This window comes from Mus caroli, unplaced genomic scaffold (genome assembly GCF_978045245.1).
Source record: "Mus caroli unplaced genomic scaffold, Mus_caroli_1 scaffold_17, whole genome shotgun sequence".
Classification (NCBI taxonomy): Eukaryota; Metazoa; Chordata; class Mammalia; order Rodentia; family Muridae; genus Mus; species Mus caroli.
The window spans coordinates 7,683,540-7,754,246 of record NW_028227272.1 but is presented as its reverse complement, the minus strand read 5'-3'; the positions used below and the strand labels follow the sequence as shown (position 1 = coordinate 7,754,246).

The window sequence follows — 70,707 nt, the reverse complement described above, 5'->3', positions numbered from 1 at the left end:
GTGAAGAACATGTGTGCGCACATGTGTGTGTGTGTGTGTGTGTGTGTGTGTGTGTGTGTGTATGTGTGTGCGCACGCGCGTGCGTATTCGAGCTGTAGCATGCTATTCAGGACTATTAATGGAATGTTGCAAAGAACAGAATCAGAATTAAGTTGACTTATGTGCAAACAGAATTGGTGATGGCATAGCTTCAGGCATGGCTAGACACAGGCGCTCAGGCAGCAATGGAAGATCTGTGCTTCCTCAAGGGTCCAAATTCCATCTGCTGGGTGAACGGGTCCTTCATGCTCCCAGCTTCCCTCTCACTGGTCTAGGAGAGAACTGCCTGTGCTCAGGAGTTTCAGTGAGTCTCAGGAGTCTCACTAGCTAGAATTGGATCCCACGGCTTTGGATTAGATGATCCTGAAAGCCATGCCGCCATTGACTAGCCATGGCTGCATGCTGGGTGTGGTTAGAGAGCCTGGGTTGGGGCCAGGAAGGATGAACACCCCACAGCTAAGGTCAGTGACACTCAAGTTTCCAGGAGGGTAGAGGTGGGCTGGAAGGGGCTAGTGGGAAGTATTGGAGGTGCTGTCTAAGTGGCCAAGGCCTGTCTCTTAGAAGAAGGGCTCAAATCCTAATTTCATTAGATTGGAAAAGTCATCTCTTTCCCAAGTACTAAGGAACCAGTTCACACCATTTGTGGGGACAAGCTCTACACTCTGGGAGTCTCCTCTATTGTCCTTGTCCTGGAAATCACTGGGAACTGGCAGCTAGAGACAGCTGTTGAGTTCAAGTCCCACCCATGCCTTGATGACTTCTGTGACTGTGGGCTTGTTTCTCAACCTTTCTGTGCCTGTGTTCTTTTTTTTTTTTTAAGATTTATTTATTATTATACATAAGTGCACTGTAGCTGACTTCAGACGCACCAGAAGATGGTGTTAGGTCTCATTATGGGTGCTTGTGAGCCACCAAGTGGTTGCTGGGATTTGAACTCAGGAAGAGCAGTCAGTGCCCTTAACCGCTGAGCCATCTCTTCAGCCTGCCTGTGTTCTTTTATCTGAAAAGTGAGGATCCTGAGATTTCCTGCCTCCTGGGGTCACTGCCAGGATTCACTGATGCTCCCAGAGGCTAGGTAACCTGTGTGTATGTTGCAGCTGAAGTCAGATCCAGTTTGGCTGACTCTCAGTTCTGGACTTTTTATCTTGGCCAGCAGCAGGAGCTTGTTGTTTGAATGAATGTGTAAGAGAGTGGATGGATGGATGGATGGATGCATGCATGCATGCATGGGTGGATAGATGGGTGGGTGGATGGATGAATGACGAGAAGAGAAGGCTGGTGCTATCTGTGAACCATTGAGAAGTCCCTTCGACTCCTACATGGGGGAGCTTGGCCTTCTGTTACAGACTCAGTTTGCCTGTAGCAGATATGGGATGGCATTAGGCTGTGGCACAGGCTTATGGTGCCTGGCCATTGTGTCTTTTAAAGACTTGCACTGTGACTTGATTCTCTTCCCTGTGTCCTGGGCTTCTTTCTCTTCCAGCCAACTCTAACTGGGCATCACACAAGGGAAATTTGTGAACACAGTCTGCTCAGTTTACACGGAGCAGCATGGCACAGTTCTCCCAGTAGTCTGCCCACTTCTGGGTCCTTTCATTCACAGGTAGGCTTCTGTGCACTGTGACTCTTGTCTGCAATAGCTCTGTGCTTGTTAGAATGCTGCTCGTGCAGAGGGTCAAGGTAGGACCCAGACTCCTGGATCTTGAGACAGGGTCTTCCTTTTAGCGCAGGCTGGGTCTAGATTCATGATTCTCCTGTCTCTTGTTCTAAGGGCCAGGATTACAGGCATCTGTGATCCTGCTTGGCTGAAATCTAATGGCTGCAGCAACCACTGCTCCTCTTAGCCTCGTTCTTCCTCCCCTCTTTTCCATCCCCTTCCCCTCCTTGTCCTCTCTCCTTCCCTCCTCTTCCCCTCCTCCCTCTCTTCCTCCTCTCTTCTTCTTTTCCACCCACCTGCTGCTTCTTCTTTCTTCTTCGGAGGCAGGGATCTCCTGTGGCCTGGGCCATCTTAGACCTCACTTAAGGTCCGAAAGACCTTAAGCTCTTGATCTTCCTGTCTCTGTCTCCCAAGTGCTGGATTAGAGATGTGAGCCACTGTGTCTGCTTTGTGAGCTGCTGCTGAGATTACAGATGTGTGCCTGGCTTATAGACAGCTGGGATTACAGATGTGGGCCACTGTGCCTGGCTTATAGGCAGCTGGAATTACAGATGTGTGCCACTGTGCCTGGTTTATGTGCAGCTGGAATTAACCAGGGTATTACTCATACCTGATAAACATTCTACCTACGGAGCCACACCAGAGCCATTTTGGTTTTCTGAGAGAGTCTCACTCAGTTACTGAAACTGGCTTTGAATTCATGCCAATCCTCCTGCTTCAGCCTCCTGAGTACTCAGATGATGGGTGTGTGCTACCACCAACTGCTTCAGACCTGTCTGCAGTGTCACATGCACAGGTTCTACCCAGTAGAGTTTGCATGTGCGTCACTAGACCAGCCCAGGTAGGGTGTGAGGAAAGACACTGGCTTTAATGGGAAGAGTTGCCAAATACTGTGGTCATGTTTTTCAATCTGCCACACTTTCCTTTTTTAAGACAGATTCCGTCATATGTGGGACAGTTGTGATAAATGCCCCAACACAGTAGCAATCTGTTATTTTTAATGTCCAGCATCCCTTCTGGGACAGTAGGAAACGATGTCCCTTTGCATTATAGTGGAGCTGATTCTTTCAAACTCAAGGGTGGCATGTAGCCAGGAATTTGGTTCCATCATTATAGAGATGGGCCAGGGACGTAGGCACATGACCCACAGAGGACCAATAAGACGTTTGCTGGGAGAGTCAGGGAAATAAAAGTTCTTTGCATAGGATTGTTCAGCTCTCTGGGGACATGCCTGGGGCTGCTGGGGATGATCTTGGCAGTCACAGGGGAAAGGCCTGCCTGAGGATGGGGTAGTCACAGCAGAGAGCACAATTGACAGATGGAGAGAGCAGGGATGTGTGCCACCATCCAGGGCCCAGCTTGTTGTATTTGCATTCGGCTTTCGCTTTTGGGAGAGCTTGTGGCAAGGTGATGGTTTCAAATAACCAATCCTGAAAAGGCTCCTATCTTTGTCTTGGGGAGAGGAGAGGAACAAAGTGAGGTGAGAGGGTAGATTAGGGGAGAGAAGGGGAGGGAGAGGAAGGGAGGGCTCAGATTGAGCTTAGAAGGATCTTACAACATCTCACTGAAATCTTACACCAACTAGAACTCACATTACTATGTAGCTAAAAGATAATACAGTTCAGAAATGTCTTCCTTAGTGACTTTAGGTAACCAGATGTGCCTTTCTGATAGCTCAGCCTTTTTAGATCAAGGATAAACTCATAGCCACAGGGAACATGGGCTATTGCAAAGCTCAGGCTTTGACAAAGACATTGTCTGCACAGGACGTTCAGCAAGCTGCACCTGCTTGCTGTATCACAGCTTAGAGGATGGGTAGCGCCACGTGTGGAGAGTTAGAATGTTAGAGGGCCAAAGTGAAGTCATAGTGGGCTATTTTAGCCTTTTGAATACCTCCCTATGAGGCTGGAGAGGTGGCTCAGCGGTTAAGAGCACTGACTGCTCTTCCAGAGATCCTGAGTTCAATTCCCAGCAACCACATGGTGGCTCACAACCATCTGTAATGGGATCCGATGCCCTCTTCTGGGGTGTCTGAAAGACAGCGACAACGGTAGTATACTCACATATATAAAATAAATAAATCTTTAAAAGAATATCATTTTCTGGGTATTGTATAATAAGTGGTTGTAACTAATACTCAAAACAGTTTAATGGACATACTTTAGAAAGATCTATCTTGGGCTGGAGAGATGGCTCAGTGGATAAGAGCACTGACTGCTCTTCCAGAGGCCATGAGTTCAATTCCCAGCAACCACATGGTGGCTCACAACCATCTGTAATGAGATTTGATGTCCTCTTCTGGTGTGTCTGAAGACAGCTACAGTGTACTCATATAAATAAAAATAAATCTTTAAAAATTTTTTTCAAAAAGATCTATCTCTAGCAACCAACCCTATTAAGAGCCATCTCACAGGTTTCCTCATAAACGTAAAGGATGTAACTCCTGTAGAGCCTCTGGTGGCTAGTAGTATCTGTGGTGTTTCAGGGAACGGGATCTGGTTGGCTCCTGACTCAAACCTAACAGGAGGGGAGAGGGAGTGGAAAAGCAGCAGAGGCACCCACTTCCACCTTCACAGGAGGCATGCCTTGTACCTGCCGAGGCGCCTGACTGCCTACATTTGGTTTTCCTGGGCTTAAGCTTAGAAATCAGAGGAGTCAGGGTCTACACCCAGGACGCAGGGTTTGGCACCATAGCCTGGAGTTGGGGGTGCACATGTGTGATAGTCACGTGAGTGGGCAGTGGTGCATGGTCCACCCAGGACCTCCTGTGTTTGCGCCTGCACCGAGGTCCCTGAATCACTGCTATGACTGCACCTGACCACTTCTAGCTCTCTGTACCCTGCTGGGGTGCTGGCCAGTTTCCCACTTGTGTATTTGCCTGGCTCTGTCTTTTTTCGTTTTGTTCTGAAATTTTATTTATTTGTGTGCATATGAGTGTTTGGCATATGTATTTATGTATCCCTGGCCCGTGGAGATCAGAAGAGGGCGTCAGATTCCCTGGAACAGGAGTTACAGATGGCTGTGAGCCACCATGTGGGTGCTTGGAATTGAACCTGGGTCCTCTGCAAAAGCAACCAGTGCTCTTAACCACCAAGTCATCTCTCCAGCTCTTTATTTCATTTTATATTGTTTAATTTGAACTCACAATTAAAATTTGGAGAACGTGGGGCCAGTTAGATGGCTTAGTGGGTAAAAAAAAAAAAAAAATCAGGGGCTCACTGACCTTCCTCCTCAGAGTAAACAGACTTCATCTGAACAGCCATTGACTTCTCAGCTCCTCCTCCTGGCTCCCTGGTAAGCCTGAGAGTGCATCTCAGGATCTGGAACATTTGGTTTTAGGGCTAGGGGCCCATGAAGGCCCAGTGAGCATGGGAAGAGAGGTGGGGAAAGACAAGAGCTGAGCCAGGCCTGATGGTGCACACCTGTAATCCCAGCACTCAAGAGGTGGAGGCTGGGGGATCGGAAGTCTACCTGCCTCTGCCTCCTGAGTGCCAGGATAACAGGCGTGTTCCATCACACCTGGCTTTGAAAGGTTTGCTTTCATTACCTTAGATCATATATATGTATGTATCTGTGCATCTGAGGCCAGGTGCTCACGGGGTTAGAGGTCCTCTGAAGTTACGAGGTGGCTCCGAGCCACCAACAGGGTCCTCCAGACCTTGGTGATGCATGCACATACTGCTGCAGGGACTTGCCCTAACTGGGCTCTGTGAGAATGTGAAGAAATGACAAACACAGACAGACACAAAGAGAAGCTGGGTTGGGTGGAAGGGGCGGGGTTACTACATCCAGGTAAATAAGGAGGCAGTGTTTATGCTGTACAGCTGAATCATGGTAGGAGCACTCAGTGCGGGAGCACTCACAGAGCAGGAGCACTCTTCAGGCCTCTGCGGTGGTGCTGTGGTGCTCCATTGTCTGTACCCAGGATAAGCATTTGTACTTGGACCAGAGAGGAAAGCTTTGCCGTTGTCTCCAGTGGCAACAGCCTTGCTGCTCCTTTGCTCTTTACTAAGGTTGAGATGTCAAGAGTAGCCTCCCAGCTGGGCGTTTCATCCCAGCACTTGGGAGGCAGAGGCAGGCAGATTTCTGAGTTCAAGGCCAGCCTGGTCTACACAGAGAAACCCTGTCTCGAAAAACAAACAAACAAACAAAAAAGAGTAGCCTCCCCCAGGAAGCCTTCCCTGACTGCCAGCCCCCAGGGGCTTCTGAAGCACCCTCATTGGGAGAGGGATCACTCGTCAGGAGACCTCCCAGGATCCAATGTCCAGCCAGAGGGCTCTTTTACCAGGTGTGGCTCCCTGGCAGAGCCGGTGCCTGCCCTAGAGAAGGCCCTCGGTTCTGTCCCCAACACTGTAAAAGCCCAAACAGCTAAGAACTTGTTGGGCTGCTAGAGGCACTGGAGTCAGGGTCAGAGCCTGGGGCTGGGCAGCCCTCACATGCTAGGCTGGGCCTCCCATCCTCTACAGGCCAAACAGACGCGGAAACGTGGACAGCAGAGACAGGAGGTTTATAGGCGATGAGGCCATGTCAGGAAGAGGTGACTTCCCTAACCTCCAGGTTCCTTCAGGATCCTGACCCAAGGGTTAGGTTTAAATGCCTGCGTGGCTGAGCATCTTTGAGCATCTCTGCCCCAGGACCTCATGACGGTGGTCTGACAAGTTCAGAACCACGTAAAATCTCTTCCTGGGAGACAAGTTCCCCAGGCTGCACCCGCACCGGCCCTTCCTTCCACCAGAAATTCCTGGGGAAATTCCAGTTTGTGGGGGAGCATTGTTCAATAGTCTGACAGCCAAAGGGGCTGGAGCAGTGTTTTGGGTGGCTCCTGTTTGGTTGCCACAGTAGCTCCTGGGGGGAAGGCTCTGATGCTGCTCAGTACAGAACAGCTTTTGTAGCTAACAGTACCCCAGCGTGCCTCCAGAGACCAGGGTTGTAGGCTTGAGAAGCCACTAGGAGGGCAGCTCAGAGGTATCAGCTGAACGTTTGGATCTAGCCTGGCTAGATTGTAAACATGTCCTTCTGTCCCTCTCAGGGTTAGGATCACAGAGATGTGGGTGTGATGACTAGGGTGTGTTCTGCTGAAGCTTAGGGGCCAGACCTGGGGTTATTACCATCCAGTTTCCCTTGTGTCCAGAGACAGGGAGGCGCCTGCCCTCTCCAGTGGATTCCCCACAAAAGCCCCAGAATGCCAGTGTCACATGTATCCTGCAACATCACATGACCTGACTTTCAGAAGCAGCCCAGGGTGGAAGTCTGGGCTGGGCAGAACCTACAAAAGATTGGCTTCGGAACAAGTGGTGTCTTCTGTCTCAGAGTCCTCATCCTTCCCTTTCCAGGAACCTGTTGGTGCCAGGCATTAACAACCTTTTGTGACTGGCCACGGTGGTGACTCTACAACTATCAGGGGAAGGAATGAGCCCACAGAGAGACGTGTGTGTGTTGTGTGTGTGTGTGTTGCTGTCTCCACAATGTGGGGGAGTGGGACTTTGTTCTTAATTAGCTGCAGATTTACAGGTATTTCCTGGCAAGGTTAGATTCCTCACAGGTCTGGCCCTGGTATGCGTGTATGTGTGTGTGTGTGTGTGCTAGGATTAATAAAAACGCAGGACCCTCAGCTATGCCTAAATGTCTGATGGGCAGCAAATGGCTTTTTAAGTGTATTATATGTCACATGGAGGCAAATGTGGTACTAGAAATTGTTTATCTGACTTTCAGATTGAGCTAGATATTGATAAGTTATCTCCACTAACTAAATGAGCCAATTTAGGCCAAATTAAATATAAAAGCAGGTTTATTGGGGGCAGCTCTCTGTTAAGTTCACTGACTAGGAGGGAGTCAGTGAAGTCCCCATACTGAGGGAGACAGAGGGGAAGGGAAGAGAAGAGAAATCATGGAGAGAGAGAGAGAGAGAGAGAGAGAGAGAGAGAGAGAGAGAGAAGGAAGGAAGGAGGAGGAGGAGGAGGAGGAGTGATGCAGAGGTGAGGGCAGGAAAAGCGAACCAAAGTGTCTGGATTATTTAGGAGGGAGTGTCTGGGTGAGAGGAAGTCCAACAGGAGGAAGGTTCAGTGTAGATGTAAGGGTGTGCCAGCCAAGCCCCATAACAGGTAGGCACTGAGGAATGCTGGGAGAACTTTGGTATGTTAAATATGCACCTAGTTCCTCGTCCCTGGTCTGACTCACAACATCCCAGCCTTTTGTCGATAATAAATGAATAAGAATGACATAATCGTCTATGACTACTTCCTGCTGACATTGGGGCATTGTTATTGGGGTCCCAAAATCTGAAATGCTGGCCAAGGTTGGTAAGAGTTGGATGCTGTCCAAGTTCTGCAGAACCATCTGGGTCTAGGGATGTGAAGGCCCAGTTGGAACACTTTGTGAGGCTAGACTGGAGCACCTGTGGGTAACTGCTTCGGAGCTGCCCTGGATGCAGGTCTCCAGGAAGCACTGGGACTTGATAGGATGCTGGGGCAGATATATATGTTAGGGGTAGGAAATAAAGTTAAGGATTTTAGGGAGAAAAATTTTGCTTGGGTGTATGTTTGAAACTTTTAGGCCCGTGGTCTTGATAGTTGGGGGTGGGGGGCAGTGTCCCAGGACCATGGAAAGGGGAATAGATCCCACCCTCAGAAATAGAAGGGGGAAACAGACTGTTGATTAACAGTACTTATTGGAGTCCATTTGACCTGTGAGATGTGGAACCAAATGGATTCCTCGAAGCTTGCAAGAATCTTTTAAGTTCACAAAAAGAGATGCATTTTAGATATGTTAGTATTATGCTGTTTGTAATCGGTATCTCAAATCCACATTGCAGAAAGAGCAGCAGACTCACGCCTTTGAGTCATAGTAAAGCTACAGTAAAATGAGTTTGGTCAAGAGCATTAACACCCTGGAAGTCTTCCTACAACAGTAGCGTAGTGAGAGGGGGCTCCTGAAGCAGCTTTTCATTCCTCTTAGACACACACCCTGTCACTTTCCTCTTACACACCCTGTCACTTTCCTCTTACACACCCTGTCACTTTCCTATCACTTTTTACAGTTTTCATGTTCTCCAACCTTCATAACTTACATTTGCCAACTTGTTAAATTGTTTTTTATTTTATATATGTGAGTATACTGTCGCTGTCTTCAGACACAGCAGATCCCATTACATATGTTTGTGAGCCACCATGTGGTTGCTGGGAATTGAACTCAGGACCTCTGGAGAGCAGTCAGTGCTCTTCTCACTGTAGACATGCTGTCTTAGGTCCTCAGCCGCTTGTCCCAGGTCTGAAACCCAACAGGTATTGTATGTGGTGGCCTGTCACCATGCCTGTAATCCCAGTACTTGGGAGGCCAAAATAGAAGGATTACCATGAGTTCAAGTCCAGCCTTGGCTATACAGTGAGTTCCAGGCTAGCCTGGGCTATATAGCAAGACTCACACTGGGATAATCAGGAGCAGGAGTGCTTTTGGGTTCTTAGTCTCATTAGTAAAAAAATATAAGAGTGGACTTTGACGGAAGCTGCAGGACAACTTTATTAGAGGGCAGGTGAGCTACAAACCTCTGCAGTTGCTGGAAGGTGGAGAACAGGGAGGAGAAGGGGAACGGTCTTCCTGCTGGAGTTAAAAGGCACAAAGGTCAGTCACGCGTCAGGGAGGGGAGCGTCCTATTGCTGTGATGAAACACAAACCAAAGGCAATGTAGGCAAGGAACTTAGGGTTTATTTCATCTTACAGATGTCAGGTCACCAAGGGGAGTCGAGTAGGAGCTCTAGACAGGAACCCGGGGACAGGAATGGGAGCAGAAGCTACAGGGGACACTGGCTTGCTCCACGGCTTGCTCAGGCTGCTTTCTTACAGCACCCAGGCCCACCTGTATCACCCACAGTGGGCTGGGTCCTCCCACATCCGTCACTAATGAAGAAAATGCCTCACAGACTTGGCCACAGGCCAGTCTAATGGAACCATTTGGTCAGTTGAGGTTCCCTTTACCAGATGACCCTAATTTGGGTCAAGCTGACAAAGCTAACCCTTAGTGAGGAAGCCCAAAGTATTAGGAAGACATGCCTAGAGAAGAGACAGAAAGAAGAAATGTTACACTTCCCGGAGTAATTCAGAAAGCTGGGGACTCGCACAGGTGTATGTGGTTACATTGTAAGAAACTGCCAGGAGGCCGGGGTTCTGGGGAGGCAAACCATCTTATCTCATTAAAGGGACATTAGTGCACCTATCTATTTTTTCAGACTTAATTACTTTATTTTTCTTGTATTGAAAACCCTTATGTGGTAGCCACAGCTGAGTCTGGGTTCTCTGAAGGAAGATGCTGGTGTGGGTTTTCATAAGATGTTTCAGTGAGGAAAGAGAGGCCCATTGGACTTGCAAACTTTATATGCCCCAGTACAGGGGAACGCCAGGGCCAAAAGGTGGGAGTGGGTGGGTAGGGGAGTGGCGGGGAGGATATGGGGGACTTTTGGGATAGCAATGGAAATGTAAATGAGGAAAATACCTAATAAAAAGTATTAAAAAAAAAAAGATGTTTTAGTGAATTCCTGAAAAGAAGACTTGGTGAAGCCAGGCGGTGGTGGCACATACCTTTAATCCCAGCATTTAGGAGGCAGAGGCAAGCAGATCTTTGTGAGCTTGAGGCCAGCCTGATCTACAAAGCAAGTATTCATGTATGTCTCTATCTATATACGTGTAAATGTATGTCTATCTATATGTGTGCATATATCTATATATATGTGCATGTCTATTTATATGTGAGCACGTATGCCTCTCTGTATATGGGTGTGTGTATATGTCTATATATGTGCATGTATATTTCTCTCTACATGTGTGCATGTGTATCGACATGTTTGCACATATCCCTATCATAAATGTGTACATGTATGCCTATCTATATGTGTGCACTTATGTCTCTACTTATACATGTGTGTTTGCTGGCTGGGAAAAGGGAAAAAAGAGGAAAGAGGAGGGAGAAAGAGCTCTCAAGGAAAGGGGACGGTAGAGGGGACACTGCATGGAAGAAGAAAGGGACTTGGTGGAGGGGCGGGCTCAGCGAGGGAGGGGAACAAATGAGAACACGTGTGATGGCACTCAGAAGTGAAGCACCTTTGCTCTGTATGCACCCTAAAACCTTAACCACAGGAAAAAATGATTACGTACACACCAGCACCAGCAGCAGCAACAAACGGAACTGCGCAACATGCCAAGAAATAGACTGCCCTGCATCCTGAGGACCTCCCTGAGCCTGCCCACTGCCACCTTAGATTCAGTGAGGGACAGAAGGTTTGTGCACTTGGATAAGGGTGTTATCAAGAAAAGTGTCCTCCTGCAGGTTTGTAGGTGTTACCCAGAAAAGTGTCCTCCTGCAGGTTTGTAGGTGTTACCCAGAAAAGTGTCCCCCTTCAGTCCTGCCATCTACAACCTGTACAACCTGACAGAGTGACCCTGCCTGCACTCACTGGTTTTGACACTGTTTTCTCTTTCAAATCTTCCTTCAGTTGGGCAGCTAGAGGACATCCTCCCATGCCTTCTCTGTTCTGTGGAAAGCTGCAATGACCTGAGAGAGCAGTGACAGAGTTAATTTCCCTGGGATGACCATCCACAGAGGGCTTTTAGTTTTCTGTGACATCTGCAGGTGGGCGTTCCCTGCCCGCTACCCGGAACTAGGCACTCACCTGATGCTGGAGGGGCCGGGTTGCAAGTTTCCTGCCTGCCCACTCATCTACCACTTCCTATTCCAATCCTCAGATGTGCCCAACCCCAGCCTAGGCATAATTTTAGAAACTTAATAGATGTTGGCTGCATTCTTGGCCCTGTGCCTGTGGGGGTGGGGCCCGACTGGAGACAGACATTTCTTTCTTTGGCCTTGTTGATTGAGATCCTCTGCTTTCCCCAGGGACCAGCTTCTGAAGGGCCATTGTATGACCACAGCTTCTTGCACACTCGCCTCTTTGTGGGTTCCTACCACACAGCCCCGCCAGCCTGGATTACCATGCAGGATTAGTGACAGCCATTAGTGGTATTCCCTAAGATCCTCAAAGCCAACAGTAGCAGTAGAAATAGACTTGGAGAACCACTTGCCATCTTTCGTTCATTCATTCATTCATTCATTCATTCATCTATTTACCTAGTCAGATAGGTAGTTTTTAGAGACAAGATCTTGCTGGGTAGCCCTGGCTGATCTCACTCTGTAGCCCATCCCTCAAACTCACAGCCACCTTCTGAATCGGTCTTCTGAGTGCTAGGGTTACAGGTATGCCTCACAATGCCTGTTGTCTTAATACTGGAAATGGAGGCCACATTCAGGTCTGGAGCATGAATCAGGGCCTGGCACTCAGACTCAGGAAAGGCTTGAGTGTCCTTTCTAGGACAAGGTAGTAGGGTTCTGACTTCAGGGTTGCCTCCTTCCTGAAACCAGCCTTGGCGGAATTCAGGCAAAGAAAGGGGAAGCAGAGAGGACCCCCCCAGCTCCACAGACATCTCAGGCTGGCTCTGGCAGGACACTCCTCACCCCAACCCTATCTTCTAGACCAAAGGACCACTTCATGCCCATCTGCAGACAGAGAAGGCAAGGCTCACCTGTGGTCAGCCACTGCCCTGGGATCATCTTCCACCTCCTTATCCTATTAGAAAAGAGAAAGCACTATAGCTTTATTGAGCTACAATTCACCCATTTAAAATAACAGCAAGCACTTGAGTATCCTCCCTGACATGGCCTGTTACCAATCTTTCTTTTTTTTTTTTTTTTTTTTTATTTTTTGGTTTTTCGAGACAGGGTTTCTCTGTATAGCCCTGGCTGTCCTGGAACTCACTTTGTAGACCAGGCTGGCCTCGAACTCAGAAATCCGCCTGCCTCTGCCTCCCGAGTGCTGGGATTAAAGGCGTGCGCCACCACGCCCGGCTACCAATCTTTCTTTAATCTGTACTATTGCTTAGTTCCAAATAAAATTGTCTTGCTGTTTTGCAAAAATGAATCGATAGTCAATTGCTTTTCAGGGTTGCACAGCTAGCTCCACCGTCCATCTCCAGGATGCTCTATCTCACAAAGGATACTGGGTCCTTTTAGTTGCTCCCTTCTGGTCCCTCGGGTTTCTGTGAGTGGCAGGACAGGGAGAGTTCTGGGTCGAGAAACCTGGAGGGGCCACTGTGTAGTGACATTGGCTGTGGCTTCAGCTGGAGGCTCCCTGCTCAGGGCCACCAGTGCTGTGTCAGTCCCCTGTCTTCAGCTGGCCCAGGCTTTTGCTTCTGGAGGTTCCTAGGCATCACTCAGAAACATCTTGGGTCACCATGACAGCATGTGACAACTATCGGCTAAAGGCCAGGGACAAACACTCCCTAACCACTGGCTGCCTGACAGTAAAAAGGGGCCTGACCCAGACTTGTGAACTGTGCCCAGGTCGGGAGCTTGTAACATGTCTGTGACCTGTGGACTTACGCTCTTGCCACTTCCTGACAGGGACTTGATGTAATTTACTGACAAAGTCAATGGGAAAGGAGGAAACTGTGGTTAAGACTAATAAAGGCAAGGAATTTCAAGCCAGCACAGCTGAGACCCAGGTTAGTGTACACTGGGTTGTGTGGTAGGTTTAGAGCTCTCTAGCAGCCAGAGCAAAAAGAACAGCAGAATCAATTTTGAGATTTTTTTTTTCACCAGTTTAATGTTGGAAACAGAGCCCTCAAAGGCCTAAAGGGCTAGAGTTGTTCTCCTGTGGGTCAGAATAACAAGCTGGAGCTGACAGCACTGTCCTCAAGAGCAGCCATGCCGGGGCCAAAGGAGGGTACACATGCAATGGATCAAGGCCTGAGGTGGATGCAGAGACATCAAACGGGGGGTTCAGAAGCCCCTTGGGTACAGTGAATGAGGACCACTTGTCAGTCAGATCAACTTTAGTTAGGGTGACTGAAGATTTATAAAGATTTTATAAAGGGGAACTGAGGGCAGGAACATCCAGTACGGACTGGGGGCTCAGGGGACTTGGAATGCCTCATTAGCATGGGGAGCATTTCAGGAATCTCAGGTGCTGGCTGAGCAGGTGTTGTCCAGAGAAAGGAAATTGATCCTATAAACTAATTGAGCTGCCATGACATTCCTCCGGTAGAGGGGAGAGTGGGGGCTTAGAATCCCCTGGACAAGGTCAATGAAGGAGAAACTCTGCTAACGAAGTGTCTTCTGTTACTTTCTGAGCCCCAGAAGGCTATCCAGTCAAGGGTAGACTTGACTTAATTAGCACTTTTCCCAAGAAGTGGCCAGTTAGGCTAAGTAGGTTGTCCATGGGCCACCTGCCCTACTGTGGACCACCTGCCCTACTGTGGGCATCATTGTTCCAGCTGATTACAACAAAGCAAGCCATGCTAGGGCAGCTCAGGAGAGCGACTGAATAGAGTCGGTTCCGGAGCCAGATGCCTAGGCCAAGACCTGAGTTAATTCCCCTGTAGCTGTGTGATTGGGACTGTTCCAGAAACCTCTCTGAGCTCAGTTTCTTCATCCATATAATGGAGCTGATAACAGTGCTCGCCCATTGTGTATATAAAGATTAAAAGAGAGTCTGGGTGCTGCAGTTGGTGAAGTAAGCATGAACAAAGTGCTGGGTCAGTCCCAAGTGTCACAGATGTCACCCCAGCACTAGAGAGGTAGAGGCTGGGGATGAGACCTGATCTCAAATGAGAAGCTCTGCTTGCCATGGCACCTGACATCCCAAGTTCAGTCCTTGGATGCCATGAGAGCCAGAGAGCTGACTCCTGTGACTACATGCAAAGCATGTGCACACACATGCACACACACACACACATACAGTCACTCATACACACTCACTCACACATACAATACACTCACATACAGTCACACACATACACTCACTCATGTACACTCATATACAGTCACTCACACACACACTCACTCATACACATACACTCACATATAGTCACTCACACACACATATACACACACTCACATACAGTCACTCACACATATACACACATACACTCACTCACACATACATACACTCACACACACATATACACACACTCTCACACACAATCACACCCATACACACGCTCACACACACATGCACACACACTAATGATGATAGTAAATCAAGAGAAATAGAAAAACAGCTGGCTGTGGGGACACATCTCTGTAATTTCAGCACCTGGAGCCACAGGCAGATAGATCTATGAGTTGAAAGCCTGCCTGGTCTACATAGAAAGTTCCAGGCCAGTCAGGGTTAAATAGTAAGACCACGTCTCAAAAACAAAATAAATAACAATAAACAAACCCAAGATCTGTCTGTGGCTGAGAGGTCCTTGGGACTTGAAACTGCATGGAAAAAGCATGAACAGATGTATGGAAGGTGGGCAGAGGGTAAAAACAAGGGTACTGTCGTGTGCGTGTGTGTCTGTGGCACTCCACAGCAAGCAAGCAAGACACAAGATTAGCTACTAGGTAGACCCCACGTGATCGAAAGTTGGTGCCTGAGAAAGTGAGGCCACAGTGGCTGTGTGGGCTTTATATTTAAGGGGCAGCTGCTGGTGGCTTCCTGAGGGACAGGGGAAACCTCAGATGTGAGCATCCCACTTTCCCTCTCCCATCAGCACTGAGGTGCTCAGTGACCTTTGCACTTGGCTTTCCTCTCTCTCGGCCTCCCCTCTGGCAGGTCCTGACCCTCCTTGCTTGCTCTTCGTTCTGTCCTGTTTGCTACCGAAGCTTTTCCTTCCTCTGCTGTTTCTCTCATTTTCCTTGAAGCTGCTGGATCCCCTCCCTGGCCCGCGGAACTATGGGGACCCAGGGCTGGGAAGAAGCCTACATATTCTTAGGGCTGGGACACAGGAAGTTGATGGTTTCCCTCTCTTGCCCATTCATCCAGGAAATGGGCGGGGTCCTGTTTGGGAGCAGGAAGCAGGAACCTGGCCTGGGGCTGGGGGAAAGATGTCCCTAAGATCTCAGAGAGCAGAAAGACAGCAGACCAGTTCCACCCAGCTGTAGGGCACATACCACATGCTCTGGCCACATTCTTAAGGAAAGATGGTGGCCAGTGACGTCAATAGGCATTCCTCACAAGTTCCGGGACCACAGTTAGTACAAGAAGAAATATCCGATCTTCCCTAAAGCGTGGGTGTGGAGGGCCAAGATGAGGATCCACACGGAGGGAGAAAGGGTTCCCCCCTGCTCTAGGGGCCTTTGGCCAGCTCCTGCTGAGCGTTCCCTGTAGTCCTCACGTCCTGACGCCTGTTCTTGGAAAGGAAGGGAAAGTCCCTCTGTTTCCTACTCTACTCTGGTTCCTGACACAGAGAACAGATGTCTTGGATCCCATGACACAGATCTTACAGCTGCTGGGCGTGGCAGTCCCTTAGAAAGGCAAATGTACCGCCCCTTTCCCAGCAGTCTGGCTGAGCAGTTTCAAGCCCTGGAAACAACAAAGGCCTCTCTGCTGCTGCTCTTCTGGGAATTTGCCGAAGGAAAGGATCCTAAAAGCAGAACAGGAAGTCAGGCATGGCGCACACTGCAGTCCTGGAGCCTGGGAGGCTGCGGTAGAGAACTGGTGGAGCTCCAGGCCAGCCTGGGCTACAATCTGAAAGTCAAGCCAGCCTGAGTTGCAGAGTGAGACCCTGCCTGAACAAAACAAAAGCTAAACACTTCAAAAATAGAAAGGAAAGAAGAGGGGGAAGGAGGGAGGGAAAAAAGTGTGTATGTGCACACGCGAGCGCTTGCCCATGTGTGCGTGTGTTGGCACACACTTGTGAACCCAGCAGTTGTGCAGTTGAGGCAGGAGGATCTCAAGTTAAAGGCTAGCTTGAGCTGTATTATGAGACCCCCCCCCCTTTTAAAACAAAAACAAAACAAAACAAATCAAAACAAAAAAGCCCGTAGGGATGGAACTAGGGCTCAGCTGGTAGGCACAAAGCCCAGCTGACTCCTCACTGTCACATAAACTCAGTGTGGTGTGGAATGTCACACCTGCACTCAGCAGGGGAAGCCAGTTCAGGAATTCAGCACTGTCCTCAGCTACTTATGGAGTGTGAGGGTAGCCTGGGCTATATAAACAAAAACAGAAACAACAAAACTCAAAATAAGCAAAGAAAACAAAGCCAACAGCCTCCAGGTAACTGTGGTTGGTGACAGCCATGAGCAATGCTCTGTGGGTAACAGTCACCCTGGTGCTGAGCCTGTGCTCAGCTGTGGGCAGGGAGCACTGTGGATTTCCCTAACCTTCAGTGATGGTGTGGAGGGCCAGCTGGGACTCTGGTGCTACTTCCAGGGGAACCTGGTCAGGTTTTGAGAATGAAGGCTTTTCTTAGCCCACTGCCTGGAGAGGAGATGGAGACACTGTGAACTTTTCTCACAGTCTTTTCCAGCGATGGAGGCAAGAATGTTTCTATTTTTCTGAAAACCTTAAAAACAGGCTTTCCTTCCTTGCAAAAACAACACATACTCATTGCTTAAAACAAAAAGCCTACAGAATCCTGTGCTGTCTGGCAGGCAGACACCCTCCTGCCTATCCCAGGAAACCATTCCCAGCTTATTCCTGTTTTCTCTTTTAGATAGTTTGTATCCAAATTTTACAAACCAATGTTTTTTTTTTTTTTCTTGAGTTGCAAGCCACACCGGGAAGAACAGCTTTTACATTGTAACCCAGTATGCACAGCTTTGTATGTAACTAAAGCAGAAGTTTTAGGCAGTGATGATACTCAGGACACCAGTGGGCATCTCCAATTCTATTGTTTCTGTTTTCAGAGAAGGGCACTGCTTTTCCCCAGGGCCTGGAGGTGCCATGCCCCACCACTGTGTGACCTGCAGAGATAGCTGCTAGATGCTGACTCATTGTTCCTTTTTTTCCAACTAGGCTTTGTCTGTGGGACTCATCAGGCAGTCACTCCTAGTATTTCCTTGGATAGCCTGGGTAGGCCCTAGCCTCCTCCCAGGGCAGCAGAACATCTCGCATGGAAGGTGGGCACCCTCTGTCTCTTCTTTCTTCCCAAACTGTTCACAGACTTCCCCATGATAATACACACACATACAAATAAATAACACTACCTCACACAGGACTAGGGATGTGGCTCAGTTCACAGAATGGTTGCCTAATGTGCACAAGGCCCTGGTTCAATCCCGAGTACCACTCAAACCATGCCTGGTAGCACACTCCTGTAATCTCAGCACTCAGAAGGAAGCACGGGGAAGAGGGTCAGAATTTCAAACTCATCCTCAGTTACATATGTAAACTCAAGTCTTAAGCACACACATGCACACCAGAAAGGCAAGACACCTGGGCCATGTTCAGTCAGCTGGGTGACTGCGCGTGCCTCCGGGCTGGCCCCGGGACTCTGCTGAAAACCACACACCCTGGTTTTGAACGGACTCAGGCCCAGCTCATTTCTTCTTTCTTCTCCTTGATTCCTCTTTTGTTACTTGAGAGCTTTGGGGAAGTGACTCTTGGCAGCAGATGCTTTCCCATCAGGGAGCAGAAGTGACTTCTGATGCACACTCACCACACTGGGACCAGCAAGGGCCCAGACGCTGCAGGAAATGAGTGGACACTTTGCCTGGGGGCTCCTGGCTTCAAAGCCTGCTCCTCATATATAAGCAATATTTTTATACTTCCTGCTCAAAGAGGAGCCTATCTGGACTCTAGTCTAGCCTTTGCACTTACTGGCTGTGTGACTGTGGGCAAGCAGCTTGGCTTCACAGAGTTCTGTTTGCCTCAGACAGGGAATAATGATAGCTCCTGCCTCTTTCTTATGAGGACTAAGAGACAAAAAACCAAAAAAAAAAAAAAAAAAAGAAGAAGAAGAAGAAGAGAACATCCAATCTTCTGGAATTGGAGTTACATATGGTTGTGAGCCACCATGTGAGTGCTGGGAACCAAACCTGGGTCCTCTGCAAGATCAGCAGGTGCTCTTGATGGCTGAGTCCTCTCTCCAGCCTATATTATTATTTTTTAAATATATGGAGCAATATGTCGTTCCAGGACAATTTATAAATAAAAATTTGTTTATTAGTTTTTTTGTTTGTTTGTTTTTTCGAGACAGGGTTTCTCTGTGTATCCCTGGCTGTCTTTGAACTCACTCTGTAGACCAGGCTGGCCTCAAACTCAGAAATCTGCCTGCCTCTGCCTCCCGAGTGCTGGGATTAAAGGCGTGCGTCACCATGTCCAGCTTGTTTATTAGTTTTGTAAGCACAATACTGTATTGGCTATTTTAAGATTTCACATAATTCAACCTGATCACATTCACTTCCCAGTCCTCCCAGGTCCATACTCCACTCTTGTGACCTCCCCAAAAACAAAAGAAAAGGAGGAGGAAGAAGAAAAAGAAGAAGCGGAGGAGGAGGAGGAGGAGAAGGAGAAGAAGAAGAAGAAGAAGAAGAAGAAGAAGAAGAAGAAGAAGAAGAAGAAGAAGAAGAAGAAGAAGAAGAAGAAGTTGTTCTCCAATTTGTGTTGCCCATTTACTCAGTGGAGCATGGCCACATTTCCAGTGGGCAAACTAAAGTCCTTCCCCACCTGTACCCTTCTGCCCTGGCCACCAGAAGCCATCAACCATGAAGATGCAACACTTCAGCATCTCTATCACAGTTTTAAGAGTTCTCTCAATGGCTTCCTGTCCAGACTATTTCTTTTTAGGGATGGAGGTGGTGGGGGCTGGGGGAGGTTGTCATAGAAGCCGTCAATGTCTCTCATTCTCAACTGCAAAAGAAGTGTCCTTGACCTTTCCATTCGGCAGCAGCATCGGTCATGGACTTTCACATGGTTTCTGGCTACAGCACAGTCCACGGACATCAACACTGCTTCTAGCAGGGCACAGACCACAGATATCCACATGGTCTCCAGTTGCAGCACGGGCCATGGACATTGGCATGGATTCAAGTGGCAACACAGACCACAGACATCCATACAACCACAGAGGTCCACACAGCCTATGGCTACAGCCTGGGCCACAGACATCAACAAGACCCTTGGCCACAGTGCTGACCACTGACACATCATGGCCCTTGGTGGCATCACAGACCACAGACATCCACATGGACCCTGGGCGTCAGCACAGTCTGACAACAGTTTTAACCACAGACACCAGCACATCCCTGGCTGTAGCCTGGATAACAAACACCAACATGGCCTCTGGGGGTAGCAGGGACAATGGAGGGCACACACCTTTAACCCCAGTACTTGGGAGGCAGTGGCAGGGAGATCTCTGAGCCTGAGGCCAGCCTGGTCTACGAAACAAGTTCCAGGACAGCCAGGACTACACAGAGAAACCCTATTCTGAAAAACAAAACAAAACGAAAAAACAAAACAAAAAAACCCCCAAGAAACCAAAAAACAACAAAAACAAATGAAGGGGAAACTTCCAGTTTCTTTGGAAAGTTAGTTGTGCCAAATGGTGCTTTGCTGGGGCAGACATGTGAAGGAATGTTTTGCTGAACCAGATACCGGAGAAAAGATGTTTCGCTAAAGCAAGCATGTGAAAGGGCAAGTGATCAAGGACTCTTTGCTAAGACATGCATGTATGGGTTCACCTTACATTGCATTGCTGAGCACCGTTTGTAGTGACTCCATAGAGAGAATTGCACCAAAAACCTTCTGGTGATGTGCTGACAACTTCTTGCTGCTTCTGTGGATTGGGCTTTGTCGAGTGATGTCAGCTGGTACTGACTCACATGGAGTCTTGCTAACAAACCAGCATGCTGAGGTCGAGACCCATACACCAAGCAGGGGTAGAAGAGTCTGACCATGACCCTATTTTCCAGCAGGCTTATAAAGGCAAAAAACACAACCTAGGGGGAGGATCGGAGAGGAAATAGGGCAAGTCTAGGGGCAGATATTTACTTCAAGGCACCTGGGACATTGAAACATTTTGTGGTTGTTTTTCCCAAAAGTTCCGGGGAATTAGGCCATCTGGCCGGGGGGCCAGGGCCCATGTTCTCAGGGCAGTCATTATTTTATTTTTTACTCTTCAATGCCACCACTGCTGATTTGTGTTTGCTATCCTGACACTACTGGACTGAACTGCTGGTATATCTGTGGAGTGTTTGTGAGTGGATCAAACTGCTGATGCTGATTTCTGAGGACCAAACTGTTAATTTCCTGACAATGCAGATTGGATTTGCTCCAAAGAACAATTTCTTTCTTTTTTTTTTTTTTTTTTTTTTGGTTTTCGAGACAGGGTTTCTCTGTATAGCCCGGGCTGTCCTGGAACTCACTTTGTAGACCAGGCTGGCCTCGAACTCAGAAATCCGCCTGCCTCTGCCTCCCGAGTGCTGGGATTAAAGGCGTGCGCCACCACGCCCAGCCAAAGAACAATTTCTAAATAGGTTCACTGCCCCTGTTTCCTAATAAACTTTCTTTTCCACTACCTTGGGTAGGTGGTGGGCTAGAAGAGAGGTTAAAGCATTTAAGAACCTTTATTAAAAATAGGGTTTGAAAACGAAATCTAATCTTAACAAATAAATAAGCTACACAAGGAGCCTATTTAATGGGTAGATGCTCATCCAGCATGTATAAAGCATGGTGATGAGGACAGTAAGGAAACAGGATGCTGGTCCACAGGAAGCAGGATGCTGGTCCACGGGAAGCAGGATGCTGGTCCACGGGAAGCAGGATGCTGGTCCACGGGAAGCAGGATGCTGGTCCACGGGAAGCAGGATGCTGGTCCACGGGAAGCAGGATGCTGGTCCACAGGAAGCAGGATGCTGGTCCACGGGAAGCAGGATGCTGGTCCACGGGAAGCAGGATGCTGGTCCACGGGAAGCAGGATGCTGGTCCACAGCTCTCTATTATGGAGAAACTGAGTCATGAGGTAGGGGAGGTGGGTGATTTCCTTGGCTGGGAACATTTTATTTTTTGAGGCGGGATTATGAAGGACATTTAATAAGAAAGATGTCTCTGGGGCCAAGGATGTACTTAGTACATTGCTTGCCTAAATTTGCAGGAAGCCCTGGGCTCCATCGGTAGAGCACTAGTTGGATGTAGTAGCACCTGCTTGTAATCTGAGACTTTTGTTGTGGACATCTCCAAGAACACAGTCACAGAAGACTGACACTTCAGATACCAGGCACTGTGCTGTCAGGACCCTCTGTCCCTCGTCCCTTCCCTACTTCACAGCCCTGGACAGGAGAGATTCCACAAATGGCTGAGAAATTGACCCACAGGGAGACTGACATGAGTGACAGCTGGAGACCATCTTCCATGCCCTCTACTCTTAGTTCTAGGACCACTTCCTAAGTCCACAGGAGCCACACCCTGGCCCAGGAGGTGAGGCAATCTAAGGTTTTCCATTGCTTGTCCCCACCTGAACTTCTCTAGGCTTCTGAAATAGAAAGTGGCCTTGAACCTCCTATTGCAGGTACCCCTGAGTTAATGGGCAAACACTGGCACTTAGGGGCACATTCCAAGAAGCACAACGTAACATGGCCAAGCCAGGTACACTGCAGAGACAGCCCTAGGATGAATGTCCCTCTGTAATCCTGGCTTGGAGCTGTCCTGGAGAGACTGAGCTAGCTCATGGAGACCCAAGCATGCTGAGGTATGCTCTCAACTCCTGCCTGCCATTGACCTCAGCACCCCGACCCCTTCCTGGGCCCCAGCTACAGAGCAATGGAACTGGACTAGCTAGTGCTTGACTCCCATATGCCAAACTGCTTCCTTCTGTTCTGTAGGTTGGGACTATAGGTGAGATAGCATTGCACGGAAAGGTCCTGTGGTCACATGCTCCAACAGTCAAAGGTCTGAACTGCCTAGAAAGCTCAGATAAGCCTTCCACAAGCTGGTGGCTGAGTATAAATTGGGAGTCAGGCAGCCTGGGTTTAAATCCTACTACTAACCTACTAACATGTAGTAACTGTATGGCCCTTGACACTTTGCCTAACCTCTTTGACCTTCAACTGCTAAATCTAAATCTGTAAAGGAGAGTCATTTCCCTTGTAGGGTTATTGAGACAGCAGTGTGGTGTGGTGGACCACGTGACTGTTTATGAAATAAACATGGTTCTGAGTCATGCTTTACCCCTCCCCCACCCCAAGCTTGCTCCCCTTGAAGACTGAAGTTCAGCTGGACTAGGGGATGGGTGGTTCCTGGAAGCTACAGGAGGAACCAGCTAATGACCCTAAGGTCACACAGCCCTGTTTAGTTGCTTATGTTTTGCTCTGATGGGGGTGCAAGCCAGGCCTTACAAGTGCAAGGCAAGTGATTCCTGCTGAGCTGTACCCCAGCCCGTCTTCAGTATTGATTGGGATCTTCCTTCCCTAATTCAAACCAGAATATCAGAACTCCTATCTAGGTTAGTTAGACATTGTGTTGGCTTTCAGTCAATCTTGACACAAGCCAGGGTCATCTGAAAAGACGGACTCTTGAGATGCCAAAGCTTTTAAGTTCAGACCTCATTTTAGAGAACCTGACCTAAGTTTGAACTCAGGTAAACTAACAGGCTGGTCCCTAGCATTAGTTTCCAAGTTGCCCCCCAACAAAACCTGAGCCTAGCTCCAGTCTCTAGGCTAATTAATCCCCAACAAGACCAGAGATTCTAGGTTATACCCTCAACAAGACCAGTGTCTCCAGGTTATTCCCCCAACAAACCTGCACCCCAGGATACACGCCCACCCCTTGCCTAACAACCACCAATGCAGAGGGGAGCAGAAGTTAAGTTTATGATATGACTCCCAGCACCAGCCACTTGTGTTAAAGGCCACAGTAGCTTTCCAATTAGATGCATGCACACATACTCCCTGCTTGCTGCTTACTATAAAGCCTTGCCTAGATAGACATTCAGGGCTTCACCACCATCCAAACCATCCTGTATGATGGTAGTGCATTGGGGGCCCAAACTAGCTTGAATAGAATAAAGACCCTGCTGTGAGTTGCATCCGATTGACTCCTGTGTGTGTTTTTGGGGATCACTAATATTTCCCTGGCACAACACTCTCAGTGGGGAAAATGGCTCCACAACATTGGCCCTGCGGGTAAGCCTGTGGGGCGTTTTCTTCATTGATATTTGATGTGGGGGGCCCCGCAGTGCTATCCCTGGGCAGGTGGTCCTTGGGTTGTACAGAAAAGCAGGCTGAGCAAGCTACAAAAGCAAGCCAGTAAACAATGACCCTCCATGGCCTTTGCTTCAGTTCCTGCCTCTGGGTTCCTGCCTTGTGTTCCTGCCTTGACTTTTCTTCCTGGGGGACTGTAAGGCAGAAGATGGAAGAAACCCTTTCCTCCTTAAGTTGCTTTTGGTCATGGGTTTATGACAGCTGTAGAAACTAGGACAAAGATATTTGCTGTTCCTCTCACCCTTGTCCCTGACATAGTAGTGCATAGGGCTCAAGATGCATCAGCAGTGGAGTGGGGCAGAGGAGAGACAGGGAGGGGAGTAGAGGAGAGACGGACAGGGGTGGGTGGGGGGGTCTGGAATCTGAAGAATCATCTCACCCCACCTGGCTCAATCCGTATCCCCAGCCACCTCCTTGCTGAGTGTCCCAGGTATGGTGTTTGACTTCTCTGGGCCTTTTCCCCTCTCGTTTGTATAAAGGTGGATTGCCGAAGGGAGATGAGCTCATACCTCTTTCCCTCCCTGCTTCCCTCCTCCCTAATTTCTCTTCCTCTTCTGTTAGAGGCCCATACTGTATCCTGTGATTTGGGTATGTTTTTTTTTTTTCCTTCTGTTTTTAAAAATAGAAACAGAGGCAAGTCCATAACTCTGTGGCCAGGCCAGGATCTCTGGGTGCCACTGCTTCCTCTGGCCCCAAGCTCACCTGGTTTCAGCCCTGTCTGCAGCAAGAGAAGAGACTGCACAGGGTTACAGCCTGTAGGCTCTCCCTTGAAACCATAGAGTTCCCCTAACCTCTTCTTCAGTGTCACAGGCTTCCCGCTGGGCTTTCCAACCCAGAGCTTATAGCTCCAGGTCCTGAGAACTCAAGCGGTGTCACTCAAAGCCACAGTTGCATGTGCTAGTTAGAGGAAGTGCTGAGCCTCAATCCCGAGGCTTACGGTTCCAGGCCCAGAGCCCTGCCACTGGAGGAAGGGTGCTCCAGGCTTTCCCCCCATTTTGGGTTTTGTTCTTGGGTATCAGGGGTCTCCTTCTACTGACCAAGGCTTGTGGCTCTCTCCTTCCTCTTCTCTCGTTGATCTGAATGCTTCAGCTCTCCTTTGCTTAGAAGAAAGGTGCAGTTCCTGGAAAGGAGCTGGCATGCCCGCCCTTCAGAAGGCGTTTAGGATGTGGAGCCTACAATGGGCAGAGCAGGGTTTCAGGACTAGAGAGCAGCTTCACTAGGACATTACATCATCCTGAATAGGAGAGATCCGCTGGAGGAGAGAGGGCGCTGAGCGTTCTGATTTACATTGTTTCAGAGGAGTTGCCAAGGTTCACACCACACCTTGTGGTCTAGCCTGGCCTACATGCCAGAGACAGTGAGGCAGACAATAGGTGGGACTGTAAACCTGTGGCCCCAATGTCACAACATCCTATATTCGTTTGTTTGTTTTGTTTTTTGAGACAGGGTTTCTCTGTGTTGTAGTCCTGGCTGGCCTTGACTCTTCAAGATCCAACTGCCTCTTCCTCCCACACGGAGGACCTTTGTATTCGAGTCCTCGCCCAGCTTGCATCCTATTTTTTTTTTTTTTAATCAACTCTGTGTCCCAGAGAGAGGGGGGAGAACTGCTGGGGCTTGGTCTGACCTCTGGGTTGGAAGGAGGGGGACGGGGAAGGAGGCAGAGAGAGAAGGAAGGAGGAAGGAAGAAAGGTTTACCATCTAGTATCTTGCTGCTGCTGGGCAGGTCTGAGGCTTTTCTGGGTTTTGTGCAATGAGCTCAGCCCTTGTTGTCTATGATAAAGACTGTGTGTGGTAGAGAGAGGAGAATGAAGTCTTCTTTCACCGCAGAGAGGAACAGGGTGGGGTTCAGTATGTCAGATTGCAGACCCCTCTAGCTGCCCCTCTCCCTCTCCTAGAAACCAAGCTATGTGTCCCTGAAGTATCCCAACGTGTCTTGTCTTCTTGCTGTGGTCCCTCAGCCCCTCTCCCTTGAAGGTTCCCTGTCAGGCAGATTTTTGTTGTGCTAAATCACATGGTGTGGAATTTTCCACCAACCCCAGAAAACTTAGAGGCCCCCTTTATTTGAGGCATGTCTCTGAACTTTCTGTCTCCTCCTAGGGCCCCTGTCAGGCTGCCCCACTATGACTATTTTTTCCCCTTTCAAGGAAGCAATCACTAATGTGCTCTCACTGCAATGGCCCTGTTGTTGTTTTGTGTGTTTTGACCAGGCACTCATGTAGCCCAGGCTAGCCTCACAGTTCTATGTGGTGGAGACTGAGCTTCCCCTCCTCCTGCCTTTGTCTCCCAAGTGCACCAGCATGCCAGGTTATATTTTATTTTATTTTAGTGCCTGTTTGTGTTCCCACATGCATGTAGGTACCTGTGGAGTCCAAAAGAGGGCGTCAGATCCCCGGAGCTCTCTGACCTGGATGCTGGGGACTGCACTTGCATTCTCTGGAAGAGCAGCAAGTTCTTTTTACAATGGAACCACTTCTCCAGCCCCCAGGCTATTACAAAACATATTTTATTCATTCTCATTCTCTTTCCTTCTCTAGCCCCATCCCTCCCATGTGTGCGCAGGCCACTTTCAGCAGTTGTTTCTCTTCTCCGACTGTGTAGGTCCCAGGCATTGAATTCAGGCTGTCAGTTAGGTTTGGAATAAGTGCCGTCTGGCTAATCCTGTATCCCTTTCTTTCTCTGGTAGATTTTTGTTTTGTTTTCTGGCTTTTCTGATGCTTGTGTTTGGAGCCGGAAGGGTGTTATAGCTCTCAGGCTTCGGTGCTGCGGGTCACCCACAGTCACTGTGCAGGTCGTTTCCAGCAGCTGTGTTTCTTTTTTGGAAACAGAGTCTTACTATGTCACCCTGGTTAGCCTGAAACCTGCTATGTTGACCAGGCTGACCTCAAATCAGGAAATTGCCCTGCCGCTTGAGTGCTGGACCTGAACTCCATTGTCAGGCTTGGCAGCAAGCACCTTTATCCTCTGAGCCCTCTCATCAGCCCTATTTTTGTTATTTTCAGACAAACAATTTATGTTTGCTTATAAAACATCAGAAAACACAAAAAAATCTTTGATTATATTACGTGGATACAACTATTTATTGTGTCCTTTATTCTTGAGAAAGTTTGAGAAATTTTCCAGATGTTTCTGTGTACTTTCCCCTCCCAGATGTGTAGTATGTAATTTTTATTTAAAACAAAAAAGGTGAAGCGGAATTGTTCTGCACTCTGTCAGGAATCAGTGTCTGTCTGCTGCCTGCCACTGCCGTTTCTACAGTCCCAGAGAAGATGGCTTTCTTTCTCATCCACGGGAATCTCAAGGTGCTGGAACATGCTGTCTTTTGGCCTCTCTTGCTGTATCATGTCGGATCATGGGCTTGCTCTGTTAAGACTGGTCACTCTAAATGGCCAGATCCCACATTCTGAAGGAACCAGTCCATGTTCTCCAATTCCACAGGCCAGACAGAGAGTTAAGTCATGCTATGTTGTTGGAAATTGGTTCTAATACTTTGATTCAATTGAGAATCTGCGTGTCCAAATGCTGAAGGTTCTTGTCCCCAGTTGGTTTTTGATCGATCACTAAAGATAGCAATGGTCAATGGTTGGGCATGGGGCAGGATACTTAGAGTTGTGTAGGTAGGACACGGAGAAGAAGGGATTAGAATCCCCATGACTTAGAGTCAAAGAATGGGTCGCAAGAGTGGCAGGAGATAAAGCTAACCAGCCATGTGTGACTTTGAGTAAGTGGCCACTGGCCTTGGGTAGCAGGGGAAGGCTAAGGAGTCTTTGAGGTAGCCAAGGCATTTAATAATAAGCTAGTGTGTGTGTGTGTGTGTGTGTGTGTGTGTGTGTGTCTTTCATTCTCATATCCAAAGACAGCTCCTAGGCGGGTACAGTATGATCTGCCAGGAGCCAAAGTGGTGTAGCAAAACTCACTGCAACACTATGTGGCTTTGTAGCCCCTAGTTTATGGTCCTAACTACGTTCTTCACACTTCCTGTCAGAAAGTCTACGCATGTTGAAATAAATCATGTGCTATGGGACTTCCCACCAACCCCTGAAAAGATAAAGGGTCCCAAATGTCTTTTATTTAGGGGATGTCTTAGTCACTGTTCTATTTCTGTGAAGAGACACCATGACCAAGGCTGCTCTTGTGAAAGAAAGCATTATATTGAGGCTGGCTTACACTTTCAGAGGCTTAGTCCATTATCAGCATGGTGGAAGCGTGGTGTTTGAAACCTCAAAGCCCATCCATCCCCAGTGACTTCCCCAGCAAGGCCACATCTCCTAACCCCTTTTCAAAGTGTCAGATCTTAGTGACCAAGCAGCCAAATATATGAACCCCTGGAGGTCATTCTTAGTCAAACCACCACAGGGTTGCCGGTCGTCCTCCATGACACTCTTCTCCAGGTTCCTTGTCCCCTTCCACAGGCATCATCACTAATGTGATGTACTGTCCCTTTCAAAGGCTCTCCCACATCAAGGCCTGATGATGGCGGTCATGATGTCAACTTTCTGTTTTGGTGTTTGTTTTGTTTTGTTTTGTTTGTTTTTCCAGACAGGGTTTCTCTGTGTAGCCCCGGCTGTCCTGGAACTCACTCTGTAGACCAGGCTGGCCTCGAACTCAGAAAGGTTTCTGTCTTTTAATAAAGCACACTTCTGGGGGCTGGAGAGGTGACTCACCAGTTAAGAGCACTGACTGCTCTTCCAGAGGTCCTGAGTTCAATTCCCAGCAACCACATGGTGGCTCATAGCCATCTGTTATGGAATCTGACACCCTCTTCTGGTGTGTCTGAAGACAGCTACAATGTACTCACAGAAAATAAATAAATAAAAAATTTTAAGTGCACTTCTGAGGTGGGGGCTTGTGCTTGCTCTCCTCTTGTCTAAACCCCTTATTTAGATTTTTAAAGAATTAAGAGGCTGGGAACATGGTCTAATGGGTAAGTGCCTGCTGTTGGATCATGAGAACTGGTATGTGGACGCCCAACCACAGAGGGAGGGAGGGAGGGAGGGAGAGGTAGCCACCCACCCGAGCTGAAGCAGCAGCTCCAGGGGTTTCTGAGAGACCTGTTTCAAAAGATCAGGTGTCTTCTTTGATTGTTCTTCACCCCCACCCCCCTTAACTTCTGGCTTCTACACTCACACTCGTGTACACACACACAAAGAAATAAGCAAAACACACACACACACACATACAGACACCAGACACAATACACACAGACACACAGACACAGACACACACACACACACACAGACACACACTTGCTTTCATGTACATACAAACACTGCACCAACACACATGGAGAGAAAGTTGGGTGTGGCAGCAGATGCCTATACCAATACCTTGCGTGAAGAAGAAAAGAAAGGAAGGAAGGAAGGAAGGAAGGAAGAAAAGGGAAGAAAGGAGTCAATTTACATAACATAAAATGTAACATTTTAACTGTCTTTGAGCTCCCCATCAGTGTCACCTAAACATTCAGCACTGTGTATCCATCACCACTCTCAACATCCCTGTTGGTGGCTTCCCCTGCTCCTCCTGATCTTTCTAGCACCGCCCGGCCACTAATCTGCTTTGTCCAGGAATTTACCTGCTCTGGGTGCACTTGACGCAAATGAGACCATAGGATAGATGGTCATTGTGTCGGCCTTCTTTCACCCTGCACAGTGTTTCCAAGATCTCCAGGCTATAGTGGCAAGCAACACTAAATTCTTTTGTTAGGTTTGAATACCTCTTCCTCTTTGGCACACACATATGGTATTTTACATATCCACTGATCTGTTGACCACTTGGGTTTTTATTTCCTTCAGCTTTGGTGAATAGCAGGGCCCACAGCAGTCTTGTACAGACTTACAAGTTGGAACACTTGTTTTCAGTTGTGTGTGCCACCTGAAATCAGAACAGCAGTTGCACCCTCTCACATGCACCAGCAGTGCACCAGGGAGAGCATTTCTTCCCTTCCCTTCCAACGTTATTACTGGGTGTGTGCACACACATAAGCACACATGCACAGATGCTTGTAGACAGGCCAGAGGCCAATGTCACATGACTTTCTCAATTGTTCCCTGTGTTTTTTTTTTTTAAATTAAAAAAAAAAATTAAGGGAGAGCTTGAACCCAGTCTGTACCCCAACTACTCATCCCATACCACACATTAAGCATTTGAGGTACCCATGTTTGGGGAAACCCTAGGAACAGCATGTGAGGAATACAATGGATAAGCCTCACCCAGGGAAAAGCAATTACATGACCGTAATATGGTATTTCTCTGCCAGGTGTACTCTACTATACTTTTTGGTGTAGAATCTCAATTGAACCCAAGGCTCTCCAGTTCTGTAGACTGGCTGCCAGCAAACGACAGGGATCTTCCTACCTCTCCCATCCCAGCACTGAAATTACAGAGGAGGATTTAGGAGGCAGGGCCTATCTGCTAAGGGTGGCCATTGAAGGTTAATTCTATTCCTTGTATCTGATCACTCCCTCTTCTCCATCCTGGTCTACTGTAATGTGAGTAGCATCGGCATAGCTTCAGCTGCCATAATCTCAACAGCTTTGCCAAATCTTTCCCATGGAGATGGACTGAAACCCTCTCACACTATGACCCAAAATAAACCTTTTCTTCCTGAAGCCTTTTCTGTCTGCTACTGTGCTCACATTAAAGCAAAGGGTTAAAATGTAAGCCATGCATGGTAACATACACTTTTAGCCTCAGCACTAAGGAGACAGAAGCAAGCAGATCTCTGTGAATTCAAGGCCAGGTGGGGCTACACAGTGAAACTCTACTGTGAGCTTGTGTGTGCTCACATGCGCGCGCGCACCTCCCCCCCACCCTCCACGTACGTTGTAAGAATGTTCTTTTTGTGTATGTGTGGGATGGGTTGAGACAGGGTCTCATTGTGTATCTGAGGTTGGCTTCAAACTTCCTATGTCTTTCAGATTAGCCACAATTTTTTTGAGAAACTGTTCAGCCGTAAAATGTGCTGGGCTTGTGGCACTATACTCATTTATGGGCCGCTGGGTATGAACCCTGTTTTCATGCATGCTAATGTTAGCCCTCTACCAGCTGGACTGCAGTCTGGCACTAGTTTTTGGCTTTTTGAGACTGGTCTCACTATAAAGCCTTAGCTTGCCTGGAACTGTTTTAGATCAGGCCGATCTTGAATATTCGCCTCTACCCTCGGTACTGTTCATCATATAATTTTATTCAAATTATAAACTTTCATCAGCTACATAACATACAAATGTTGTCTCCCATTCTGTAGGTTGTCTTTATGCCTTGACTTTGGTGGAGGTGTAGTTGTGGCTGTTAGAAACAAAGAATAATCTCGCCCCTCCCTCTCCCGGGCCTCGCGGCTCGAGAGTCCGCCTCCCGCCCGACCTTTTGGCCCCGCCTTCGCGCGCCCCGCCTCTCGCCAGCCCACTCAGGTCGAAGCTTCATCCCCACTCCTCCTGCCTCTAGGCTGTCGCTCCTCCCCTCCCAGACCCCGCCCCATCTGGCCCTTTCCACCAAGCCACGCCCCGAAACATCTCCGCCCCCGGCTCGCCCTGCCTCCCCGGAGCCCTCCCGGCCCGCGCGCGCGGCCAGAGCAGACCTCCCGGCTCGACTGGCGGCGCGGCCAGCGGTGAGTGCGGCCCTGCTGGGTGCCCGGTGGGGAACACCAGATTCGGGGCGCTGGGCACGGGGCGGCAACAGAGGCGGGGGTCTGGCTTTGCCACCTGCCTAGAGTCCCGGGGCACCGCGCTCTCCTCGGGGGGCGAGCTGGGATGTCGTGGGACCCGGGGTGGCGCGCTCTGGGCGGGATTGAGGGCGAGGGGTCCCAGCAGTGCTCCGGTTGTGTTTGGTTCTCAGTCTCGGACTACCCAGCTTCCATCCGAATCTCACCAAATGATGCCCCTCGGGCTTATAGGAAAAGGCGCGACTTTCTCTAGTAATCTTTAGTATCTAAGTTGCGATTTGGAGAACGCTCCTGTGCGTACTCTGAAAGCAAAAGCGAATAGACAAAAAGTAGGATAACTTTCCAGATGCTCTTTAGCAGTTCCGGGCCCACGCGTCTTTTGCTCTTATCCCTGTGAGTTTCACACGGGTTCCCAGACCGGTGCGAGCTATCGGAGAGAAGGGGAACTTCAGGATCGCGGAGTCTGGAGCCCAGGCGAAGGAGGACGTGACCCCCCGCCTGTCTTGCCAGCCCAGTTCTTGCTTCCCAGTGGTTTCCAGGTCCGTGTAGGTCTAGACGGTGCTTTTGATCGTCATACGGTATTGTGCCCACAGCTTTCCGTTGAGGTTTAAGAGGAAGAGGTGAGGGGAGCATGGGTGTGTTTTAGAAAGGGTCGTTTGGACATTCCCTACCTAATACTTTGTCGGGTTTGTGCTTCCGGAGAGTGAAGCTGATGTCATTCTCTGTTGGACTGAGCGGTAGTCATTGGGAAATAGTTTGTGGAAGTCACGGGGCTCTCTAAGCTCATCCCCTTTTTGCTGTTTGGAGACGGTCTTAGTTAGCCCAGGCTAGCATCCCAACTCCATATGTAGCTGAGGCTGGTCTTGAACTCCTGGACTTTCTGCCTCCACATTGTTGAGATTACAGGGTTGTGCCACCTAGTCGCTCCTCCAGCCTTTTCTGAATTAAACCGTCCTCTGAGGATGGTGAGCTGAAACTGGTTCAGGGACTCCTGGACTCCATATTGGAGTCCTTTGAAGGAAAATCATTTCTACCAGTAGGTGCTTGCCTGCTCTTCTGCCCTCCGCTCCAGCCTTCTCAGATTGACTCTTTAAAAGTAGAACTAATGGAGAGAGAAAGGAGCTGAATGGTATCAGTAATTCCTCCAGCGACTGGCTTTATCAGTTGGATCAGGATCCAGAGGGTGTGTCGCTTGCCTTGCCTGACCTAGAATAACACCCATACTTCATCTGACTCTCTTCTCAGCCAATCCTTGCTCTGCCTTCTAAAGGTGTTGAGGCCAGCTCAGAAATATTTGTTGTAGATCTACTGTGGGAGAGGCCCATTGTCCTCTTTCCTATTCCACTAAAGGCATTAATAATGAATGGTTTTATTCCTGTCTGAAAAAAATATCCTTATGATAGTTTACTGAATCAAGTGGCACAGTGATTGGTATCAGATCCACCCAGTGTCTTGAGTCTCTAAGATACTAGACTCCCTAGATAGTAGCTCCCTGCCTTTGGCAGATGCATTCCTTTGTCCTTCAATACTTTTATGGCCTGGCCATAGAAGGGGAAAGGGCTACCCCTTGTCCTTTGAAAATGCTGAAAAAAATGGCTCCTGGCCCTAAGTGACTTATGCTATGGGCGAAAAGCAGGCGTGCTGTTGAAAAGTTCAGAGCTTAGCTCAGAATCCCAACTTAGGCAATTGGGAGATGTTCCTAGACAGGGAAAGTTGTATGGGAAAGCTGAGGTCTGAGCACACTGCACATAAGCAGAAAGGTCTCAGCAGAGCTGCAGCAGAGGTGTAGACAAGTGCAGGATGGAACACAGTAAGAGCAAAACCTGCTGAGTGGAAGGGGCTGGCCATAGGCAGTTCCTGCTTTCCTGCCTTCCATTTAACCCAGTCATTCCTACTGATGTCCTCATGCTGAAGTGAGAATGGGCAGAACCCCTCCCCCCACTTCAAGTTTTCCTGCAAATTTCCCTGAAGCTCTGGTGAGGGTGGAAAGTAGGAGGAAGCCCTGGAGTCTTGGCACCAGTCACTTGTATTTTGTTTGTTTTGGCTTTCTGCTGCCATGAAAATGGCCCCGGGAACCAGGTGGCTTATATCCACAGGTAAACAGACCCTGCTCTGTGTGTCGGTCTCTGCCATTTGGCCACCCATGGCTGACTCTGAACTTGAGTGGTGTTTACCCACTGTGGAATTGGAGTTTGAGGTCAAGTGCTGCTTCTGGGGTCCTCATAACTTTGTTTTATTGTTGATCATTTCAGTCTGGGTAGTGATGACAGCATTAGACTCATTGAGAGTGTCACTTGACTACAGGTCTTTGAGAATTGTGTGTCATTTTGTTAAGTTTGTAGACAAGAAGTTCTCAACATTCCAAGACTCACATCCAAAATGCCTTCAACAAAAGACATGTTAGAACAAAGACATTGAAACACAATTTGTTTGTACACAGATGCTGGGGGTGAAGCCAGTCATTTTGCTCAATCTTTTTGGCCCTCTGTAAATTTCATTCTCCTGGAGATGGGGCAGGACTCCAAGGTTTTAACAGCTATGATCAGGAGAGAGAGAGAGAGGTGGCCTTTCCTCTCCCTCTTCCTCTCTTTAAAGCATGTGTATGGGGAGGGGAGAGATTCCTAGCTACTCTTTCAGAGGAGCTGAGTTTGCTACCCACCATCCACGTCAGTCAGGTCAGAACTGCCTGAAACTCGCTCCAGAGGATCTGATGCTGTCTTCTGGCCTTTCTGGGCACTGCACTCATGTGCACATACCCACATCTGGACTCATACACCTAATTAAAAATAAAAATGAAACTTACAGTTTTAGGTGCAGGTGTGTATATGTGGAGCCTAGAGGACAACTTCAGGGCTTTGGGTCACCTTCTGGAGTACTGCCCACCTCCTTTGAAGCAGGATCACTGGCCGGCTAGTGAGTACCAGAGACTGTGGCATCTGTCTCCCCAGTGCTGGGATTATAAGCGTATGCCACCATGTCTAGCTTTTTCTCTAGGTCCCGGAGATTATACTCTGGTCCTTAGGCCAGCACCATTGTAGCCAGGTGGCTCCTGTAGGGTTCAAGTAATAGCTCCCAGTTATGACAGCCTTGGAGAGCAGTCCAAGTCCTTCACCTGCCCACAGGGAGGGGAGGTGGGAAGACATCAGAGGGAGACAGTGCTTCTGAGACCCAGGCAGTTCCGTTCCTGGTCAGCGTCACTGATATGATGAGTGTCATCCTGAGCAGTTTCATTGCCTGCGTTCCAGTAGGTTAATCATTCATTAGGCAACAACTATCCACCTATTCCAATCCTTGTAGGCCATTAACTCCCAAGGGGTCAAGCCTAGCAGATGTGTCCAGACTCTGACCTCATCACTGACATCACTGGAGAACCCTGCAGCCAAGTTACAAAAAAGAATTATGTTGGGTCTCATTCTCCCTGCGGTGCATCTGGCCTCCAGGACATAGGTTGGATGAACCTGGAAGGCTCCAGAAAACCAGTGGTAGAGAACTTAAGCCATTTGGCCCATGGAGCCTCTTGAGCGACCTAAGTCTCAGAGTTTAGTGTGAATTGGACATGGCCCCACAGGCCTCTCATTCCAGCCCCCAGGAAGTTGAGACCAGACTCAAGAAACCAAACTAGCAAACCTACAACAGCAACAGGAAACTTACCATTGACTAACTTAATCCTGATTCCAGTGAAATTTATAGACCATGTTCTGATATTTAAATATGTGTGTGTGTATGTGTGTGCACGCATGCATGCTTTTTGTTGTTGTTTTGTTTTTGAGACAAGGTTTTTCTATGTAGCCTTGGCTGTTCTGGAACTCACTCTGTAGACCAGACTGGCCTTGATCTCAGAGCTCCCCCTGCCTCAGCCTCTGAAGTGCTGGGATTAAAGATGTGCACCACCACTGCCAGCTTAAAATATTTAATTAAGAACTACTACCAGTAGAACAGGCAAGATAGCTCAGAAGGAAAAGGCACTCGATGCCAAGTCTTATGACTTGAGTTTAACCCTCAAAATCCATGTAAAGGCAGGCGAGACCTGGCTTCTGTAAGTCACCCTATGACCCCCATGCTTGTACCGTGTCATATGTGTATGCATGAGCACATACACACAAACTAAAATATAATCTTAAAATTAAACAGTAGAACCCAGCAGGATTCCAGGAAACGCGGGAGGTGAAAGCAGGCATAACTGGAGCAAGCATGCGAAGCCGTGATGGCTTTCTTGGTTGGGTGGTCCTCTCCGCTCCCAGTGAGCCTGTCCTTTTCTTGCTAGCCTGGTTCAGGCTTATTGATGCTGTTCATGGGGGAGACTGGAATGTGGTTTCACCGGGATCCCCAGGGAAGTTGTGCACTCTGATGGTAGGGCGCAGCTCCACTCGCTGTGGAAGCGGTTTTAAGCGGTTTTCCAGTCCACAAATCAGTGTAATTTGTACTTACTTGTGCAGTATGTGAACCTTGTGGCAACTTTATCTTTGCCTTGTGGGACACACGAGCCTACAGAAACCACAGAAATTCAGAAGATGGAGTTTGAAAACATTTCTGTGAAATATTTTACCAAGTTACCAAGAGCTTCCGAGTCCGTCCCCCCTCCCCCCCCCCCCCATGGGTCAAGTCTGTCAGGGAGGACAGACACCACCCAGCAAATGCCGTTTCTTAAACCCGAGGGTCTGACAGTGCTCATTTGTCTAGTCTGTCCTTCCTTCTCTGAATTGTTTCAGGAACGCCATTCTTTCTCCTTGCTTGGCCGTCAGTCATCACCAAGTTACATTTCATTGCAGTGCTACAGTTTTTGTACTTTACAGAGTGAAGTTAAGAATGTTTAATCTCATGGACATACAGTTCTAGGTTTAGCACAGCCCCGCTCCTTTATGCACAGATTACCCTAAGGGATATTTTACTCCCTCTTCCAAGACCTCAAAGCCAGATCCTTTGGCCTTCTCAGCTAGTTTTCTTTCTTGTTTACAAACTAGGCCATTTTCTAAAGCTTGCTTCCATCTGCATGCCAGCTCCTCTCCACCATACTGGAGGAGTCATTTCTGTGATTTCCATACTTGTGCTACCCAGCCTTGTGTTTCCTTTCCACGGCCAGGGCAGCTGGGCTGTGGGCTCATGAGTGGAAATGAAAGTATCTTTTTATTTCTGGAAGAACTGATTTTAGAGGATTACGTCGGTGATAAAAAGGCTGCTTTGTCTCTGTGAAGGCCTTGCCCTTTTGGGTGTTGATCTGATACCTAAATCTAGAAAGCTCTACTCAGGGGAGCCTGTCTGGAGCCTGTATTTTCCACAGCATGTACCACCCACATGTGGCTGAGAAGGAAGTGGGGAGAGAGGGGCTGGGAACTGCGTTTAGTTTGGAGGTGCCTTTGAAAACCATTGTTTTGTTGAAATTCTGGGATCTCTTCCCTTTTGAGTTTATTTTAAACTTTTTTCTTTCCCTTTTTGAGATGGGTGGTCTCATGTAGCCCAGGTTGGCCTCTTACTCCCCAAGTCTGGCTAAGTTTGAACTCCTAACCCTCCTGGCCCCACCTCTTTTTTTTTTTTTTTTTTTAAAGATTTATTTATTGATTATATGCAAGTACAGTGTAGCTGTCTTCAGACACTCCAGGAGAGGGCGCCAGATCTCGTTACGGATGGTTGTGAGCCACCATGTGGTTGCTGGGATTTGAACTCTGGACCTTCCGAAGAGCAGTCGGGTGCTCTTACCCACTGAGCCATCTCACCAGCCCCTGGCCCCACCTCTTAAGTGCTGATATTACAGGAATATATCACTAAACCTTGCTACTTTTATTTTCTTACACGGGTGTGTGTGTGTGGTGTGCATGTGTATATTCCTGTTTACTTGTGTGGGGGTACACATGTATGTGGGTGAGTGTGTCCACCCAAAGTTGTTGTCAGATTTTTTTCTCAATTTTAACTATGTTAACTATTGAGTCCTGTGCTGAACCCAGAGTTCCCCATTGGCTAGGCTAGCTAGCCAGCTGTCCCGCCCCCCAATCCCTATGTCTGACTCTGTAATGCTGGGATTACAGGCCTTCTTCACACTTGCATGACAAGTCTCTATCTACTGAGACATCTCTTCAGTCCTTATTCATCTTTTCTTTTCTCTAAAAAAAAATATTATTTTAAACAGGGTCTCTCTTTTCTGTAGCTTTGGCTGTCTTAGAACTCACTATGTAGACCAGGCTGGCCTCGAACTCATTGAGATCCATCTGCCTCTGCCTCCCAAGAGTTGTGATTACAGGTATTAGTCATCCTGTCTGGCCTAAAGAAAATGTCTTTCAAATAAAATTAAATTTTATATTTCACATATCAGTATTTTGCCTGCATGTTTGTCTATACACAGCTTGAATGCCTGATGCCCCCATAATCCAGAAGATGATGTCAGGTCCCCGGAAGTAGAGTTGCAGAGTTACTGTTGTGAGCTGCCGTGGGTGCTGGGAATGCAGTTCAGGTGGCTCCTGCCGCAGAGGAGCACAGTGCGGTCCTTGTAGGAACAGAACCTGCCTAGAGCGGGAAGCAGTCAGGGCCCAGGAGGCAGTCACGTGTCATCAAGGCTGTGGGAAGTAGGATAAGCCTGGAGAGGATGCTGGGTGCATGATTCTATGTCTTTTTTTTTTTTTCTGGGGACCCAGACCCTTAGACATATAGTTGAGAAGTAACATCAAAGAGGCAGCTTTGTCAACTGTGACAGCAGCCGTTCTCAATCTTTCTATGCTTTGACCTTCTATTTATTTATTTATTTATTTATTTATTTTTAATTTTTCGAGACAGGGTTTTTCTGTGTAGCCCTGGCTGTCCTGGAACTCACTCTGTAGACCAGGCTGGCCTCAAACTCAGAAATTTGCCTGTCTCTGCCTCCCAAGTGCTGGGATTAAAGGTGTACACCACCACGCCCGGCATGATCCTAAGTCTTAATAAAGGCCTCATTCCCAAAGCTACCTTAGCTGGTTGCCTACCACCATTGGAGTTTGTGAGCTGGGCTAGGAAGTAGATGTGACTCCCCAGCCTCTCGAATATTAGGGAGTTGTTAGATACTTACAGGTTTCAGGGACATTAGGGCTGTACCCCTCCCTTCTGGTAAACAGACTTGAAAACCCAGGACTCTGATTACTCATGGAGGAATGGGCCTGAGTCCTATCTTTGGCCCTGACACTGGTCCCAGGATTCTAAACCACTGGGAACACTGGCTAGCTGGATTATATCTCTCGGGTCTAATGTATTCCAAGCTGACTTTATCTTCCTTCCTCCACCTCCTGAGTTCTGAGATTGAAGATTTTTGCCACTAGGCTAGCTAGGAGGTTCTGATAACAGAGCATGTAACACTGCAGTCCAAATGGGCCTGCCAGTCACTTGGACAGACGAGTGCCTCAGGAAAAGCTGCTGCTGGTTCTGGGGCAGGCAAGGCAAAGGTGCTTGCTGTACAAACCTTGAGACCCGAGTTTAATACCTGAAGCCCACATAGAGTGGAAGTGGAGAGCGGGCTCCAGGGAGTTCTCCTCTGGCCTCCACACCAATTCCTTGTCCCATCCATGAATATTTAAAAAATAAATTTTAAAAGGTGTTTATTCTAAAGATTTCAGAATACGTTGGGTGTGGTAGCGCACACCTGTAATCCCAGTAGTGGGGAATCTGAGACAGGAGGATCACTGAGAGTTTAAGACCAGCCTGGTTTATATAGCAAGACTGTTTTAAAATATAAAAATATTAAGAAAGGAAAAAGAGTACAAAGCTTGCAGAAGAAGGGTGTGGCCTCCTTGGTCACTGTCAGTTCTTGTCCAAGGATGCTCTATGAGAGGTTCTGCTTGCCTTTTGGACTACACTCTGTCTTGTCTGAGTTCTTTTTCATTTTTAAAATATTTATCTTGTATGTATGTATGTATGAATGTATGATGTATGTCTGTATGTATTATGTATGTGTGTGTGTGTGTATGTATGTATGTATGTGTGTGAGCACATGTGTGTGTAGCTCAGGCTGGTTGCAGACTTGCTAGAATTGTGTGTGCCATAATGCCGGATACTCAGCAGAATAATTTCAAGGGAGATCTTGAGACCCTAGGAGACTAAAGATCCCGATGGCAAGAGCAGATGGCCACTCTGGCTTCTGTCACTCTCAGGAAGTACTACAGGGCAGGAACAGCCTTTCTTCCTCAGGAGGAAATATTTACACATAATTTACACTGACGGAAGAAAAATCACAAGAGAGAGAGAGAAACAGGCAACGTCTAGAAACTTAGACACATTCTCTAGACGTGAGTGCTGGGAGGACAGCCTGTGACAAAGTCCATCCACGTGTGGTACTGACTTTTGGTCGTCTTTCAACTATGCTGTAAATGGTGAGGAAGTTGCTGGGAGAAGGACAGGACAACCGAGTCCTTCAGAAAGCTCCTGCTGTCTGCTCCCTGGGAAAGGGCAGTCCTGAAACTCTTAAGCCAAAGAATAAAGTCTAAAGCCCAAGGGTCTGTGCTTCGGGGTTGAGTCTTCCTTTTTCTTTAACGTGTGTGTACGTGCACGCGCACATGAGTGCTCTTAGAGGCCCACAGAGGACATGGAATCTCCTAGAACTGGAACTGTAGTGGGTTGTGAGCTGCCAGATGTGTGCTGGTAACAGCAGTCAGTCTCTCACAAGGGCAATAGTGCCTTAACAGCTGAGCCCTCTCTCCAGTCCTGAAGTTTTCTTTTTTTTTCCTCTTTGACGTAGCCTCATGTAGCCCAGGTTGGCCTCAGACCGTCTGTGCAGCTAGTTAAGAGTGACTGCACCTACTGAGTATTGGGGTCACAGACTTGCACCACCAGGTTTCTGGACATCGAACCTATGGTTTCATGCGTGCCAGGCAGTCAGTCACCCTTCCAACCAAGCTGCTGGGGTCAAGGTCCTTGGAAACGCCATAGCAGCATGTTGGAGGTGGTGGTGGGGCTCTGCTGTGGCCCCTGGAGTAGCAAGGAGTGAATAGAACCCAAATCATATACAGACCCTCTCTTTCCTTTCTCCCCTTCTCTCCATTTCCCATTTCTCCCAGATTTATAGAAAACAGAAAGATTTATGGGGTCAGCTTTAGAGGAAAAGTTATGATACTGTTTTTGGAACTGGAGAGATGGCTCAGGTTAAGAGCACTGGCTATACTCATAGAATATTTGGCAACATCTGGAGGCGGTTTTTTATTTTCACAGATGAGGAGAGGGGAGGTACCATGTCTGTGTAGAGTTAGGGATGATGTTAAATGTCCTACAGTGTGGACAGATCCTCAGAGGATCTGATCTCAACATCACCAGTTCTAAAGTTGAGATCTGTGCTTTCAAGCTTCCTTAGTGTATGGTTAAAGGGCATGAGGATACGGGGAGCTTTTGTGTTGTGGTGGTGGTCAGACAGTTTTATATATTTAAGATTAACTTCGGTCATTTTCCACTCTCCCATTCCCCTCCTTCATCCTCTGCCCTCTCCTGTCTCTTAACCGCTGTAGGCCGCACATAAAAGTAAGACCTGAAGGGAAAAGGGAAGGGGCTCTTGCTTGCTTGAGCACAGGATGGGACACAGGAGAACTCTTTTTAAAAGTTTTTATGGTTAGCATACAAAATACTGAGTTTCACATTTTCACGCAGGCATATTCATTGCCTTATTCATACTCACTTCCAGCCAACTTCCTTTCCCCCTCTCCCTTCAGCCCCTTCTCCATCTCTCCCCTCCCCTCCCCCCTCCCCCTCCCCTCCCTCCCCAGTTTCTCCCCAGCCCCTCCCACATCTCCCCTCCCCTCCCCTTTCCCCCTCCCCTCGCCCACCCCTCTTCTATCTCCCCTCCCCTCCCTTCCCAGCCTCTTCTCAGCCCCTCCCCCATCTCACCTCCCCTACCTTTCCTCTTCCCTTCCCCAGCCCCTCCCTCCCACTTTACCTGCCCCTCCCCCACCCTGCTGGTCCTCTTCTTTCCACTAAAGGAGCTAGTTGTCTTTCTGAGTCTTGCTTATTTCCCTTAATCTTCTCTTGCTCCATCTATTTTTCCTGCAAATGTCATACAGAATTCCACTCTTCTTTACAGCTTTCTTTTTAAAAAAAAAAAGAGCCCTGGCTCTTGCAGAGGACCCATGTTTGAGTCCCAGCACCCACACAGAGGCTTAGAACCATCTGTAACTCCAGTTCTCAGGAACCCAGTGCCCTCTTCTGGGCTCTGCAGACACCTGTCTGGTGCACATACAGACATGCAGGCAACACACCCACACATAAAATAAAAAGAAATAAATCTTTAAAAAAGATAAAGAGTTTCCTCGAAACGTTTAAAGAGATTGCTGGTGAGACTGGAACGGCATAGAAAGTTCTGGGGCCTTAGACTCTGGCATTCGTGACTGGTGCCCAAGGCTTTGTGTGGTGTGGTGTTTGCTGTAGTGAGTTACTGGGTGGCTCCTGGCATTCTAGGGTTGGAGGGTTATTTTGAGGATCTAAGCTTATTCTTGCTAAAGGTTAAGCGCTTTGGGGAACTCTGTTGGGTCCTCCAGAGGCCGGGACTGGTGCCCCCTGCTGGTGGCCCTTGAAACTGGACTCCCCCACCCCCACCCCCACCCCAGGATACAGATGTGCTGCCTCTGGGCAGATGTCCACCCTGTTCTTTGCCTTTCCCGTTCCCCCAAACAAGCTGGTCTCGTGCCCACCTCCTTGCCTCTGCTTGGGCTTGCTAGCTAACCTTCGGTCTCCCTGTAGACTCTTTAGGCCAGCCAGGAAGGGCTCCCAGCTTACTGTGCTTAGCCCATCTTTGACCTGAAGTCCCTGCGTGAGAATGGGCCATAGCACAAAGCACAGCAGGGGACTGTGAAGTGGAGAGTGATAGACTCAGAGTCCTCTCGCCAAATGATAAACCCCTCACCGCAGGACTCCTTAGATGGCAGAATTCTTGGTTGCTCTAGCCCCTTACAAAATGTCAACCCTACAGATCTGGGCTGAATACAGATTCCCCCACGCACTGCCTTTCTCAGAGACCAATCTGATAAATACTTATCTGACCTAAACAAAGCCGCTGTGGTGTCACTTGCCCAAAATCCCAGCACTTGGAGGGAGGCAAAAGACCTGGTTCAGGACTGTCTGAAAAATCCAAAAGAAGTTTGGAGAGGTGGCTCAGTGGGTAAGAGCTTACCGGTTTGCAGAGGATCAAGGTTCAGTTCCCAGAAACCACGTTAGATGCGTCACACTTGTCTGGAACTCCAGCTTTCAGGAGCCAGTGGCCTTTTTCCGGCCTCTGGACACAACTATGCTCGCGTGGAGAGAGAAAGAGAGAGAGAGAGAGAGAGAGAGAGAGAGAGAGAGAGAGAGAGAGAGGAACAATTTTTTTTTTAAAATCCAAAAGAAAAAACAAGCGAAGACAGTGTAACACTGGGTAAATAATTATTCTACTTATTGTCTTGGGGATAATAAAAAGTGGCGTGCATGCGCAGTGCAGCTGGCTTGGGTTTTTTCCAAACGATTTTAGTCCATGGTTGGTTGACTGTGCGGATATGGACACCCCAGATAGATTCTTCCTTTAGCCTGTAATTAGAGGCCTTGATCCCTGTGCAAACAGGAGGGACCTGGCACATAGTTCACAGGACAAAGGGCTGTGATCATGTTACTTTAACATATGATGGGAGAGCTGCCCTGGGACTGGCTGGGGCCAGCAGGCGGGTTGACTAAGGACTTTTTTTTTTAACCTAAAAGAGGGTTTATTTGATGGGTGTGATTATAGATGTGGCCAAGGAGAACATGAAAGTGGCAAAGGTCTCGCCCCTCCCCCCCCCCGACCTCGTCTGCTTCCTGCAGAGCACCCCTTGTGTGTCCTCCCAAGGTGTGTGTGATGGAGGGACTGTGACTAATGGTGATGGTGTCATCTTCTTGCTGTCCTGGCTTGGTCACACCATGGCCTTCCTCAGAGACGACGTGTCCTTTGCACACGCAGAGTCCTGGTGCTGCTGATGGCTGCATACTGTATCCTGTGTGGCAGGTTGGCTGGGTGGGCAGTCCACTGCCCTCCCCAGCAGCTTTGCAGAGAGAGCCCAGTATTCTGGTGGGTGGCGTTGCACACTGACTTTCAGCTGGTTCCTCCATGACACGAGCCTCAGTTTACCCTCCAGGGAGGTCTGTACTCCAGCCAGTTCCCCTGTGATTAACAGTGTGGGCGGGTAAGAAGCAGTACTAGGACATTAGGTGTGGGGTTTTCTCTTCCACATAGGCTTTTGATTTTATTTTCTGTGTGAATTCATGTTTGTGTGTTTAGAAGTGTCCATGCAGAGGTCAGAGTGTTATTTTTCAGGTGCGGTACGCATCTTAGTAAGGCTGCCTTGCCAGTGAGCTCAGGGCTGGATTTTCTCATTGAACCTGTAGCTAATGATCTGGCTAACTAAACTGTCCAGTGAACTCCAGGAATCCGCCTATCTCTGTCCCCCATCCCACCCCACCCCCACCTCTAGCTCTGTAATTACAAATGAATAATGCCACACTATGCTTGCTCCCCCCCCCCCCCGTCCCCCAGAGATTGAAACTTAAGTTCCCATAGTTATAAGGTGACCACTTTACCTGTGGATCTCTCTCTCCAACCGTAAGTAAACATTCACTGTAGCCTCAGATTTACAGAAAAGATGCAAAATTAGCCTAGAAAGTTCCTGTGTACCTTAGCGCATCTCACTATGGTAATAGAATTCCTTCTTTTTTTTTTCTTTGAGACAGGGTTTCTCTGTGTAGCCCTGGCTGTCCTGGAGCTCACTCTGTAGACCAGGCTGGCCTCGAACTCAGAAATCCACCTGCCTCTGCCTCCCAAGTGCTGGGATTAAAGGCGTGCGCCACCACTGCCCAGCCCTTTCTCTGTTTTTAGACAGGGTCTTGTGAAGTCCAGAAAGGCCTTGAACTCCTGGCCCTCCTGCCTGCTTCTTAAACGCTAAGATTACAGGCAAGCACTGCCATACCTGGCAGAATATTCTCTCCTTCCATGTACCACCGCCTGAGGTCTCGGCAGCCATGCCTCCACTCCCCCAGCCGAGTTCTCTTATATATATATATATATCTCCTGGTCACTGTTTGGTGACTTCACCCTATGGCTCCTTCACCAGCTATCACCCTAGTGTCCCCAGTGTCACCTCTGCCATGTCTCTGCTGGGTAGTACCATGGTTCCCTAGATACAGGTCTCTCTGAGGCACATGTGGAAAAGGCTGTGTGCTACCCTACCCCTCACTGTATCTGCTCCAGCACCTGCTACATTGGAGAGGTTCCTCATTAGAGGGCGGGGGTAGTCTTGAGGCTTTTAGGCTCCTCTGTAAGCCAGGCTTTGAGGTCTCAGCTTTCCCGGGAGATCTCCAACACGCTTGCCATTGTCCACAGACCCCTTTCCAAGCCAGTGTGTCCAGCAGGCAGTCACCTGGCCACACCCATGCTTTCCTCCAGGGATGCCCTACATTGCCTTATGTGGCCAGGCTGAGTAGTTGCCAACTGTCTTTCTGCTTCCGTTTTACTTATGAATTCCATTAAGTCATTTCTCTCTTTGTTTTGCTAGCTGTGGTTAGAAGCAACCACATAGGACTTTACCATCTTTAAGAATTTCTTCTGCTAACTGTGGATCTTACACTCGCCTCCCACAGAACCTTGGGACATGCCTGTGCTTTTACTACTTCAGTTTTTCCTGAGCTCTCAGCCAGAAAGAAGGCCCTAGCCTGACACTCTGCTGCGACTATGGTGAGCTCAGGGTCCCTTCTCACTTTTGGAGGTGCCCCTAAAGTCCTTTTCCTCTCCTGTCTTGACTGCTGCTGGCCTCTCCCCCTCCAGCTGTTATTCAGTTCCAAAGACGTGTACATTCCAGCTGTCCATCAGGGCAGCACCTGCCTCCCGGGTCCCATCCTGTGTTTACTACAGTAAGAGGATGCATGACGTTTCTGTAATTGAAACAGTCCAGCTCGGAGCTGTGCATTGCCGGCCAAGCATTCCGCCAGCTGAGTCCAGCTCTCGCCTGCTTTGTTTATTGTTATCGAGACAGGGTCTCTCTGTTATGCAGCTATGGCTGTCCTGGAACACACTATGTAGACTGGGCTGGCCTCAAATGTAGAGATCCACCAGCCTCTGTCTCTGAGTACTGGTGTTAAAGACGTACCACCATGCTTGACTTATAGAAGTGGGCAGTGGTGGCACACCTTTAATCCCAGCACTCAAGGCAGAGGCAGGCAGAACTCTGAGTTTGAGGCCAACTTGGTCTGCAGAGCAAGTTCTAGGACATCACAGAAGAAACCCTGTCTCAAAATAAACCAATACATAAATTCATAAAAACAATCTCATTGTGAATCTCTGGCTGACCTTGGCCTCCCTATATAGATAAGAACAATGACCTTGAACCTGCCATCCCCCTGCCTCCCTCCCCCCTTACTTAGGTGCTTACTTAGGTCAGACCTATGGCTTCATGTGTGTTAAGCAAGAACTCCACCCATTGACCCCCATCTTCCTCCTGGAACTGGGTAAACTTATGATAATCAACAGAAACTAATTAGTTTTCAGTTATAAAAGCTGGAAGCACATTAGCAAACGGTATGGGGGAGAACCAAGTCACGTGGCAGAGGGAGGAGGAAGGCCACTAACCTGCCTTTTATATCGACCCTTGTCACTAGATACATTGATGATCTGGTTTTTTTGTTTTTTTTTTTTTTTTGGTTTTGTTTTGTTTTATTTTTCGATCTGTTCTTTAGTCCCCACTTCCCAAAACCACAGTGTTAGGGGGTCAGGTTTTCAACATGCTCTGTTTGAGGACAAGTCGGACTGACGGCCCTCAGTGCAGCCTGCTGTGACTCCTCATGAGGGGCATCACACTACTGAGGGCTAGGCATGGGCATGCCACTCCTCAGCCAAACTGCACGTCTCGTTTGGATGCCACCAGTTCTTCTGTCCTGTCCAGGGTCCCACGTTATGGTTAGTTGTGCTATCTCGCTTGCTGTTTGTTGCAGATTTTTTTTTCTCTGGATCATTTGCAGCAATTTGGACTCCACCACTCTGAGATGCGCTGTGTTCCACATGGCAGGTTTTCATCTGCTGGAGTGTGGAGAGCTATGGCGTTCATTCTCTTCATGGTAGTGGGCTCATGGAGCTTCCCTGTTTTGAGAGGGTGAGGCCTACCTAGAATGGGAAGACGTACAGGGCATGGCCGGGGGAAGGCCTGTGCTCTGTTTGTAGGGTTTGAGTTGAGGAGTGAGGGAACCCTGAGTTGTTGGTGACCCACTGTGGAAAGAAACCACAAGTCAGCGTGGCATTATCTTGCCAGGAAAATGTGGTCCCCAAGCCTGAGCTCAGAACCTGAAGAAAGCAGAAATTAGGAAGGGGCTGTAGCCAGGGAAGGAAGAGGCCTTGTACAGAAAGTGTACCAGTGAGAGAGGGTGCACCTGTGAGAGAGGGAGCACCTGTGAGAGAGGGAGCACCTGTGAGAGAGGGCGCACCTGTGAGAGAGGGAGCACCTGTGAGAGAGGGCGCACCTGTGAGAGAGGCGCTCCTGTGAGAGAGGGAGCACCTGTGAGAGAGGGCGCACCTGTGAGAGAGGGCGCACCTGTGAGAGAGGGAGCACCTGTGAGAGAGGCGCACCTGTGAGGGTCCACCTGTAAGAGAGGGAGCACCTGTGAGAGAGGCGCACCTGTGAGAGAGGGCGCACCTGTGAGAGAGGGAGCACCTGTGAGGGTCCACCTGTGAGAGAGGGCGCACCTGTGAGAGAGGGAACACCTGTGAGAGAGGGCGCACCTGTGAGAGAGGCGCACCTGTGAGAGAGGGCGCACCTGTGAGAGAGGGAGCACCTGTGAGGGTCCACCTGTGAGAGAGGGTGCACCTGTGAGAGAGGGCGCACCTGTGAGAGAGGGCGCACCTGTGAGAGAGGCGCACCTGTGAGAGAGGCGCACCTGTGAGAGAGGCGCACCTGTGAGAGAGGCGCACCTGTGAGAGAGGGAGCACCTGTGAGAGAGGCGCACCTGTGAGAGAGGGAGCACCTGTGAGAGAGGGAGCACCTGTGAGAGAGGGTGCATCTGTGAGAGAGGGAGCACCTGTGAGAGAGGCGCACCTGTGAGAGAGGTGCACCTGTGAGAGAGGCGCACCTGTGAGAGAGGGAGCACCTGTGAGAGAGGGAGCACCTGTGAGGGTCCACCTGTAAGAAAGGGCGCACCTGTGAGAGAGGGAGCACCTGTGAGAAAGGGTGCACCTGTGAGAGAGGGTGCACCTGTGAGAGAGGGAGCACCTGTGAGAGAGGGAGCACCTGTGAGAGAGGGAGCACCTGTGAGGGTCCACCTGTGAGAGAGGGAGCACCTGTGAGAGAGGGAGCACCTGTGAGAGAGGGAGCACCTGTGAGAGAGGGAGCACCTGTGAGGGTCCACCTGTGAGAGAGGATGCACCTGTGAGAGAGGGAGCACCTGTGAGAGAGGGAGCACCTGTGAGAGAGGGAGCACCTGTGAGAGAGGGAGCACCTGTGAGGGTCCACCTGTGAGAGAGGGAGCATCTGTGAAAGAGGGAGCACCTGTGAGAGAGGGAGCATCTGTGAGAGAGGATGCACCTGTGAGAGAGGGCGCACCTGTGAGAGAGGGCACACCTGTGAGGGTCCACCTGTGAGAGAGGGTGCATCTGTGAGAGAGGGAGCACCTGTGAGAGAGGATGCACCTGTGAGAGAGGGAGCACCTGTGAGAGAGGGAGCACCTGTGAGAGAGGGAGCACCTGTGAGAGAGGGTGCACCTGTGAGAGAGGGTCCACCTGTGAGAGAGGGTGCACCTGTGTGTGTGAGAGAGAGAGGTGGTAGGACCAAAGAGTAGACTTCACTGTGATAGAGAAGAGGTGAGGCCCCTGTGAGGCCTGGGCAGAAAGCTGCCTGGAAGACAGGGGCTGTCACACCAGAAGCCCTCTGGGAGCTTACAGGCCTCAATTACACAGAGGAGAGCCAACTCACAGCTTAAAATGGAGTCAGAGGGACTGAGAGTATAGCTCAGTTGGAAGAGTGTTTGCCTAGCAGGCACAAAGACCTGTTCAGTCCCAGCACAACATAATCCAGCAATGGTGCCACAGGCCTGGAATTCTAGTACTAGGGAGGTGAAAAGCCAGGAGGGTCAGAAGTCTATGGCTATCCTCAGCCCTGCCTAAAAACAACAATAAAAGAACATACAATAAGGGATGGCAGAGAACGAGACACATCCTCAGGTGGGTCCTTGGGCCAATGTTAAGGTGCCATCTTGGCTTTGTTCTGGTAGGGGTCATTTGGACATGGGAGAGGGGCTCTACCTTGGCCTGTGGCTTCTTCCTCTATATTTTCCAGGGTTAGTGTAGCCTCTGACTTTGTCTTCCTTTCAGAAAGGCTCTTATGATGACACACAGCTCCGAACACTGCGTGTAGGAGTCGCTGACCTGTAGCATCTTGGGGTAAAACAAATTAAGGTTGCAGAATTTACTCATGCCCCAGGAAGAGGCAGAATCAGTTCAGAATGGCAGGTCTTTGTGAGCCATGTAGGGAGGTGTCAGGAGGGGCCCACGCAGGAGTCCACTGTTGAATGGATCTCCCTGTGGGACTCAGAGCTGGTTGGTTGTTCTGGTGCTCCCGGGGCATGTTGAAAGCCTTTAGCCTACAGGACATCTGGAGGTCCAGGAGTCCCCGTCTGCCCTCTAGTTCCTTTCAACTTGTCTTTGTCCCTTTGACCCTCATGACAGAGAGGAAGGATGGGGTCTTTCCCCCTCCTCCCCTACACCCTTGTCCTTACCCCTGTCTCCCTAATGCACCCCCTTAATCTTGTCCTTATCCTTCCCCAGACCCAGGGATGGGTGGATACAAAACCTGGAAAGAAGCCCCTTTTGCCACCCTGGGGACTTGGGTCACCATGAGCATTCACCAGCGATTACAGAATGAGCAGGCTGTGAGCCTGCTAAACTGGCGTTCTGTTTTCCTCTCTCTGGTTTCAACATGCTCTGCCACCGCCTCCGCATTTCCCTGTCAGTGTCTGTCCACCCACACCGTGGCTTGCTTGACCTCCGGCCTGGACATTCCAGGGCACCCTGCAGAGCCATATTTCACCAGTAGGAATCTGGAGGTAGCAAAGGGCTGGCTGCAGTCTCTGTCCGGAAAGTGGCCAGCCACTCTGCCCAGCTCTCATTAGAACCTCACATCTGAATGGAAGTGTGAGGTGCTGCGTGAACACTTGTCATTACGTCAGCGATTTCCCCTGACTGACAGACTGGCCACTTCCTCTCCTTAGATTCTAAGTCAGAGCTTTTGTTTCCAGATGACCCATTGCGTCTGTGTGAGGAGGACAGACGTCAGCCTTGATTGTAGTTTCTTGGGAGTCCCACCTTACTGACCCAGAGGTCACCCAGTAGGCAAAGATTACTGCCAAGTGAGCCCCAGAGAGTTGCCTGTCTCTACCTCATAGCTATGAAGTATTATGCCTAGATATTTTTAAAACATGGGTTTTGGGGGTCAGACTCAGGTCTTTGTGTTTTTAAGACAAACATATCACCAACTGACCTATCTCCCTAATGCACCCCCTTTTTGAGAGGGTCTATATAGCCCAGCCTGGCCTTGACCCTCCAGCCCAGCCTCATCAGGAATTACAGGCCTACATCAACTACACCTAACTCTATCCTCCCAGATCTCGAGATGGGTCTTGTGTGGCATTTAAACGTCGGTACTGTTCTCTGCAAGTGTTTTCTCAGTACCACTGGGACTATCTTGTTCTACATTGCTTGGGACTTTCCTGGATTTTGTACCCAAAGTGTTCCTGATTCAGGGAAGCCTTTTCTGTCTTAGGCAGGGTGGAGTAGTGGCTCACCTATGAGTCACTGTGACGTTTTGGCCGTGCTTATAGTTTCTAAGGTGCTATTAACACATTTCCATTCTTGCTCTTACAGAACCCACAGGTAGTCAGGAAGACAGGTAATGGGAAGGTGCCCTGGACAGCTACAGTGAAGAGCTAGGACGCTGGCAGCTGAGGCAGGGCTCCTACCTGTCCTGTGTGCCCTGTGCAGTTGTCTCAGGTGGACGCTGGCAGCTGTCAGAGGGAGGCCTACAGAGACAAAGCCTGCTTGGGGACATGTAAACAAGACTGCCAGTGCAGATCTTTGCAGTGGTGACAGAGATGAGACAAGAGCATGGGGCCAGGGAGGGACATTGGTCATTGTAGTTAGGGTGTGGTGTGGGTGCTCACTGGCTGGTTTCAGGTCTAAGGTCCTTGGAAGGGCTGAGGGCCATTTTGCAAGCTTGAATATGAAATTGTATGTAGAAAGTTCTGACAATGTCTCTGTGCCCCTCCCCGCGGGGTTGGAGAGTTTAGTAAAGATACTTTGATGAGTGTGCTCAGAAGAAAGTAAAACACCCCTAAAAGTTTGGGTGTGGGGCCTCTCCAAGACAGTCAGCAAGTAAGACTGGGTGCTGCTCCTCAAGGGGGCGTGGCCTTGTGCTTCTCTGGCTCATCGGTGCCATATAGAAATAAGTTTTCTAAGATGAGACCTCATTGTGCTGATGCTGGGTATCGTTTATCTCCACTCTGCCTGGTGAGGCGCAGGGGCTTTCATAGAATTCAGAGCTGCCAGCTGACTAGAATGGCTGGCTGTGGCCCTCTGGGGTTGCCCCTTTCTCCAGCTGCTCAGTGCTGGGCTTCCAGGTGCCTGGCCCCACGCCTGCATTTTTATGTGGGTGCTGGGGATCAGAACTCAGGGCCTCATGGTTATGTGGAAAGGAACTTACAGACCAACAGAGCCATCTGTATAACAGCTCCTTAGTGTTTTTGCAACAGAGACTCACTGTGTAGTCCAACCTAGCTTTGAATTTTTGATCCTCTTGTCTCTACTGTCTGAGTGAGAGGTTACAGGCATGTCCTAGCATGCCTCGAAGAGTTAACTATTTAAAGCCAACAGCAGGCAGCTCTTCATAGCTTCTCAGTGTTGTGTAACTGTCACCTCTGTCTCAGAGCCCCCACCTCCCTCCTGTGCCATCATCCAGTCCCTGGCCACAGTCAGGGACTGTGCTTTCCATGTCTGCGGACTTTCCTGTCTGGGCATTTGGCATCAATAGGACTGGAGGGAAGCCTTTTGTGTCTGGACTCTCTAGAGCAGAATAATTTTTAGGATCATTACAAGCTGTGGCTGGGAGCCTGGTGACCTGGTGGCCTCTTGGCCTTTGGCAGCCTTCTCTTTAGCTATAAACTGGGGCTCAGGCTGAACTCTATGAGGCCAGCCAGGCTGCTTCAATCCACATGGAACGAAGGCCTGCTGTGGGCCCAGGCCCAGAAAAAGACAGTGTTTGTGGGAATAACTGACTCTCATGGACTCTCAGGGAATTCTTGAGTTGTTGGAACAATTCCTTAGGCATAAATCTGACTGAACACGGGGTGTCTATAACCTGACATTCGCTGATCTTAAAAGATCTAAAGATCACTGGGTCGATAGTGCGGCTTCTTTCCAGGATTTTGGGGTGTTTTCCTCTTTAGCAGCATTACCTACCTATGTTTTCTCCTTAGGAGATGAGGGGCCCCAGATCCTTTATCTTTTCATCTCTGAAGCAGGTGGAGAGGTGACAGCCCCTATGAAGTTTGCATCTCCCCACCGCCAGCCAATATGGAACCCTGTTTTGGAAGGGGCAGATAATTTTTGATTAAAAGTGCTTGGTAATAAAATAGTTGAAAGCCGGGCGTGGTGGCGCACACCTTTAATCCCAGCACTCGGGAGGCAGAGGCAGGCGGATTTCTGAGTTCGAGGCCAGCCTGGTCTACAAAGTGAGTTCCAGGACAGCCAGGGCTACACAGAGAAACCCTGTCTCGAAAAAACCAAAAAAAAAAAAAAAAAAAAAAAAAATAGTTGAAATCTATACTTGTCAAGGAATTTTTATATCATGTATGAGGGTGTGGAAGTCTTTTTTTTAATATTTATTTATTTTATGTATATGAGTACACTGTAGCTGTCTTCAGACACATCAGAAGAGGGCATCAGATCCCATTACAGATGATTGTGAGCCTCCATGTGGTTGCTGGGAATTGAACTCAGGACCTCTGAAAGAGCAGCTGTTGTTCTTAACTGCTGAGCCATCTCTCCAGCCCGAGTGTGTGGAAGTCTTAATTTACCATACAAAAAACGTTCTTTATAAGAATAAGTGTTATGTGTTAGAGTGTCAGAGAAAGCAGTGGTCCCTTGCCAGTCAAACTTGGGGTTACTGCCTACGCTTATTTTCTTGTGAGTTTGATTTGCTGCTGCTGCTGCTGCTGCTGCTGCTGCTCTCGGCTGGAGGAGCTGTGGTGAGGTGTGAAGAGCTCTGGAGTCCATGGATGTGGTTCAGGCCTCAGCCTCTCACCTCTGACTTGTGATGAGCAGCTCAGCCTCTCTGGGCCCATTTGTTCAGGTGTGAATTGGAATGACCATGATCATAATGTTCCTGTCTCGGTGAGTCACGTAAAGAGCAAATTAGTCTACTAAGTAATGTAAGAGGCTAGAGGTGGAAACCAGGGCCTTAGCAGTCACAGCCCAAGTACTGTCCCCCGACCCCCACCTCAATTTATTTTTTAGGTTTCTTGTTGTTGAGACCTGGTGTCCTAGAATGCACTCTGTAGACCAGGATGGCTTTGAACTCAGAGATCCACCTGCCTCTTCCTCCTAGTGCTAGGATTAAAGGCATGCGCCATCACTGCCCAAACCAAAACCCCATCTTAGTGTATTTGTGAATCCAGGCGTGTGGTGGGTCTGTGAGAGATGAGTACTGTAATAGATTTGGTGAAGGCAGAATATTAATGTCCAAAGTAAATGCCTAGCAAGGATCAGTTAGCAAAGTGCTTGCTGCATGAAAATGAGGGCTTAAGTTTGGATCCCCAGAGTCTATATAAAAGCCAGGCATGCCGGTAATGTACGGCACTGGGAGACTGGCTAAGGAAGACACCTGACAACACCTAACTCATGGGCACAGGCACCTGCAGGTACGAACAGATGTGCACACACACAAAATAAACAGCAGTGTCCAGTGCCACCTGGCACCCCTTCTTGCTTCTCGGGCTGAGCACACAGTATTTTTAGTGGTAGACACCCAAAACGTAGGTCTGGAGGACCTGGCTGTGACAGATTGACCGAGTGACAGGGTGAAAGCAGACGCCAGCCAGCTCAGTTGTGCTTGTCCCCAGAGCAGTGGACGGGAATGCTCTGCAGTATCTGTTACCACAAGTGGGCTGTAAACTGTCCTGGGAAGGCCTGGCCTTGGCGGGAAGGGACTGGGCCAGATTCCATCAGTGAATGGTTAACTTTGTATTGGGAGGGTTCCATCTGTGACAAGAACCCTCTCTGGCTAAGGGACATGCTGGCCTTGAGCACGCTAGGGGAGTGACAAAGGGTGACCCTGTGAAAACAAAGTCTTAACTGTTGCAATAGTGTGTGGCCCTCAAACTCACCTCTGCCCAGCAAAATCTCAGTTCTTAATTGTAGTTTGTCTTGTTAGGCAGAAATTAAGTTAAATTTCAATTAATGAATTGAATTAAACATAATTTAATTATTCTGCCTGAGATGGATGGAGCTGTGTTAATGAAAACAAGCCTGAGAGACCCTACTCTGTAGCAGGCTCGGGTAGAGCCTGTGTCTCCCAGACATCGTCCTGCAGGCCACAAATGGCTGTCACTCTGTGTGTCCCATCCTGTCCTGTGTATCACTGAAGTTGTCATCTTCCCTAAAGCAGATCATTGAGGCCCTGCTGCAGGGGGTCTGGGATTCTGAGTGCTAGATTGGTATAGGCCAGAGTTATCCTCACAGCTGGTCCACACTCTAGTTCTGTTCTTGCTTGTCTGCAGTTGGTTGCCTAACCCACAGAACCTTCCACAGCAAGCTAACACAGAGCCTGGGTTCAAACATGCAAAACTTATTCAAGGCAGCCCCAGCAGGGACACTGTACCAAGCTTCCTAATGTTACAGCCTCATGTCATGGTGACACCTCAATCAGGAAATTATTTTTGTTGCTATGTCATAATTACAATTTTACTGTTGTTTTGAATCATACTGTAAATCTGTGTTTTCTGATGGTCTTCGGTGAGCCCTGTGAAAAGGTCACTCTGCTCTCCAAAGTCACGAAAACAGCAGGACTTGGAGTATCTCGGTAGCTGGTCTTGCAAACCCCCCAAGCCTCTGTGCTCCATTTCCCACCTTTAAAAAATAGGCTTGGGGGGCTGGAGAGATGGCTCAGTGATTAAGAGCACCGTCTGCTTTTCCAGAGGTCCTGAGTTCAATTCCCAGCATCCACATGGTGGCTCACAACCATCTGTAATAAGATCTGATGCCATCTTATGGTGTGTTTGAAGACAGCGATAATGTACTCACATACATAAAATAAATACTTCTTTTTTTTTTTAAAGGCTTGGAGTTAGGTGGTGACACACTCTTTGGAGTTAGGTGGTGACACCCCATTAGCTCATCATTTGACAGGGGGCTATGTGAGTTTCAGGCCAGCCAGTGCAACATAGTGAGGCCCTTCTTTAAACCAACCAACCAACCAACAAACAAAAGATTTGAGACTGTCAGGTCCTGATCAGTTTTTGCAAGGATGCCGAGGTCTAGGTTTGGAACTAGCTAAGGCCAGAGGAGTCTTTCTGAGATGGCAAGGACAGCCACTTATAGCTCCTTGTGTTCCCTTGGTGAATGCTGGGGTAAGATGAGTCTGGATGAACAATTGAAAGATCTTAACGGCAAAGTTAAACAGTGGGGAGGAAGGAAAGGGACAGCTGCATACTCCTTTATTTCCTCCACAAAGTTCCCAGAAACTATGGCAACTGGATTTTGTCAGGATCACCTGACTTGACTTGTATGACCACTCAGCTGCCCAAGACCACCAAATAGATGTTACAAGGCCGGACTTTCTTCAAACAAACAAACAAACAAAAAGTTAATTTTGTCATGGCTTGCTTTGGTATAGAGGTCAAAGGACAGCTTGCAGGAGTCAGTTCTCTTTCCCTACCATGTGGGTGGAAGCTCTCTGAGCCATTTTGCTGGCCCTTGCTTTCTCTATCTCCGTGTCTGTGTCTCTGTCTCTCTCTTAAGAATTATAAATGTTTGTTTGTGTCTGTTGGAGCCCACAGCCTGGAAGAGACTGTTCATCTGCATGCTCCAGAAGATTCGGTCAGAGCTGGTGAAGATGGCTTAGTTAGTGAGGTGTGTGTTGGGATGGGAGGTAGGGCCTTACTCTCAGGGCCAGGACGGTGCAGGATCAAACCAGTCGGTCAGTTCTTTTGAAACTGGTATTAAAGCCAGGCCTGGCAGCACAAAGCTGTAATTCCAGCACTGGGGAGCTGAGGAGGTGGCAGGTCAGGTGTTCTAGGTCAGCCTGGTCTATACTGAAGTTTTCTCTTAAGATAATCAAAACCTTGGGGCTGGTGAGATGGCTCAATGGCCAAGAGCACTGGCTGCTCTTCCAGAGGTCATGAGTTCAATTCCCAGCAACCATATGGTGGCTCACAGGAGGGATGTGATGCCCGCTTCAGGCAGGCAGATATATGTGCAGCAGAGCACTTTTATATTAAATAAATACAGTTTTAAAAAAAAGAAGATGCCAGGCAGTGGTGGCGCATGCCTTTAATCCCAGCATTTGGGAGGCAGAGGCAGGTGGATTTCTGAGTTCAAGGCCAGCCTGGTCTACAGAGTGAGTTTCAGGACAGCCAGGGCTACACAGAGAAAGAAACCCTGTCTCGAACCCCCCCCCCAAAAGATAATCAAACCCCTAAATGCAGGTGCTAGGGTGACTGCTGTATGAAGCCATCTCAGCTGGTGCCTCTAGGCCATTTCACAACACCTTTTCTTGTCCCTCTCCTGCCAGGTGCAATGTCAGGATTCCTGAACACACCAGTTTTCTGATCTTGTAATTTTCACATGGGCCCTCAGTTTTCATAGTAAATCTATGAAGTGTGGCTGGCTGTTCAGGGAACAGGAAAGGACGGTTTGTCCTTCACATCTGCCTCTCTCATGGCGGCAGGATGATTTCCGTTCCTGCCGAGCAGTAGTGGCCTTCCTCCTCTTGTCAGGAGTTTCTGCAAGCTGGGTTAGTGCTAGAAGCAGAGGGGATGGGGCAGGCTATCTCCCAGGCTATCTCCCAGGCTGGTTTTGGGGGTGAGCTTTGCCTGCCTGCAGCAAATGTCTCTCTGCATTTCCTTTCCTGTCAGAGGAAACCCACAGTGCACCTCAAACTGTTTTTGGGTCCTGTCTAATTCTTTTGTTGGTGTGTGTGTGTGTCTAGCTCTGAAGTGGGTTTCACAGCATGTTCCTGTCATCTTCTGAACTCACCCCCCTACCCCACCCCACCCCCGTTTTTAATTCTGGAGAATTTGGTGCGCCTTCTCCAGACACCTCTGCATGTGGTCGGGACTTCATTTTTTCTGCTGGGAAGGGAGCCATGTGGGTAGCTCACTTTAAGCTCTTCCATAGCTATGTTTTGAAGAAGACACCTGGTGGAGCCGGAGTTAATTCTATATGTAACTAGTACCTTTGAACATAGAGCCAGTGTTTAAGTAAGTGATGGGCTGTCTTGCATCAGTTGTGTTGTAAGCTTTTAAAATCTAGGCTTTATTTTATGTAACAACCTATCTGATGTGGGATGTTAACTTTAAAGGATTTATTTATTCACTGGGGGTCGCACGCTGTAGTGTGCGTATGGAGGGAGGGGGGCTGGAGAGCAGCTTTGTGGAAGTCATGTGTTTTTACAAAGTGGGTCTGGAGGACTGAGTTCAGGTGGTTAGTTCTGACAGGAGCACCTTTACCCACTGAGCCACCTTTCTGGCTGGCTGTCATGCCATTTCTTGATGTTGATTTACCTAGCCCCCCTCCCCATGTTCTTATTCACTTTGAAATGCTAGTCTAAATCCCCAGGGACTCCTCTCCTTGGGGTCCAGTGGAGTTTCCTTGAAGGACTCTGGCCTTCTCTCTGTAGAGGCCCACTCTTTGCTTCCCACACATTCCGGAACAGGACTGATCTCTGGATGGAGGTACTAGGACTGCCTGGGCCCGGTACCATGGCCCACTGCCCTCAGTCCTGGCTGCCTGTGTCCTGGGACAGGCTTATATAGCTCTCTTCTAAAGCCACAGAGCCTGTCGTGCCTGCTTGGGAAATAGCCACACGAAAGCCAGCTCTGTGCCGCATGACTGCTGAACATCAGCCATTCAGGGCACAGCCTGGATCCCGGAATATAAGTTCCAGGCAGGCAGCAGCTCTGCCAAGGGCAGAAAAACTCTAAGCCTTCATGGAAGCCACTGTGTCCCTAGCTGCCCTGGGACTCCACCTTGCAAATGAGAAATTATGTGATTGGGGGTTTACTTTGGGACTGTTTAGAGACAGGCTCTTGCTGTGTATCTCAAACTGGCCAACAACGACCCTAAACTTCAGATCCTCCTGCCTGCCTCTCTACCTTGCGAGTGTTGACATTACAAATATTTGCCACCATATCCAGTTTTTGATATGCTGGGATCAATCCAGGGCCTCATGCACACTGGCAAGTGCTCTCAGCTGAGCCACATCTCCAGCTGATATACTTCTCGTTAAGATTAAAAACATGCCTATGTGAGTTTTGCCTTCATAAATGTGTGCATCACACACGTGTGCTCTACCTGCAGATGCCAGAAGAAACCTGTAGTTACACGTTATTCTGAGCCCCATGTGGCGTGGGCCGTCTGCTTTACAGGGACGGCAGCCTAGGGCTGGGCCGGTGGTTCTGCGGTTACAAAAATACACATTTCTCCTCCAGGGACAACCTGAGATTGGGTCCCATCATCCATGGCAAGTGGCTCATGTCACTATAGCTCCAGGACATCTATGACCTCTTCTGGCACTTCATGTTCTCTCTCTCTCTCTCTCTCTCTCTCTCTCTCGCTCGCTCGCTCGCTCGCTCGCTCGCTCGCTTGCTCGCTGGCTCTCCCTTTCACACACACACACACACACACACTTACTTAAAAATAAAGATTTTAAAAGAGGCAGATTTATTGAGCATCTTGTTATGTAGGTCAGGCTGTCCTTGAACTTGTCTCTTCCACTCCAGGGCTGAGATTACAGTGTGGGGCATTGTGCCCTGAACACAGTTACTTTGTAAAAACAAAACAAAAACATAAATGGTCAAGTATCAGTTGTACAAATTGAAATTTTGTATTTTTAGTATTCGATTTTTATATTCAATTTGTAAATACAAATTGAAAAAAAACCCCATGTAACCAGCCAGCCCTATGTGACGAAAGAAAATGGCCAATCTTAAAATACCCTCTCCTACTCCTTCTAGAGCTCTCTCTCCCGGTATCTAAGGCCGGGTTTTGCTCACACCCTGCCCATAGTTGACATGTAAATACTGCTGTCCTTTCTGCAGGTTAGTGAAAACCACATTGATTAAACAAGAAACGCTGGGTTCTGCTGGGTTCCGAGTGTGTGGGCTGAAGGGATAGTCTCCTCTGATGCAGCCCGTACCTCCCCCTGGGTCTCTAGGTTCCGGTTATTTGGGGCACAATAGCTTCCTTTTTTTTTTTTTTTTTTTTTTTTTTTTTTTGGTTTTTCGAGACAGGGTTTCTCTGTGTAGCCCTGGCTGTCCTGGATCTCACTCTGTACACCAGGCTGGCCTCGAACTCAGAAATCTGCTTGCCTCTGCCTCCCAAGTGCTGGGATTAAAGGCGTGCACCACCACGCCCGGCAATAGCTTACCTGTACTTGAAAGTCCCTTTTGAAGGTGATAATTTCCTTGACTGTTCTGTTTGGCAGATTGGAGGTTGAAAACTTGGGCCGTAGGGGATGGGTGCAGGGAATGTGGCTGCCTTCTTTCTCCCCCCTTCCCCCTTTGGTGGTGTTTATGACAGTCTTAGGAAGTCTGGGCTGGTCTCCAACACTTGTTCCATAGCTGAGGATGATCTTGGTTTGCCTCTGCCTCCCCAGTACTCCATCCAGACATGGGCCATTCCTCCACTCTCTGGGTCAAGAGAATTTCTTATGGGTGTCTTCTATTTTTGTTTTAGGTAAAATGTCGGCTCCAGGACCTTACCAAGCAGCTGCGGGCCCTTCAATAGTGCCCACCGCACCCCCAACCTATGAAGAAACAGTGGGTGTCAACAGTTACTACCCAACGCCCCCAGCACCTATGCCGGGACCAGCCACAGGGCTCATTACAGGCCCAGATGGGAAGGGAATGAATCCACCTTCGTACTACACCCAGCCTGTGCCTGTCCCCAATGCCAACGCAAGTATGTCTGTTATCCAGGTCCTTGCAGCTCCTTAGTCACCAAGCGTGTGGACTCCAGGAGGGAGAGGATGGCAGTGAGGTGTCAGAGTCAAATGACAGACACTTGATGTCCACCCCACCCTAGTTTCTCATAGGATGTTTCAGACATCCCATTGTTGAGGACTGCAATTTCCCTATTATAAGACACATTTAGTGGCCAGCAGGATGGCTCAGTGGGTAAAAGTGCTTGCTGCTAAGCCTGACTACCTGAGCTTGCTTCCCAGGACTCAAATGGTGGAAAGAATCGGCTCCTCAAAGTTGTCCTCTGACCTCCACATGCATGTACATGTGCATACACACACACATGCACAGACGTTAATAAAAATGTAATCAAATAAATGAACAACAACAAAAACCCCAGGAAAAATATGTTTAGGATCCTCCGGTGCCTGCTGGGTCCTCTGCCCTCGCCACCACCCCTGCCCCTGAGTACTTGGAGTGGGAGGTTGGGAGGTCAGAAACAGGGTGGAGAGAAAAATCCTGTCCTGTGGCCAACTGCCACGAGAACAGGAGTAAGAAACAGAAACAGCATTGAGTAAGAAGATGATGCAGCCGGGCAGTGGTGGCACACGTCTTTAATTCCAACACTTGGGAGGCAGAGGCAGGTGAATTTCTGAGTTCAAGGCCAGCCTGGTCTACAGAGTGAGTTCCAGGATAGCCAGGACTATACAGAGAAACCCTGTCTCAGAAAAAAAAAAAAGGGAACAAAAGAAAAAAAATTAAAAAAGACGATGCAAAGCCGCTGCCCTCGGGGCAGCATCTCTCCTGGACCCTTGGGGGCCCTCTCCATAGTCCTTTTCCTTGAGTCCTCTGTGGCCAAGTGTGTGGGTACACTATTTGGCACTGTAAACTGATGAGAACTGTCTGAGGGGCCAGCAGAGCTTGCCTACACTGTCCTTCCGTCTTTGTGTTTGTGTGTGTACCTGTGGAGGCCGGAGGTCAACCACAGTGTTCTGTTTAGTTTTAAAATGTGTGTGTGTGCTCTATATTTATATAAATATATATTTTTATAAAGTGCATTAGCACGTGTGTATGTGTGTAGGTGCTAGCGTGTATGTATGTATATGTGTGTGTATGTATGTATGTGTGTATGATGTATGTATGTATGTATGTGTACCATGTTGCGTACCTGATACAGAATTTACCTTGGATTTACAGGGGTTGTGAGCCCTGGGAATGTGGGTGCTGGGAAGAGCAGCCAGTGCTCTTAATTGCTGAGTAATCTCTCCAGCCCCCTCTCACCTTTCTTATGTCTCAGTTCCTGTATCTGTGATGTCTGGCAGCAGCTCTCTGAGTCAGTGGTCATTCTGTTAAAATTAACTTCCTCGTGTGAAGCACAGAGCCACCATCTGCTAAGAAGCCAGTGTGGTTGTTGTGTTCAGTTTTGACTTCTTGGGGTAGAGAGTGAGCTAACAACTCACTCTTTGAGACAGGGTATTGCTGTGTAGCTGCTGTAGTTGCTCTTAGACCAGGCTCGTTTTGGATTCCTGACTTTCTTACCTCTAATTCCCTAGTGCTTGGATTGTAGCCGTGTCTCACCATGCCCAATTTATGAAGTCCTGAGGGTTGCCACATACTAGGCAACCGCTCAGCCAACTGAACCTTGGCACCAGCCCTCTAGTCTATTAGACCATCCTGTGATCAAGAAATAACTTGATCTTGAACCAAACCAAAACAAAAATTACTTACTGCAATTTTTTTTTGTTTGTTTGTTTGTTTTTTTTGTTTTTCAAGACAGGGTTTCTCTGTATCCCTGGCTGTCCTGGAACTCACTTTGTAGACCGGGCTGGCCTCGAACTCAGAAATCCACCTGCCTCTGCCTCCCAAGTGCTGGATTTAAAGGCGTGCGCCACCACGCCCAGCCTTGCTGCAAATTTATGCACAGCCAAAGTGTGCATCTTCCTGCCTTTTGCAAGCAGAGTCTCAGTGTTAGGAGTTAATGCTGGGTGGCCCCAGTCCTCTGAACCCAGGCCATATAAGTGCATTCAAAGGACCGAGCAGTGTAGGAGAGTCAGTTTGACAGAGACATAACTAAAACAGCTTTCCCAGGACAGGTGGTCTAGGAGAACCAGGTCCTGCCAGGAGGACAGGAAAGTCTTTCTCTCTTCTCTATGAACTTTAAAAAAAATCCCTCAGCAAATTATGAAAAATCCGTCACTGTTTGTTCTCTCTGTCATTTTTCTTTCTTTTCTGTTTAAAAACATACATGATACTTGGGACACAGGAGGATGATTGCCACAAATCCAAGGTCAGCATTATCTATGTGGTAAGTTCCAGGCTAGCCAGGGCTACATACATAGTGAGGCCCTGTTCTATCCCACCCCTTTCTAAACATTACGTATACACAGATACAGTCGACATAAAATCAACTAGTGTCAGCTTCTGAGGCAGGAGGACCACAGATTTAAAAGCAGCATGGGCTATGGTGAGACTCTCATAATCACAAAAATATGAAGGACAAAAAGTTAATTATTTCACTTAAAAATAATACTTGAATTTATTCTTTGAACATTTCATGTGTGTGTGTATCTGTCTGTCTGTCTGTCTATTCATATATTCTTGATCAGATTCATATTATTCCCCTCTGCCTCTCTCTCTCTCCCTATCTGTCTCCTTCCCACCTCCATGTCTTTCCTATTACCTCTTTAATCACCTTGAAGTACAGCTCGGAGGTGTTAGGTAGACACACTGTCCACCCCCACTGTCTAGTTTCTGAACTCTCTGTCTTTCCAGAGTGCAACAGCATCTGCCCACAGACACTGACTGACGTGCGATCCTGTAGGCATCTGTGGAGTCTCCCAGTGCTTGTCCTCCTGTGACTGGCTTATGTCACTCAGCGTGGCTGGCTCTGCTGGGCCAGAATCTCCATCCCTTTAAGGCTGAGATAGAATTGTCTGGACAGACCTTACTTATCCTTTCATCCTTGGAAGCCACTGGACTATTTATGCTTTGGGGCTAACAAGAGCGATACCACTATGAGCTTGGGCCCTGGGGTAACCGCTGTGGCCCCAGCTCTCATGTGTGAACATCAGCCACTCCTTGCTCACTGAGTCACCTGTGCTGTCTTCTGCCTTTAGTTGCCGTGCAGACCGTTTATGTGCAGCAGCCTGTCTCCTTCTATGATCGCCCTGTCCAGATGTGCTGTCCTTCCTGCAGCAAGATGATCGTGACCCAGCTGTCCTACAATGCTGGAGCCCTCACCTGGCTCTCCTGTGGCAGTCTGTGTCTGCTGGGGTGAGTGAACTGCTCCTTAGCCTCTGGAGGGTGCCCACTCTGGGGTGATTGGTATTCAGAGTGGGAACTTAGCTAAGGTAGGGGCTGTCCTGTGCATTGTAGGAACGTGTGTATGAGTGTGGGAATGTGTATGCATGACTGTAGAGGGTTAGCCTCCTGTTTGTCTTGTGTATTAAGACAAGGTCTCTTACTGCTCTTAGACATGCCAAAGAGGTTAGGGTGGCTGAATAGTAAGCCCCATAGACCCTGACTAGCTCCCGACCTCAGGATTAGAAGCTGATACCATCATGCCTGCTTCCCCGATACCTTCAAGATAATTTAAGAAATTACTTCCCTTTCTTTTTCTCCTTCCTCCCTCCCTCTCTTTCTTTCATTTTCTTGTGTGTGTGTGTGTGGGGGGGTGTACATGGACATACGCCATGGCACACAAATCAAGGTTCGAGGACAACTTTCAGTGGACAGTTCTTTCTGCCATGTAGTTCAAGGAATTGAACTCAGGGCCTTGTGCTTGCTAGGCAGAGTCTTGTTTGACAGAGCTATTCCCAGATACCTGGCGGATTTTTCTTTTTTTCCTTCTGTTTTTATGCTGCTGAGGTCAGAACTCAGGATCTCAACGTGCTAGGCTTGCTCCTATCTGTGTACCTCAGCCTGGTTGAGGATGTTGAAGGCTGAGCACAGTGGTGTGTCCTGTAATCCAAGCACCAACAGGAGGAGGTGAAGGCAGGAGAATGAAACTTAAGGGCTGCCTGGGTTACAGAGTGAGACCTTGTCTCAGTAAAACACAAAGCAGGGCCAGCAGATAGCTCAGCAGCTAAGTGTGCTTGCCGCCAAGCCTCACGGTGCCCCAGAACCCACACGGTGGAAGGAAAGACCAGACTCCCCAAAATTGTCCTCAGACCTCCACATGTGTGCCATGACGCATCTCCACATGTGTGCCATGATGCATGGTTTGGGTTTTATGATATCTGTAGGAAGCCCTACCTGTGTGCAGAAGTTGACTGGACTGACTGTAAGAGGAGTCATCTGCGGAAGTTGATTTCCTCATCACTAGAACACTGGAGACAGCTTTGTCCTCAAGTTAACCCCAGCCCACTCCTGTTTAAGTTTGACTGGATGCTGCCGGCTCATTTGTTGGAATTTTTCACGTTTATGCAGCTAGGTTGGCTGAACAGGCCAAACACAGGCCATGGGGCCATCAAACATGTGAACTCTGCGTCCCTCCCTGCTTCCCCCTCAAGACAAGGTTTCTTTTGTGTAGCCCTGGCTGACCTGGGACACACTGTTGCCCGGGGAGGCCTGTGTGACTTCTTTGCGAACCAGTTTGCCAGTCCTTATCTAAGATGATGATGACTACCACTTCCTCTCCCCCTCTTCCTCCTCCTCCTCTTCAGCCTTCTCCTCTTAGAGAGGCTCGCCTTGAAGTCACAGTGTACCCAAGGGTGTCCTTGTACCGATCCCCCTGCCTCTACCTTTCTAGTGGTTGGATTACAGCCTGTACCACTCTGAATCGTTTATGTGGTGCTGGGTGGACCCAGGGCTTTGCATCACAGTCCCAGAATGCTCCTCCTACCTTTTGGGTTTGGTTTTGCCTTTTTTCATGCCAGGGATCCAGTTCAGCTCTCCCACATGCTCTGCAAGTGCTCTCCCACTGAGCTACATCCTGAGTGCTGGTGTTCTATTGCTTTTCAAGTCTTAACTGTGTAGCCCAGGCTGACTTTGAATCAAAGTCTTTCTAGTGACAGGATTGCAGGTGTGCACCACCACGGCTGGCTATGTCTCCTTTCCATGTCCTTTTTTACTCAGTAGCATACTGGTTTTGGGTTTCGGGACCCATCTAGAGTTTCCAGGGTGGTCCTGTATCAAGAGAATTATTTTTTTGCAAAGACCTTCCCCCTTCCTTTTTTAGTCAGGGTCTCATGTATCTAAGGCTGGCCTTCAACTGCCCTAGGTAGTCAGAAATGACCTTGAACTCCTGATTGTCCTGCCTGTATTCCTGCTGGAATTACAGGCTTGCACATCTGATACAGAGGACCGAACTCTAGGCTTTAAGCATGCATGGGGCATATTCTTCTAGACTGTCTTCAGCTCCAGCCCATCAAAGGCCCTTCGGGGGTTCCAGCGCAAGTGCACCCAGCCTCCTTCCACAGCTGGTGACGTGTTCCTTGTCTCTCCTCCCAGATGCGTTGCTGGCTGCTGCTTCATCCCGTTCTGCGTAGACGCCCTACAGGATGTGGACCACTACTGCCCCAACTGCAAAGCGCTCCTGGGCACCTACAAGCGCTTGTAGGACTTGGCCAGTCCGCCACTGTGGAGGTAGTAGACAATTGCTACCAGAAGTCACCTGACCCTTGCCCAGCCCAGCCAGAAGAGCTTGATGTCATCTCTTCGTGGGCTCCATCTTCATGTCTTTTAGGGGGTGGGAAAGGTAGGAAGAGTAACAAGCCTCCAAGCCCAGAAACTGCTGCTGGAGTTGTGCCCTGCACATGCGAAGACGTGGACCTTGGGTGTTGTCTCAAGGGTTTCCTGCCTGCTCATGTTACCCCACTAACTGTGATTGTTACCCCATTTGCATCTCCTCTGCTGATTTGCCATTGGTGCCAGTCTCAAGCCCCGAAGCCACGGTTTGCCTTATTTTTCACTGTTTGGCTTGATCTAGTCCCATCCCTAACGACAGAGACCCTGCCTTAAAGACTGCTTCTGTAATTACAGACTTCTTGGGCCTCAGGATCACTTTAATTTCATAGAGTTGGGGTTTTTGTTTTGTTTTGTTTTGTTTTCCCCCAAATGCACAGAAGGGCTGCTCACACCCACCAGACACATACAGATAAGGTCACAAGTACTAAATAAAAGGCTCACATTCCTTCCTGTCTCAGCTCCTGGCCTATGAAGGGTCTCCTTCCTCATACAGTTTCTGGGAACTCCGTTTGTTCATAAACACAGATGAAATTTACTTGGCAGGGAGACATTTCTAGAATAACTTTTGTAATAACGATACACCCTTCATTTCTCCATTTGCTGGTGTGTTTTTAGTTGGTTCTGTTTTAGTTTTTCACATTCAGTCCAGCTTGTTGGCCAGGCCAGCCTCGAACTCCGAAGGGATCCTCTCAGTCTTTGCCTCTCAGACACCCAGGGCCCTAGCCATGTGCCTCTGCATCCACTGGGCTTTTTGTTCTGTTTTTCTTTGACAGAAAAACGAACAGGTAATTTCATTGACTGCCTATGTAGGTTTGGTGTAGTTTTGAAAGCCTGGTCTCTGTGGGGCCTCTTTGAGGGAGTTGGGGGACCCTTATTTGAGCCCATGCTTCAGTGCCGAGAGATTGTTAGTGGAACTCCCTGAAGCATGATTTCAGTTTTTAGAGATGACCTTATGTGGTACGGTCATCATGGTCTCCAACATCACCAGACCAGGTAGAAGGATGTCAAAGACAAATTCAGGGCTCTTTCTAGGGTGACCACTCTGCCATGTATAATATTGTCACAGTCTGGCCAGCTTTCCAGGAGGCCCTGGCTCCATCCTAAGCCTACACAGGATCTGCTGCAAATAACAGTGTATGGAGTCAACCTGACCCAGGACAGAAGTCTGCATGCTGGTTAAGATGCAGCCTAGCCATTGCCTGAGCTGTTCATACAATGATCCAGAAGTGCTAGCCATTATTTTTGCAGTGAATTATGGATACCATACATGACTTTGATATCTGCTTTTAAACAAATAAAATCTTTGATCACTCAGTGAACAATCCAGTGCACCTGTTATGAAGAAAGGCCTTGTGTTGTGTTTCCAGGCGTTGCCTAAAGAATCCTAAGTTGCTGTGTTACACTAGAAAATCCTTCCTGACCCACACCTCAGGCTTCAACTGCAGCAAGATGACTGTTGCTAACGAGTTGCGTTCGAAGGTTTGGCTGTCGGGAGCCCTTAGTCGTCATCAATGGCAGCAAGCCACGGCTTTCAAGTTTTAATAAAATGCCAAGAAGGAAGCTGTCCCCATTCATTCTCTGAACAAAACCCTCCTTGTTCATTGGCCCAGGGTGGCTATGAGATACTAGGAGAGGGGGTGCCAAGCCCAGAGCATGGTTGCCACCCCATTCTCCTACCTGTGGTGACAGCTTCAAGTTGAAAGGTATGGGGGAATTGAGTCATTTAGTTGTGGTTTGTATTGCACTGAAACCCTTATTTGTGTTGTGAAATTGCTGCTCATGGGGTCCCAACTGTGTGGTTTCTTTTATTTGGTCAAGTTCAAGGCTGTGCAGTTAGAAGTTTGGCTGTCACTGTGATGTGTAACTGATCTCAAGCTGGTATTCATTACCCATGCAGAGTCTTCTAAACAAAGGCCCTGTGTGGAGGACTGCAAGATATATATTACATGGAGTAAATTGCCAGGTGGCCATGTGCTTTTGTGAATTTAGACTCCTGCCACTGTGTCTTGGGGGATAGACAAGTATGCTAGGCTAGCTGACCTCTCAGGTCCCCAGATCTAGCTAGGCAGACTCTGCTAGCTGGCTAACAGTCACCGTACATCCAAGGCTTCCTCCCACCACACCCCCAAACAGGATGGAGGCTGCGTGGGGACTCTGTACAAACTCTCAAGAAGGGACTTTGAACATGGCTGGCCTTGGTGCCCATTGCCCCAGTACATGGAGGCCTGGATGTTTCCTGGTGAGCCTGTTGGTAGAGAAGCTGGGAACGCAGTGCAGGAAGCTGCGGCGAGGGTGTGCTGTGAGGGTGTACAGGAAGTGAATGGCCATCAGTAGTTCCCTGCTCTTGGGCCACCACCGCTTTTGACTTGCAAAATGGTGTGGGTGTGAAAGCTTCTTTCTCAGGATCTCTGCCTTTTCCTCACTCCCTCTTGCCAGTTCTTTACTACTAGGGATTGAATCCATGGCCTCTCCGGCTCTAGGTACAGGACCAGACTAAACACCTGCTCTGCTAGGGAGTCCAGCTGCACCTGTTTGCAAGAGGTCCTCCTTGCTGAGCTTGTTGTCTTGTGTAACCCCGCTCCCCCGTGGAGGGATGCAGAGGGTCATGGGACCTTCACCTGACTCCGGGCACTCCCTGTTTGCGTGTAGCCTCCAGAGGTCTGAAGAGCTGAGTAGACTCTGAGAGAGCTGAGCTGAAAGAGGTGGCTCCAGTGTGGCTGTGGGGAAAACCTCACTGCTGCTTGGTATTGACTTTCCTTTGCAACCTCATGGAGGAGGAGCATCACACCCCTGCAACAAACCCCTCACCTACATTCTGTAAGGAGTTCCAGTAAACTCATTCATGCCCTGAGTGAACTTGGGCAGAACTTGGCCTGGACTTGTTATTTCGACCTTGGGATGAGAGAGGTAGAATTTGCTTATGTCCTTACTGGAAGGAATTGTAGTAACATTGTGACATCTTGAGCCCTTGATTTGGCCATTTATTGGTTTTTCTGTTCTGTTTTGGTTTGGAACCAGGTCAGGGTACACAGTTCAGGGAGATGGGGAGCTCCAGGGGTGCCTTCACCCTTCCTGCCCTCCCCCAACCCAGCACTGGGATGAGAGGCTCTACCACTCAGAAAGACTTCAGAATGCACAAAAGGGCAGCATGACTGCTGGGGGCGGGGGAACTTGAGGCTGCTTCCCTAAGCTGTAATTTGCATTTTGTGTTAGTGTCTGAAATTAAAGCAGTAGGAAGAATGCGCATCCCATGCCAACTGGGAGGTGGTGGCTGGGTATCGGCCCTCCTTCCATAGGCCTCAGTCTAAGACAGGCAAGAGTGCATATCTGGCTGAGGGGTCTTTTTGTGTGTCTTCCTGAGTGTATGCATGTAGGGGTTTGGGTGTGGCTGGAGTGGAGGGTTTGTTGTATAAGCTTTTCTAAAATGGACAGTGTAGCCCTGTGCTGTGGGAGCTTGATATGTGTGTGTGTGTGTGTGTGTGTGTGTGTGTGTGTGGCAGAGCGGTGTCTCTGATAACAGTGACATGGCCAGCTCACCAGCTGCCAGCCTAGGACCAGCTGTTTGTGGCCACTGAAGCATAATGGCAGGGTGCGTCCCGTGTCACACTGTGTGCATGGTTGGGTGTAGCGTTCGCTCTTCTGCTACTGTTCTAGGTTGGTGCGCTCTTATTTTGTGTGTTGTTGCCCTGTGCCCGGCAGCAGTGAATCAGTGCGGGCCTCCACCTAAGACAGTTGTGAGTGTGTTTGTGTGTATCTTTCTGTTTCTGTGTAGAGGAAGGGATGGATCTGCAGGCCAAGCCCCCTTGAGAGAAGCTGCTAAGATACAGTACCTTGCTAACATGGGCACTGAAGGATGCTTAAGCACGCTCCTGCCTGGCTTTCCCTACTTCCAGCCATTCAGTCTTGCCTGGAGTCCCAGCCAGGGCAAGGCATCGTGGGGAAGACTCGCTGGGCCAGGTGAATGCTCTCTCGGCAGCAGGCAGCTTTTGTACATGGAACCTGGGGGGACCCCGAACCCCTCTAGCAGCATGACCAGTGTGGGCTGGCTAGCACAGAAATGCTTTCATTGTATTGTTTTAGTAATTAGAAGGGGAAATGCCTAAATATGGAAACAAGCCTTCCTCCTTTAACAGCGGAGGAGCTGAGCTAACTCTCCGGCCCAGTACGATGACATACTGACCTAGGCTTGGGCGTTACAGCAGACAGATGACCTCCTGAAGATTTAGGTCAGTTTTGGTCAGTTACACTCCCTTTTGATATTCTTTTCCATTTTCTATTTACTTATTGTTTGTTTATTTATATTTTTTCCTTTCCTTTCTTTTTGAGAGAGTTCTATAGCCCGTGTTGGCCATGAACTTTTATGTGGCTATGTAGCCAAGAATGACCTTGAATTTCTGGTCTTCCTGCCACCTCCCTAGTGCTGGGATACAAGCAAGCACTAGTAGCCAGGTTGATGCGTGCTAGAGATGGAACCAGGGCCCCAAACATGCTAGCCAAGCACTCTGTCACTGAACGGATGTCCAGCCCTTCATGGTTGACTTCTGTCGGGCCTGGGATAGTGTTCACAAGGTATGGATCATTCCAGGACACAGCCTTGGACATGAGATGCTTTTGTGCCAGACAGCCTCAGTTCTTTATCCTGGTCCCACATGGTAGAAGGAGGGCTCAACTCCTACAAGTTGTCCTCTGAGCTTCACACACACACCATGGCTCAAACTCACAATTACAAAAACTAAATGCAATAAAAAGGTGTCCAAAAATAACGCCATCACGTCCCCCTAGTTCTTGACGATGGCGGTCTTGCTTGTAAATGCACACTGAGCTACTGTTACTCCTGCCGAGAACCCGGAAAGAAAGGCAGCCTTCGGTGGCACTTACAAATAAAATAAAGCAAGGGTGCTTGAGGAGGCTGTGCATGCTGGGTAGCAATGTTGGAACTGTTCACAGCAGAGGGACCTCGGGGCTAAAATTCACCCAGGACTTAGAATACATCACGGCCCTGGCCACATTACTTCTGTGCTGTTGGAGGTGGGGGCTGTGAGCTGTAAGATGTTCAGCGGCCTCCTTGGTCTCCACCCAATAGTCTCACACCAGCTGTGCTTAAAACATGCACTCACACACACACACACACACACACAAATGTATATGTTTTTCCAACATGACTCAGTGCCTACTAGGCACAAAAATCACTAGAGCTCCAGCAAAGCGCAGGGCCCACAGCCAGTCCTCCCACACTCAGGATTTGTATCCCTGGCTGGCCTGAGCTTACAGTTAAACACATGTTAAGTCCTAAAAAAGGAAAAAAGTGCCCACACCCATGGTGTGGGTGAGCCTCAAAAGTACGGAGCAAAGAGAAAGCAGATGTGAGAGGCCATATGCCTAAGACAACCTGAAGTGCCCAGAACAGATCTGGGATGGAGCTCAGTTGGTGGGGAGCTTATCCTGCATATGCAAAGTCTCAGCACACACCTGTCATAAGTTCAAGGCTACCCTTAGCTAATAGAAACTAGAGAATTGTCATGG

General features: G+C 48.8%; 1 protein-coding gene across 2 annotated transcripts; it reads left to right on the top strand.

Annotated features, from left to right (window-relative positions):
- Positions 1 to 31,172: 31,172 nt before the first annotated feature.
- Litaf (lipopolysaccharide induced TNF factor) lies at positions 31,173 to 65,641 on the top strand. 2 transcript variants are annotated; one of them, XM_085832131.1, is made up of 5 exons: positions 31,256 to 31,302; positions 44,929 to 45,022; positions 59,273 to 59,497; positions 62,613 to 62,769; positions 64,948 to 65,641. In XM_085832131.1, the coding sequence occupies exons 3-5, from the start codon at positions 59,278 to 59,280 to the stop codon at positions 65,054 to 65,056; spliced, it is 486 nt and encodes a 161-aa protein (XP_085688257.1). In that variant the 5' UTR covers positions 31,256 to 31,302; positions 44,929 to 45,022; positions 59,273 to 59,277; the 3' UTR covers positions 65,057 to 65,641. The 2 variants fall into 2 exon arrangements, with proteins under 2 accessions (XP_021040421.1, XP_085688257.1); XM_021184762.3 differs by lacking the exon at positions 44,929 to 45,022 and having other exon boundaries at positions 31,173 to 31,302.
- The last annotated feature ends 5,066 nt before the right edge of the window (positions 65,642 to 70,707 follow it).

Excerpts from the sequence above, each read along its gene's own strand:
- Litaf (XM_021184762.3), top strand. The coding sequence starts at position 59,278 with ATGTCGGCTCCAGGACCTTACCAAGCAGCTGCGGGCCCTTCAATAGTG. Across the intron at positions 59,498-62,612 it reads TGTCCCCAATGCCAACGCAA|TTGCCGTGCAGACCGTTTAT; the intron begins GTATGTCTGTTA and ends TTCTGCCTTTAG. Across the intron at positions 62,770-64,947 it reads GGCAGTCTGTGTCTGCTGGG|ATGCGTTGCTGGCTGCTGCT; the intron begins GTGAGTGAACTG and ends CTCTCCTCCCAG.